Genomic DNA, 72,089 nt, shown 5'->3' with positions numbered 1-72,089 from the left:
TTAAAGTTGCTGCTTGAGACAGCTGATAGCATGTCTGTATTAATTCAACTTCTTAGCAACTTTCTTTGTTTATTTGTCCATCTTGTGTGATTGAAGCCACAACTTAGTGTGGTGTTTCACTTGAGTTTTGATTTTGATTTCTTGAATTAGGTGACATATCCAAAGTGAAAGCTCTTAATGACCAAGTTGTCAGGCTAGGTTGCAGTGTGGATGATGCAACAATTGCATCTATTATTGGTTTATATGGAAGGCCGAATATGCCTTTGCTGCAGTTGCAGATTCTCCCACTTGTGGGAAATTGATATATAACTCAATGATTGATGCATATGTTAAATGCGGTAAACCTGAGGTGGCATATTCATTGTATAAAGAAGCATTCAAAAAGGGGCATGATCTAGGTGCCATTGCCATCAGCAAAGTTGTCAACTCATTGACTAATTTTGGTATTTGTTATATACTTCCGCAAACAAACAAAACATTTCTAGTATTTCGAGGGATCATCAAGTTATAGCATATGGTGTGGATGGGGCAGTAACAGGGGATGGGCTGAAAGGTGGAATTGGAGGTATTTTAAGAGATTCAAACAGCTCTACCTTAGCCACTTTCTCTACAGCAGTAGGGCCTACTCTTCCTATTTTGGCAGAATTGAAAGCTATTAAGGAGGGAATTGATTTTTTCGATTCATCTGATTGGGCTAAGAAGGGAAGACTTATTGTTGAGAGTGATTCTAAAAGTGCAGTGGAATGGATTTTTAACCAGCACTCTGCTCCTACTTACTTCAGTGATCTGGTGGAGGAAATTGGGGGTCTCATTTCTTCTTTGGACGTTGTTCTTAGATGGATTTCTAGGAGCTGTAATATGGAGGCTGACAAGTTGGCTAAGCAGGGGATTGGTTGATTGTTTGTAGGTTTATTGTTTAATTGTTTTGTGTTTTCTCGGGCTATGCATACGCTAAGAGTCTGTAAGGGTGGCGGTAGATTAGTAATAGGTAAACTATTCAGAGACTGCTGCCTATCTTAGTTGGTTTAGCCTAAGTCAGTGTTGTTGTATCTGGTTATGTACGGGTGTCTTGTGTTTTTCTCTTTTTAAAGGAGGTGTTTCTCCAGCTGTATCTTATGTAATTTCAGTTGTTGAATGAAATTCTAAGGCACTGTTTTCCTCCTTCCATTGATTAAAGAGCTTCCTTACAAGCTCTTGTAATCAAGAAGGGGTTTTTTAACATGGCCTTCAATTCTTATAAAAAAAGTAATAGCATATGGTTTATGTGAGAATCTCCTGAGTAATTAAATAATTAGGGCTCAAAGTTCATTATTCGGAATGTCTTTAATGTTTATTGCATATAACATCCGTAAAGTTTTGGTAGATTGATTACTTATAAAATTCTTCAATGATTTACATAAGAGCTATACCTAACAATCATATTTGGAATTTAGCTTCTAAAGTTGAAGAGTGCAAGGGTGGTTGGAATATTGTTTAGAGAAATCCTTTTTTGTTGTCAAAAAAATTGTTAAGACTTTAGAGGGTTTTTTATCCTTTACTGCCTATTAGTTTATAGAGATTGTAATGTCATGATAGTGTGCTGGTGTGCTAATCTAAAGTGTCAAGCAACCGTGTGGTTTTGTTTGTGTGTCTGTTTAATATGCTGTTGTCACTGATATACTGCATCTCTTTCAGCGAGTAACAAGATTAATCTTTCTCCAGGAAAACATCAAGAGGCTGAAGAGATGATACACTTTTGTTTTCAGAACAATTTGGAACTTGATACTGTAGCATACAATACATTCATCAAGGCAGTGTTAGAAGCAGGTTGCTTAAAACGTTCTTGGTTCACTACATATTAACGATCCCACAGGTTAAAGCTCACAATAATTAGTTCAAATTTTATAGGTAAATTACATTTTGCAACCAAAATTTATGAGCATATGCTTTCCAAGGGAGTTGCTTCATCAATTCAGACTTGTAACACATTGATTAGGTAAGAAGTTGACCACCGAAAAATTATTTGTCAATAATTGAATGTCGATGTGACAGTTGCAGCTGTTTCGTGCAGTGTGTATGGACGAGGTCACAAGCTGGACAAGGCAGTGGAGATGTTCAACCTTGCTCGCAGCTTGGGCATGACTCTGGATGAGAAGGCATATATGAATCTCATTAGCTATTATGGGAAGGCTGGTAATGTTCTCTCTTCTCTGTGAAAACAAATTGAAAATATTAATTAGCAATTTTATACTCTAGCAAACAAAATAGAAATATTATACCAATGGCTCTTTAGGTTTGCCTTGAAACTCTTCATTCCTACAATTTTAACTTCTGAATCCTAACCCTGTAAGTTTCAAGGCTCTAGGGTCATACCTTCTATATGGATCTGTTTAAGTGAAAAAGGGAAAAAATGCTTGAAAGAATTAAATGATTGTGAAATTATCATGAATTCTTTTTTCTCTCTCTCCTTTCCATATCTCCCAAACTTCATTTCTCTCTTTTATAACTGCCTCTGTCCTTTACTTCTTTCATTCTTGCTGTCAATTTATTGTCATTTAAGAGGGGAATTAGGTGCTGCTTATGATTGTTTTATAGGTCTTCCAATATATTGGTAGAATTATCTTAAATTTGATTGACTTGATTCATAGTTATAGCCATAGTATATATATGTATGTATTTCATATGTTTATGTAGTAGCCATATGAATATCATGCGTTTTAAAATGCACATATTGCAGTTGAAGTAGATTGTGCATTTTATTTCCTGGCTTCTTCGTAGTTTGCTATGTTTTTATGACAAGAAGAAAGCTGATGCTAATATCAATATTTCCAGCATTTTGTCCACTCTTTAGCTGCTCATAGAAACATTATGAAAAACTAGCTGCTGAACATTTTGCTGTAAAGCCTTTTAAGGGAAGTGTTGGTCAAATTTACCCTGAATGGGATTATTGATGATATATGCCTGCTAGATGATCGTGACAGCAGTTAGATTTCCTTGTTACATCGTCGTTAATAATTTAATTGTTTTGCAGGTAAAAGGGATGAAGCTGCCTCATTGTTTGCTAAAATGCGAGAAGAGGGGATAAATCCCGGAATGGTATGCTTATCTCACTGTTAAATAAGTATGAAGAACCTTGAATACCATTTGGTTGTGAATAATGCTTGAGGATGATTTTTTATGATAACCTTTGTCAATACATTAACACCTTTTGCTATTGAAAATCCTGATTGAAGCATGTGACACCATATAAAAACGGTGCAAGTGTGTGTCGTTATCTATGTTTGCATACATGAATCCATACATAGAAAAATCCTATCAATTTGTTAAATCTCAGTTTAAACAAAAGTTCTACTTGAACTATTGATCTACTCATTTGGTGCTACTGTTGCCTTCTGGGGAAATGCAGGTAAGCTACAAAATTATGATCAACATATATGCCAGTGCAGGTCTATGTGATGAAGTTGAGAAACTTATTGAAGCCATGCATAGAGATGGCCCCTCACCTGACTCGTCTGCCTATCTTTCCCTTCTTCAGGCTTATACTGAGTGTTTGAAATATGCAGAAGCGGAGATAACTATAACTTCTATGAGAAAAAACGGCATCCTGCCAACTTGTGCTCATTTTAACCTTTTATTGTATGCTTTTGCAAAAGTAGGGATGACGACGGAAGCAGAGAGAGTTTATAAGGAACTAATTACAACTGGTATAACTCCTGACCAGGCATGTTACCGAACCATGCTAAGATGTTATTTTGACTATGGATTGGTGGAAAAAAGCATAAGCTTCTTTGAGAAGATCATGGATACTGCAGAACCAGATAGGTATATCATGAGTGCAGCTGTGCATTTTTACAAGTATGCAGGAAAGGAACCTGAAGCTAGAAGTATTCAGGATTCCATGCATAATTTTGGGATCCCATTTTTGGAAAACCTCAAAGTAGGATCCAAGATGAAAACCCTTTGATCTTTAACGGCATCATTTTGGTACAATGCTTCACATTCAGAAAGTATCTTCATTTCTAGCTGAGACCTAGCTTTTTCCTTCTCCAGAAGAAGGCCATGATTTACCAGGTTATTGCCTTTCTCTGTGTTTCCCTTTTTCCTGCATTGGATATTTATATATTTATGCATTTTTTATACATATTATATATATATATATATATATATATGTATATATGGGTTAAGATCTACTTACATGTAAAACTCTTTTAGTTTTACATAGATTTAGAATTTTTGGACGGGTGAAAATAGATGTTTGAGATTAACTCATTTTTTCCCAGGAAATATCTTTTCATTTCATTTCATATTGTAAATCTCAGCCATTTATTTTCACTCATCCAACTGTACTAAATCTGTGTAAAACAAAAAGAGTTTTTAACTTTTTCAATGTATGGTCCTTATATGATCTAAAGTGACTAGTTTCAATATTATAGAAAATTTTTCAAATTATTTATTTAGTTTACGATGATAGTTGTAAATCCTTATTGTAATTTTCAATGTTCACTTTTTTAATAAGACTAGCTGCTTCTATTCAAATATATATATGTTGTTGTGGTTTTCCCCATTAATTGGTTCATATGGCTATTTCATATTAGGCAAAAAAATGTGTTGGAACAATATGGATCCAGGCTAATTGTTTTTGTCAGCCTAAATTATGATTATTTGTGTTTCTATGGCTGATAATTTTACTGAATTCTGTGATGTAACGAAGATTTGGTGAATTGTTCATTTGCTCTTGTTTTGCGAGTTTGACGTTGAAAATCATTCTAATTTTAGAATCTGTGTTTGTTGCTCTTTTCTATTGGTAAATTAACATGAGTTTTTCTTATCTGCAGTGCATGCCTGGAATTTATTTTTCTTTAGTCGTTGCTTTACTTTCATTTTTGTCCCATTTTATATCAATTGTTGTTCTTACCAATTACCATCCTTAATTGTTTAGGACCTTAGGTTCAGGTACCTGGGTTTATTCGATCGATTTTATTTGACGGACTTATGGTAATGCATGGACTGATATAAGATTTTATATTATGGAAGCGAATTTCAAAAATTTGAAGGGGAGATCCGAAGATGTACTCATAAAACTCTAGGGGTAAAAAAAGTTATTAATAGAAAATACAAAAAAGATATCTAAAATATATGATAATTTAGTCATTTTAGGGGTTGATTGCCTCGCTCCTCCTTCGATCTGTACCTGGTTGAATGGAAACTCTAAAGTGAAAAGTAACTCAACCGAGGGTTCTTCCGGTTAACGGATTTAAGCAGCGAAGGAGGAAAACCTAGTATTACTGTGACTCTTATAGCAAAGTTCAAATACTTGTTTTGGGTGGATTCCTAGAGGCCATTGGAGCTTTCCATTTAGGGAGTATTTTGTTTACGGAAAGTAAGATTACCTTTGGGAATAGTTTGGTTCACGTAAGGTAAGATTATCTTTGGGAATAATATTATTGAAACGTAACATTACTATGAGAATTTTGTATTACCTTGATTGATTTGTTCAGTAAGAATATAAAATTACAATATTTGGTTGGAGGAATATAAGATTACTTAAATATATATTTTATCAAATTATTATTGTTATATATTGTATTTTAAAAAAAATTAACTTTATTATTAAATTATAAATATTTAAATGAAAACTTATAGAAATATTTTAATCGTTATATTATCTAAATTTTGTGAAAATATATTTAATATATAATTAGTATATTAAACTTATATTTTTAGATAATTTTCATAAGCATTATACTTATTTATATAAAATATAATACAATATAAAAAATAATATTATGATCACAGGTGTACAAAATATTATTTTTTATTATATAAGATCTATTTTTTAATAAATAAGAGATTATTTTAAATAATTAGATTTTTACAATCATATTTTTTTTACCTCATAAAACTATAAATGATTAATATATTGTATATTTAAAATATAAAATAATTGTAAATACATGAATTTATTAATATTTTACTAAATTAAACCTTTTGTATATCATTAATATATTTATAATTTCGAGTAAAGTAAAAAAAATAAGAATTGAAAATGATCGTTATAAAAAGAATTCATTAATATAAGGGTATTCTTGTCCAAAGTATTAGGAATTGTCTAATACTTAAAAATTTGGAAGTAATGACATTTCCATCATTTTAACTAAAAAAAATACTATTATTGAGAAAAGATTATTTCATGATAATGATATTTTTCATGAATCAAATGTGGGAGCGCAATTCTCAAAAAAAATATTTCCTTTAATAATGTTCTTTTCCACTAACCAAACACCCCTAAATACGAGAGTTATGAATAGTTTAGGCAAGTATTTGAAAAAGAAACATTAATCCAGATTGTAATTTAAGTAAATATTTTTTCGTTAGTGCTCTCAGCATGACTTTTGTTTAGATTTGATATCCTTTTATAAGGTAATACATTTTCCACTTATTACAATTAATTAATTCTAAATTAATCTTTTAGAATTTTGAGTAAATAATGGATGTAATACTTAAATTATCAGTTTTGATCCGTTTGAGTAAAAATATCCAGAGGTGGTGTTCCCTTGAATGAATCTACCAATACCTCAAAACAGACTCTACATTAATACGACTTGGGTTAGGATTTGGAAATATATGTATCCTACCTCCTATATATTCTACATGTTACCCACTCGACATACAGGCGGCATCTCCTACAGCCGCACTTGTTAGCTATGGTGACCACCATTTTTGACAAAGTTAAGGGAAAAATGGGTGAAAATGGTGTCTCTTGGGTGTTGTCAAAATCTAACAAATTTACCTTCCAAGGCAAAATAAGCCACAGTTACGAATCCAACATCTCGTCTTGTATCTAATTTGGGCCAATGAGCCCTGGGATTGAAAGCATCCTTTGTCGCTCTTTTTCCCTCTGTACGGCAACCTCATCTGCGTACAAATCTTTATTGTCCTGCAGAAAGTATGGTCAGCTCGGTCATCAAATGCAAACCACATACAGATATTAGAAATTTAGTCAGATGTTTGTTTCGCCGAAAATATTTTTTGAAAAACGGGTTTGGAAGTTATTTTGTAAACAATTTTTCTTAAGTTAATAAATTTTTTAAAAATTATTTATTGCAAATAACAAATACCAAATACATAAATAATATTATTCATTATTAAAAATCTATTGTATATTAGTAAAATAAAAATATGATATCATATTTTATTATAATATAAATGAGTATGTTATTATAATATTGAAAACATAATATTATATTATTAAAAATATTAATAAATATATTTTAAATATTTTAATAATTAATTTTTTTTATTAAAATGATACTAAAATATTATATTAATATTAAATACGAAAAATAATATTTTTTTGAATATTTATACTTTGAAATGAAAAGTTCAGAAAAAGAATTACGAAATATCAGACGGTAAGAAAATATTTTACATTGATCAACTTATTTTACTTCAACCAAGCAAAATGAGGATAAGTAAGGTTTTAAACTTAGAAACTTTTACCTGAGCTGAAAATTCTTTAGATTGCACAAGAAAGTCCCGTATGTGATTCTTAAATGTTGACAAATCATTTCTCGACTCGAATAGTCCATTCACAAATTGAGTGACCTAAAAACCGCATAGATCTGATTATCAACTGCGTAGATAAAAAAATAATTTGACTGCATATGAACATGATATTTTACCTCAGCTGCAGACATGTTAGGGGATGATGTACTAAGAAGTTTAATCGTGTTCTCACGAATAAACATTCCATTATTTGGATACTTATATGTAACCGTAGCGGCATCCCACAAGGGCTCAGTCAATGAACCACTCTCCACCTGAAAATAACTCGAATAACTAAAGAGTAACATGGATCCAAAACCACAGCAATCGTGGCAAAGTAAGATACTTAACCATGCAGAACAACTGCTGTAAAATCAAGACATGCAACTTGAAGCCAGGTTTGTGAAATGTCTGTCAAGACGGCAAAAATTTCCTGCTCAATTGTCAAGAAGTATGTTCGGTAGAACTGGTTACAAAATTCAGAAGCCTGCCAAGTTATCAAAACCTCAGCATCTTCCCATTTATTAACCCGGTTATCAAATACGAAAAACCGCACCGCTAGCAGACCTGAAAGTTTTTCAGCATATCCAATGGTAGATTTAAACCAGTTTCTAAAATATTCCTCTCCGTATGCCGAAAAGCCCAAATGATTGAATCCATAACGGGCTTTAGTTGCTGATGAAGATGCGTGAAAAACAATAAATATTAATAAACAACAGTTACATTGAAACTCTTTCAAGCATCCAACAGAACGATAAAAGAATTAAATAATCCATTCTTGGCCTTAAAATTAAAAGAAATATTTCATGTTTTTAATTAAAGGATAGCTATAGTAATCTGCAGAAAGGAGAAATACATCACCAACCTGACTTGACAACTGAATAAGTGCAGGAAAACAATACGTGGCAATGGCACGAAGCAAAGAAAAGAATTTGAGGCGATGTTCTGGGTAATCTTCAAAATTTTTGGTTATCATCTACAGGTCATGGTAACATGAAATTTAAGGCAAAGCAACTTAAGGATAAAACTATGCTACGCTGGGCTTTTTATCTTCTATGAAGAAGAGTGTCCAACCCTATTCAAACACGGGTATTAGGCTACAATCTCCCATATATGTAGAAAACATGGTGAAATTGAGCATACCAGACACATAAGAGTATCTGACACACACTCCAATGTTATGATAACAACTAAACTATCATGTAATGCAAGACAAAAAGAGAATAAAAGATAACTTCTCATTCATTTTTATTAAACACAGAAAACTTGCTTTACACTTAGCAATAGTTGCTTATATACTAAGTTGAATAACAAATCTAACTAACTCATTTGCCAGCTTAGCATGCAATTTAGTAAATCCACGTAAGCAAACTCATAACAGAATCTTAACAGCTCCTTAACAAACTCATGCACAACAACATACATCAAGTAACAGCAACATAGCAATGCAGCAGTGCTTTTCATACTCCAACATTCACCCTACTCGATAACTCTTGAAAGCTCATAACCAACATATCAAAATTTGCATTCATCAACATTCACCCTTCTCAACAACCCTGCAACACTTCAATATGCATTCATCAACATCCTCAATCATGGTTTTACTGCACAACGTAAGAATCACAGACTTATCTTTGAGTTGAACAATTAGCAACCATAGTATATGCTTTAGAAACAAAGGAGCAGACAATGGTTTTGTGAAAATGTCAACAACTTGCTCAACTGCTGGAACTTCATGAACCTGCAGTGTTCCAGTAGCAACCATTTCTCGAACAAAGAACAAGTCCAATTCCACATGTTTAAACTTAGAATGAAGAACTGGATTGACACATACACCAACAACACTTGAATTATCACACCATAAGGTAGGTGTACCATGCACAACAACATGCAGCTCAGAAAGTAAAGATAAAAGCCATCTCATGTCAGCTGCAGCACATGCAATACTTTGATATTAAGCCTCAACAGTAGATCTAGTTACCACTTGTTGCTTGCGAGAGATCCATGAGACCAAGTTTCCAGAAAAGTAAATATAATAACCAGATGTGGAATGCCTATCATCCACATCCGATCCCCAGCTAACATCAGCAAATCCAATCAGCGTTAATTTGGAGGAAGGTGAAAACCGTAAACCAAAATCAATGGTACCCTGCAGATAGTGTAGGATTCGCTTCACTGCCTGAAAATGAGACTCAAGTGCCGCTTGCATAAACTGACATACTCGATTAACTGCAAATGCAACATCAGGACGAGTAATGACAACATACTGTAATGCACCAACAACACTTCTATAGTAAGTTACATCTTTAAAGCTGGATTCACCCTTACTCGACAGCTTACAACTTGACACCATTGGCGTAGGAATACTCCTAGCCCTAGAAAAGCCACTGCGTTGTAATAAATCATTAATATACTTTCACTGACTCAACACAATATCACCTGAGTCATAACACACTTCAACACCCAAAAACTAGTTCAAGGTTCCAAGGTCCTTCAAGGAAAACTGCTCATTTAATTTGTCAATAACTAGTTGCACTTCATCAGATTTATTCCCAGTGAGAATTATGTCATCAACATACACTACAAAATACATAACACTAGTGGCTGTCTTGTAAACATAAAGAGATGAATCAGATTTGGCTAAAACAAATCCCTCAAACTCCAAGTATATACGGAGTAGTTCAAACCAAGCTCGAGAAGCTTGTTTAAGTCCATAAATGGCTTTATAAAGCTTACAAAGAGTGTTCCCATCACCTAGCTCATAACCTGGTGGTTGAATCATATACACTTCCTCAGTAAGAATTCCATTCAAGAAGGCATTATTAATATCTATTTGTCTTAATGCCCAACCATTAGTCAAAGCAAGATAAAGTATTACAAGAACTATAGAGGGTTTAACTACTAGACTGAAAACCTCATGAAAGTCAACTCCTGGTTGTTGAAGAAAACCCCTAGCTACAAGACGAGCTTTATATCGAGCCACATAACCATCAACATTTCGTTTTACTTTAAACAACCACTTGCATGCAACAGCTCGCCTATTTGCAGGAAGAAGAACAAGAGACCAGGTTTTGTTCTGAACTAATACATCATATTCTTCTTGAGTAGCAGCCTTCCAATGTGGATACGTGAAAGCCTCTTTTATATTTTGAGGCTCTCTAATAACACATACAACTTGAAATATTTTCGGTTTCCAAATACCACTTTTACTTCTGGTAACCATAGGATGAACATTAGTAGTTGTATTAGGAGGGAACATGAGTATTGCCTAGTGAAACTGCTGACTCAGGCATGATTTCATGTAAGCATGACTCACTACCAATGCTAGGCAATTCAAAAACATCATTAACTAGCTTATTTGTACTGATATTAGCAATGTTTTTAAAACCGGACCGGACATTGAACCGGTGAAGGTACTGGTTCAACCGCGGTTGAACCGGATTTTATATAAAATATTTTTTTTAATTTTACATAATATTCAAAGCAATATTAATATATATGTAACACTTTTTTTAAGTTTACAATATTAAAAGGTATAAAAATATCATAAGTCATAACATATATAAATTAAAAAACCATAAAATCAAGTGAAACAAAATGATTTAAATCAACTACAACATAATATTTAAGGTAAAACATATGAAATAATAAATATAATTATATAACTATAATCAAAAATATAAAATTGGGGCTTAATAAAATCATAATAAATGATGTCATTTGGTTTAATTTAAAAAAAAACAGTCCTGCATGGCTAAGAAACATAGAAGAGCATTCCAAAAGTTTAAAGAGTAAAAATATGAGAACAAAACAATCCCTCATGGCTAAGAAACATAGAAGAGCATCCCAACTTACTTCTATAAATAATAGAGGTAATTTGACATTCAAAATCATGGAGCCTTTTGGTGAGCACAGAGCGAACTATTCTTTCGCTTCAATTGAGCTCAAATTTTAGGCTTCAATCGAACTTCTAAATTTTTTCTTAGTTCGAGCCTTTTCGAGTTCGAGCATTTTCGAGTTCAAGTTTTAATATTATATTTCGAGTTCGAGTTGAACTTGATAATTTTTAGCTCGTGAGTTTTTTAGTCGAGTTGAGCTTACTTTTAAAGTTTTCGAGTTCGAGTCGAGCTCAGCAATACTCGAATTTGACTTGGCTCGTTGAACAAATGACGTCGTTTGGTTTAATTTTTTTAAAAGAAAAAAAGTGAACCGGCGGTTCAAATCGGTTTTGCCGGTTTTCAGCTGGTTCTACCAGTTTTCAGCCGGTTCATTGCCAGCCCGATTTCGTGAGGTAACCAGACCGGACCGGACAGGCCACCAGTTCACGGTTCAACCGGTTGAACCGGCCGGTCCGGTCCGATTTTGATAACCATGGATATTAGTCATACATGGACTAGCAACAACATTTGGAATAGAGGAAACATGTTGTCCATTAACATCACATGCATCGTGAACCAGAGTTGCATGCTCATCATTATTAAAACTTCTCTCAGCTGAAGACTGATGATCTTGTGAAACAACAATCACTGGCAAGACTTCATTAGAAACATGATGAGTAGCACTGTGTTTTTCAGCCACCTTACAAACATTATAGGAAACACTATCTCATAAAAAACTACATGCCTAGAGACAAAAATTCTACCATTTTCATTCAAGCATTTATAACCTTTGTGAGAATAGCTGTATCCAAGAAACACACATTGCCAAGAAAGAAACTCCAGCTTGTGTCTATTAAAAGATCTCAGGAATAGAAAACAAGCACAACCAAACACTCGTAAGTCAGAATAGTCAGGTGATGCTTGATAGAGTTTCTCAAAAGGTGACTTACCACCTAGAACATCAGTTGGTAGGCGATTTATCAAATAAAAAGCTGTTGTAAATGCATGACTCCAAAACTTCAAGGGTAAATATGCTTGAGCTAACAAAGTTAGCCCCATTTCAACCACATGCCTATGTTTTTTCTCAGCTTTTCCATTATGTTCTGAAGTACTTGGACATGAAATTCGATGTTGAATTCCATGATCATAAAACCATGCATAAAGGGCCTGATATTCACTGCCACCAACACTTTGAAAATCCTTGATTTTTTGACCAAACTGAACTTCTACCATCTTATAAAAATGAACAAAACATTGCCCCACCTCAGATTTAAGCTTAAGCAAATAAAGCCAAGTATGTCTACTAAACACATCAATGAATGACATATAATAGACATAGCCATCATAAGAAGTGAAAGGAGCTGGTCCCTATACATATGAGACAATTAATTAAAAAGGAGATGTGTATTCAGTCATCGAATTACAAAAGGGAAACTTATGTGCTTTGCCTTGCAAACAAGCAGTACAAAGTTGAGATAAGCTATTTGCATCAGAAGACACATTACAAACTTTCATAACTACCTTCACAGTCTTAACAGAAACTTGACCTAATCTTTATGCCACAGATCCAAAAGTGCTTGTGATCTTGACACATTATTAACAAGGTAGCTAGACTCCTTTTCAACACTAGGATGCAATTGGTATAGACCTTCATCCGTAAGCTTCCCTCGCAACAGAATGGCCTGAGTCTGAGCATCCTTTATAAAACATTTGAATGGATGAAATTTGAGAAACACATTATTATCACGTGTAAAATGAGAAACTGATAATAGTTTTTTCTTAATATCAGGAACATGAAGTATATTTTGTAAAATCAATGGCTTGAAAATAGTCTGCAAGCTGCCTTAACCAATGTGATTTATGGAAACACCCTTACCATTACCTATTAGAAGTGTGTTATTACCTGTATAGGTAGTTCCTGAATCAAATACTGAGAGATCATTCGAAACATGATGTGTAGCACCAGTGTCTGGATACCACAGTGCACCAGCAGCAGTAAACTGAGTTGACATACTCGAAGAAGCACCAGGCAAAGCAGAAACAAACGCTGCTGATGGCACATTTGGGTTGGATAAGCTAAAACGAGTATCCACATGCACAGATCCAAATGAGGAGTATGGAAATCCATGATAAAACAGAGTTGATAGTCCTGAAACTCCAAGATACGATGAAGATGGATAAACCAAACCAGCTGGATAAGGTGATTCCATAAGACGCGTGTAAGCTTGCATTCTAGGAGTAGGTGAGTGAGATAAGTGACTACCAGCATTTGAACTCGAGGATTTATTCCAAGCATCACTGTGCATAGCCTCAGTAGAAACACCAGTAAAGTCCCTATCAAATCGATGATAGCATTTTTGAACCGTGTGACCAAACTTACCACACAACTGACATTGAGGTCGATTTGAACCATTAAATCATCCTCGACCATGCCCACGATAGCTATTGCCTTGCTGCCCACTTATCTAAGAATATTGCTTCTCAGACACCTCTTCATTAGTAGAAATTGTATCTGGAGCATCACGAGCACGGGAATCACTCAATCGAACTACCATATTTGCTGAAATACCATCACTAAGAAAAGCCTTCTGTCGAGCTTCACAATCAAGAAGCATCTCAGTAAGTACATCTAATGATAAAGTATCACGAGATGCAATCGCAATAATGGATTCAAACTTCATGAATAATCCAGCAAGCACAACACTTACCTGCTCCTGCTCAGTAACAACACATCCAGATGCATTTAACATATCACATATAGACTTTACCTTTGCCAAATATTCACTTACAGTCAATCATGCTTTTCGTCGAGAGTGCAAAGTATGTCTAAGTGCATAAATTTTAGCACTAGACCTAGCTCCAAACAACCATGCTATTGCATTCCAAATAGAAAGAGAAGACGTGAGTCATGTAAGGTGAGGTAAAATATCAACGCTAACCGTTGTCAATAACCAAGACGCAAGTAATCTATCTTGCTGTCTATACACAACAAAGGTTGGATTCTCCTCAACCTGATCAGACTCATTTGTAACCCATTCATTTGGAACAACACTATCAGGCGTAACATATTTCATCAAACCATAACCATCAGGAATAAGAGCTACATGATGCTTCCACAGCAAATACGTACTTTCAGCAAGTTTGACCGTGTCATGTTTGGGAATATGCTGAACACAGGAGAGAGTAGAAGGAAACACCGAGGAATTCCCAGGGGAATTCACCGGAGATACTACTTGTGGGTCAACCATAACTATCACCACTCAACAGATAATCAACAGAATGCAGCAAAGATCACGTTTCCAGGAAATGACGACTGATACCATGTTATGATAACAACTAAACTATCATGTAATGCAAAATAAAAAGAGAATAAAAGATAACTTCTCATTCATTTTTATTAAACACGTAAAACTTTTTTTACACTTAGCAATAGGTACTTATATACTAAGCTGAATAACAAATCTAACTAACTCGTTTGCCAGCTTAGCACGCAATGTAAGTAAATTCACATAAGGAAACTCATAACAGAATCTTAACAGCTCCTTAACAAACTCATGCACAACAAGTAACAACAACATAGCAATGCAGCAGTGCATTTCATACTCCAACACCAATTTGTAGTAACATAAGACTAAACTAGCTTTAACTGGCCGTCAACATCAGACTTTCAGCAAGAATATTATCAAATAATGCATTTATGAAATGTGAAATATCAGGAATCCTCACATAGTAAGAACCCAGATTTTGTCAAATCTCAAGTAAATGAGAAAACGATCTAGAAAAATCCCACCATTAAAAAAAATTAAAATAACAGAATACAGTTTTTGAGGGAGCTTTGTTCTATACAACATTTTATTACTTCTTGTCATGCTTGATCTGGTAGTCTCATGACTTAACGCCCAACAATCGAATTCCTTTTCAAGACGCAGTAAATAAATATAAATATATAAATAAAAGACTCACCTTCAGTGTGCACTGGAAAACAGCTTCAAAGATACGGGGAACATCATCTATCATTGTAGCTTTGTACCTTCATGCACAAATAATAGAACCAAAATATAAGATACGCAAGATCCGATACTAAAATTGACAAAAAAAATATTATGATAAATACAAGGTAAATTTTGCGATGTTTTGGGAATGTTGCACTTAACCTTAATAATTTCACATCTAAATAAAGCTTAGAAGAGTTCCAATACACCAATGAAAAAGTGTATATGCGAATAAAACACCATAAATAGTAAAACTATTTGCGCTAAGTGAATAAGAAAAGGATGACAATTTCAAGGGCACGAGCATTAGAAAGATTACTGTACAAAGATAACAAGAGCTTCCAACATCACTTTTTAGCTGGCCGTCTGGGCCTTGGAAGAAAAATGAAAAAGAAGACATGCAAAATCAATAATAAGCACTTACCAAGAAATGCATCCTAACCTTAATCTCAGAAAGATCAAGAAGTGCTTCATGTACTCAACAAGTTGTCAATGCATGTTAAATAGTACATTAACAAATATGAAAGACTATGAAATCGTTAACATACTTGTTTATTATAGTCGCAAAAAGTGGCAAAATTTCAGATTCTCTAGCATCGGGCAAATTCCTGGCATAGTCACCGAGAACTGGATCCATCATGGGGGCATAAATTGTTTCCCAATTTGTGGTCGATCTTTTGCTTTGTCCAAAAATGTCTCAATGAGCTTAAGAGTCTCACTCTTAACAGATCTACCTCATAAATAACAATAAATAATGAGAAATTTTTGGATGGAGCAAAGAAAAGTAAGGATGTCTGTAAAAGTTAGTCTCACAGTAGAAGTTCCACATAGGATGTTTTTGAAGCAAAGGGTCCTCCTGCAATACTACTTGATATAAGCTCACTGTACATTCTGTCCAATTCATTACAACAACATATTGCCCATATTAGCAAGAGCGTTTATTGCATTTCCATTCTCAACCTTGCATTTTGAACTAAATCAGGTCTAGCTGTATACATTGAGCACGTCAAGGAATAATAAAGAAATCTGAGATAAGAAGTATGTTCCAAGTGAACTGGCCATGCTAGTATTTGTCTGCAAGGTGAAGAGTCAGTGTAAGTACCATTAAATCCCAATAAGCATTGAATTATAACCACAATATGCATACATCACAAATAACAAGTCCACAAGGAAATAAAAGCTCTAATCCACCAGCAAAGAATCCAGTCAACAGATACATGGACAAAAACCATTAATTTATCAAAGCAATTAAGAATCCTCCCTTCCATACAAATGATGAACTTTCAAGAATGCATACAACTAGGGGAAAAAACAAATGTTTATCTTGCAGCAAAAGGCAGATACCCGCTAACAATATGAAAAAGTTACCTAGTTGAACTATGCTCCATAAAAATTCAACAGAAGAAATGAAGAAGCTGTGGGATTCGTACAAGAAAGATGAACATATTTGTTTCAAAAGTCTAGATCAAAGTGGATAAATGACGGGGATAAGAATTCAAGATTCTTTCACCTGTGTGCGGCGAATAGAGGAAGAGTGAACTTGCTTAAATCCTTAAAAGTAAATAACATTTTGATATCGGACCCCATCCTAATTAAGAATAGCATTTTTAATTTTTTAAAGTAACCTATAATCATAAGTCAACATTGGAGGTTGATGATATTGATTTAAATTTTTCGAGACTTTCAGATGATCATATCTCTTTGTTGGAGAGGCCTTGTTCAGAGGAAGAAGTTTAGGATGCAATAGCGTCTTCGGATAGTAATAAAGCCCTAGATATGGATGGACATAATACGGGGATCTTTAAGAATTTTTGGCCGAACTTAAGATTGAGATCATGAGGTTCTTCAAGGATTTCTTTATGGGGAAATAATGGGCGAATGGGGTTAACCACTCATTCATCACTCTTATTCCAAAAAATATAATATGGTATATATAGATGATTTTAGACCGATAAGCTTAGTTGGGGGCTATATAAAATCATTTCAAAGGTTCTGGCAAGAAGATTGAGATTATGTATTGATTTTATTATTGGTCATTCATAATTTGCTTTTATTCCATTTAGGCAATTATTGTATTGTTCCTTTTAGGGGTGTAAACGAGCCGAGTCGAGCTCGAGTATTGCTGAGCTCGACTCGAACTCGAAAACTATAATGGTAAGTTCGACTCGACTCGAAAACTCGCGAGCTAAAAATTATCAAGCTTAGCTAGAACTCTAAATATATTATTGAAACTCGACTCGAACTCAAAAAAATTTCTCAAGCTCGATTGAAGCTCAAGACTCGAACTCGATTGAAGCTCGATTTTGAGATTGATTCAAGCTCAATTTAAGCTCGACGGGTTAAGTTTCATTTGGTGAAAACCCATCCCCTTTTATACACTCACTTTACCTCTTATTCCCCAATGACCACCGATATAGGATATCAACTCACAAATGCATAATCCATATATTCCAAGCTTCTTTTCACTCTCATCTTTGATCTCTGCTTCAAAAACAAAGCTTCGTGAGGAATAAAAAACCAAACTGGTGGTTGAACTGATTGTTCTATCAGTTCCTATTTCAACCAGTTGAAAATAAATTGCTCTAAAGTTTGGTTTAAAAGGCTGAAACTTTTTGGTTTCCAAACTTGATAATAAACCAAAATCCAGTTTCGCTGGTTTTAATAAGCTTTTTTGGTTTCTAGTTTTCTAGTAAGTTTGGTAGTTTTGATAGTAATCTGATTCAATGTTACCGCCTGGTCTTGTTTGGTTTCTTAATTATTGTTTTTTTCGCTCCCCCTTCTTGGCATAGAACTCTTATTTTTTAGATTCCTGGATTTGTCATATTTTAGTTACGAATCAGTTCATAAATCTATTACACTTGCTTGCTTGCAGATACGATTCATCGAAAACTTTTTCTCAAAATGTTGAGTTGACAGATCCCATAATCTCTCGTTTTGACATCCTATGTGTTGTTAAGGTAATTCCCCATTGCTTAATATTTATTTTTCTTTGTAAAGCTCTATTATAATATCATAATAGGATTAAAAAGTACTCGGTTTCAATTGGAGGATGTTATTGACCCTGTAACAGATGAAATACTTGCACAGTTTGTAGTTGACAGCCACTTCATGTCACAACCTAAGGGTGCTAATATGGATGAAAAAGCCTTCAGTGAATCCCAAGAAGAGAGTCGAGCCTCTGCTGGACTAGCTGATTCAAAGGTTCATAGTGGTTGTTCTATTATGTTGTTTTAACTGCTTGTAGTTTTCAGATCTTGTCCTCCAAATAATATGTTTACATTGGAGATTCTTTCTCAAGAATTGCTGAGTAAATATCTAACCTATGTCAAGTTGAACATTTTCCCAAGATTCCATGAAAAGGATATGTCCAAGCTTGTTTTAGCCAGGGAAAGTTTGAGGGGAAATGAATTAGGGTAAGGGTTTTTACCCTAGATATCATGCTTTAGTGTTTCTTCAATTTGTGATTATTTTCAATTGTGTCTTGTAATTTTAATTATTTGACATTGTAATCCCTTAGTAGGCTTGTTTAATTTAATGAGTAATTTCTACTTTATATGCCTATTTTCAGTTTTATATTGTTTTGGTCCTACATAACATTTTTAAAATATGAGTTTAAGTTATTAATAGTAGGTTTAATCTTATATTGTTTCATCTTAATGTATGTGCATTTGCATTTCATTCGTATGCATGCATGTATCGTGTAAGCACACTTTAGTTTAGGTAATAATTTAGTCCCTCTTTAGGATTGTCTTCTTTAAGTAGTTGTGTATATTTATTTTGCATGTTGATATGTTTATGTATAAGTATGCGAATGATTTATTTAGGAGTCACATAACATCATTTTGCATAACTTGTATGTTAGCTTCATGTGCATAACTTAAACCCCAAACCCTTAACCCTTAACCCTAAACTATAAACCTTAAACCCTAGACCCTAAACTATAGACCCTAGACCATAAACACTAAACCATAAACCCTAGACCTTATACCATATATAATAAACTATAACCCTAAACCCTATCATATAATTATAAGGGATGAGATGTCTTAGTTATATTATAGAATTTTTAATATATTTTTAAAATTTTATAATTATCAATAATGTATTTTTAATAATGTAATTTTAAAAAATTTAAAATTATAATATAATATTTTTTCGAGCTGTTCACGAGCTTTTCGAGTCGAATATTGAGTAGCTCATTTCGGCTCGTTAAGAAATCAAGTCAAGCTCAAGCTCGAGTCGAGTCCATTCGATCCGAGTATTTATCGAGCCTTGATCGAGTCGATCTTAAGTAGCTCGCGATCTGTCTCGTCTCATTTACAACCCTAGTTCCTTTATTGCTAATGAAAGAATTGATTATTGGAGGAAAAAGATCTCAAATGTGTTGCTTTTAAGGTGGATTTGAAAAGAGTGTATGACTCGATGGATTGGTTAATTTTGTTCAAAGTTATAGAGAAAATGGTTTTGGGAAAAGATGGGTTCTTTGGATTTCAAAATGCATATCCACCGCATCAATATATATTCTAGTAAATGGGTCCCTTATGGAGGAATTCAAGATTGGTAGGGGTCTTAGACAAGGTTGCTCTTTATCTCCATTTCTATTCAACTTGGTTGGGGAGCTACTGAATTTGATGGTATCCAAAGCAGTTAGTTTGGGCTTTTCAATGGCTTTGAAATTGGTAAAGTAGGGAACTCTTTCACTTTTTCGCATTTGCAATTTGCTTACGACTTGATGATTTTCTACAATGCCTCCCTTAGATAGTTGAAGAGTGTTAAAAGGGTAGTACTTATTTTTTTAGATGTTAATTGTTCTTCAATTGAACTTGTCAAAAAGCAGGATTTTTGGAATAAATTTAGGTGATGATACATCATTTGATTGAGTTGGCTCTATTGGTTGCTCGGTTGGAGTTTTCCCTTCAGAATACCTTGGTATCCTTTTATGTGCAAAGAAGAATTCTATTGTTATATGGGATCCAGTAATTCAAAGGTTTTATAAGAAATTGACAGGATGGAAAGTTGCCTCACTCTCGTTGGCAGGTAGAGTGGTACTTGTAAAATCAATTATCTTCTCCATACCAGTTTTCTTCTTATCCATCTTCAGAATATCGTTGTGTATTATGAAAAAAATTAAATTCAATCATGGATAAATTTTTATAGGTAGGTTCGAATAGAAAAAAAAGATACATTGGTGTTGAATCAAAATAGAGTAAAAACTCTAATTGAACGAGAAGAAGAAAAACTCGCTTTAGATTAATCTCACAAAATTGCAAAAGGGAATAACTCTTAAGAAAACTTCCAAATGCTTATAATCAAGCTTTGATTGTTGGATGATAAAACTCAAATACAAGTAGGGTATTTATAGGTTACAAGAAACAATCTAAACCACTCATTAAAATAATTACTAAATAATCTAAACCATTGAAATTAAAACATGAGAAAAATACTTAATTTTCACCTGATGTAAGCAATGACATCAAAACTAAATTGATGTAAGCAATGACATCAAATTAATTTAGGTGTTAACTTATTTAGGCTAATATTGAATTTTCAACACTCCCCCTCAACGTTAGCCTCCATTCTTTGAATCACGCAATGCTGATGACGGAAATGTTCAAACTTTCCAACACTCAAGATTTTTATAAACAAATAAGCAGTTTGCTCATCTGTCTTGATTTGCCTCATCTTAATATCTTCTTGCAAAATTGTTTCCCTAACATAGTGGTAATGTACTTCCACATGTTTAGTTCTTGCATGAAAAACAAGATTCTCCGCCAGCCGAATTGTCGATCGGTTGTCACAGTACAATAGAATTGCATAATCTACTAGTTGATGTAGATCTTTCATTAGTTGTATCAGCCACGTACTTTCTTGAGCTGCCATGGTTACTGCTCGGTACTATGCTTCGGTAGTTGACAAGGACACATTCAGTTGTCTCTTGCTACACCAAGAAATTGTTCTGGAGCCAAGCTTAAACACATACCCAGTTGTTGATCTCCTGGTGTCATGATCTCCTGCAAAATCAGCATCACAATAACCAACTAACTTGCAGTCTTCACCTTTCTTGTACAAAAGACGATAGTCAATTGTACTCTTCACATATCTTAGTATTCATCGAACTGCTTCCAAATGAGGTTTCTTTGGATTTTACATATACCGACTCATCACACCAACTGCATAAGAAATGTCAGGTCGGGTCAAGGTTAAGTAGATCAGACTACCTACCAATTCTCGATACATTGTTACATCTTCCAAATTTTTTCCATCATGTGCACACATTTTGGCGTTTGGTTCCATTGGCGTTGAATTTGACTTGCATTCGAGCATTCCAAACCTTTTCAATAAATCTTTAGCACATTTCTGTTAATACAAAAATATTCCTTCGTGTGTGCGATCAACCTCTAGACCAAGGAAGTGCTTATGTTGTCTAAATTCCTTCATTTGGAAATGAACTGATAAATTCTCCTTCGTTTGAAGAATTTTTGCTTCATCATCACCGGTTATGATTAAGTCATCCACGTACACTAGCACGATAGCTAGCTTACCTTTATTGAGTTTGACAAACAAGCTAGAATCTGCAGGTGTTCCTGAATAGCCACTTTTCGTTAGAAATTCAGCAATTTTAGCATACCATGCCCTAGGTCCTTGTTTCATTCCGTACAGTGCTTTTTGCAGCTTGCATACATATTCAAGATGATCTTGGCTCTAAAAAACCCATTGGTTGTGTCATGTAGATCTCTCGATCTAGTTCTCCATGAAGAAAAGCATTGTTCACATCTATCTGCCACAAATTCCAGTCTCTGTTGGCTGCAACTGCAAGTAGGACTCATACGGTTGTAAGTTTTGCCACTGGACTAAATGTTTCATCATAGTCTAGTCCAAACTGTTGAGAGAAACCATGAGCTACCAATCGTGCCTTGTACCTCTCGATTGACCCATCTGGACGACGCTTTATCTTGTAAACCCATTTGCAAGATATGGGTTTCACATCTTTTGTCTTTGGCACAAGATCCCAAGTTTGATTTTGCTGAAGTGCATCGATCTCTTCTTTCATAGCTGTCATCCACTCAGAACTCTGCGATGCTTCTTCAAATGTCTCAGGCTCTGCTGCTTCTTCAATTATGGCTTCATTGGCATATTTGGGATTTGACCTTCGTATTCTTGTTGACCTTTGGAGTTGAGATTGTGGAATTGATTCTTCTGTTTCACTATGCCCACCTTCTTCGTTTGGTTATTGATATATTCCAGTTTGCCAAGGATTAAGAATCACTATTTGTTCGATATCATCACCATTTGGATCTCCTAATTCATCTGAATTTGTTTGGAGTTGAATAGTATACTCCATCATTTTTTGTTGTAGCTTGTCTCCAAATTCTCTCAAGTCTGGTAACACCTCATTCTCTAAGAACCACCAAGAAGATGCTTCATCAAATACCATATTTCGTGACGTGTAACATCTTCCACTCATTGGATCACAATATTTCTACCCCTTTCTCTGGTTGTCATATCCCACAAAGATACATCTAATAGCTTTCTTATCAAACATGCTCCGTAAATGATCAGGAACAAACACATAACATACATACCCAAATACTCGAAAGTAACTAACTGCATGTTTTATGTTCCATAGTTTCTCAAAGGGTGAAACAAATCCTAACATTGGTTGAGGAAGTCAGTTGATTACGAAGGTCGCAGTCCTCATTGCTTCAGCCCAAAAACTTCCTAGTACGTTCTTTGCATGTAGCATACTTCGAAAAACTTCTGCAAGATATCAGTTTTTTCTTTTTGCTACACCATTCTGTTGTGGCGTGTTGGCATAAGTGTACTGATGATGTATTCGACATTCCCTTAGGTATTGAGAGAACTCGTTTGAGCTATATTCTCCTCCGTTGTTTGTGCGCAACCATTCTTTCCCACTTCTCATTCAACTAACTTTATGGACTCTTTAAACTTTGAGAATGTGTCAAATTTTTCTTTCATAAAGAAAACCCACACATACCTGAAGAAGTCATCAATGAATGTTACCATGTACCGCATACTGCTAATTGATTGTTGTTTAACCGGTCTGAACACATCAGAGTGAACTAATTCCAATGGTTCTTTTACTTTAAACTTTGACTCGTCATAAGGTAATTGGTGTGCTTTACCATACTAGCATCCCGTACAAACCGTGTCTGTTCTTACGTCTAATTGAGGAAGCCCCTTAAGTATCGACTTCTTCACTATCACACTTAGCTTGGAATAGCTAATGTGACCTAACCGCATGTGTCATAGATCTGATGTCTCATTTTTCCTTGTCTTGTCTACATATGCAGACTCTGCTGACATAATGTAGATTGACTCCAAACGTCGCCCCTCCATTATTGGTGTTTCTGATATTTTGAGATCACGATAAACCTTAATGTCTTGGGGACCAAATAAGACATAATGTCCTGATGATGTTAATTGAGCCACAAATACTAAATTTTTCTTCATTCATAGGACATGGTAAACATCTTGAAGTTGCACCAGGTTAGAATTATATCGAGGTGTAACAATCGTCTTACCGATGTGAGTTATCGGTAACCTTGAGTTGTCAGCTGTCACCACCACACGACCTCCCTTGTACTCAGACAGGTTTTACAACTTCTTTTTGTGACCTGTCATATGATTTGAGTAGCCCGAATCTACGATCCAATCATCCTTGTAGTCAATCCGTTCTGGTGTTGTTACCGTGAGAGCTAATTATTCTTCCTCCGTAGCAAATAACGCTTCAGCATCCCAACCATCTTCACTATTCTCCTTCGAGCTGGAAGTAGCAGTATTACTTTCAACAGGATTTTTCTTGGTCCAACATTCTTTTTCTATGTGGCCCATCTTCCCACAGTTGTAACACTTTCCATCGAACTTTCTATTATTACCGCGATTTTTAGAAGCTCCTCCTAAATGAGGACCTCCCTTTCCTTAGTAATTTTTCACCTTGTCACCATCCTTTTTAGATTCACTGCCAGTATACCGCTGAAAAGTGCCTCTGCTTTTTCTGGTGTAGAGCACTTCCTCTTTACCCTTCAGCGAGACTCTTCTCATTTGCTTGGTCATGGCTTATTGACCTGCAAGCAAATTTTCGAACACAACAAGCGATGGTTGTGTCGGCCATCCCTGTACAGGGACAAAAAACCCTCGATATTCGGGTCTCAAACCATGGATAAATATTCTCTTTACCCTAGTTTCCCCAATAAGATTTATCAGATCTAACTCTGAAATTTCACGGCAAATTGACTTTACCTTGTGAAAGTATTGAGCAATCGTCATGTCGCGTCCATCAATAGTAACTCATTCTTGAGAAGTTGCAATCTTGTATCATTATTCTTTGAAAAGAGTGTAACAAAAAGTGCCCATGCTTCCTTTGGTGTTTTAGTATCCTGGATGTGCTCCAACATTTCTTCTTCAATTCTGGTCTTTAAAGCAAACATCGCTTTGCGTGCTTTAATTTTTCACTTTCACAAGATGCCATTGGCATCTTCTGCAGCCAATTGTGTAACCTCACCACCACAAACAACCTCCAAAAGGTCATGACCTTATAAGTATTACTCCATACATGTTGCCCACGTGTTGTAGTTTTTGTTGTTGAGCTTCTTGATTCCTCCAACTACTTGAAGGTCACCCATCTTAACGGCAAGACTTTGACTACACCGAACAAGCTTGATTAACAAACGTACAGAGTACTAAATTATTCTAAACACAAAGAAGCTCCACAAGGTTTGTAATAACCCCGACAATAATCTCAAGAAATATTTTCTGATATGGAAGATCAGTTAAAAACTGCAGCCACAGAGCATACTTGGAATTTCAAGAGACCTTAAAAACGTGGCTCTGATACCAATTGTTGAATCAAAATAGAGTAAAAACTCTAATTGATCGAGAAGAAAAAAAACTCTCTTTAGAATAATCTCACAAAATTGCAAAAGGGAAGAACTCTTAAGAAAGCTTTCAAATGCTTATAATTAAGTTTTGATTGTTGGATGATAAAACTCAAATAAAAGTAGAGTATTTATAGGTTACAAGAAACAACTAAACCACTCATTAAAATAACCACAAAATAATTTAAACCATTGAAATTAAAAATGAGAAAAATACATAATTTTCACCTAACTAAATTGATATAAACAATGACATCAAAACTAAATTGATGTAAGCAATGAAATCAAATTAATTTTGGTGTGGACTTATTTACGCTAATATTAACTTCTCAACACCCTTTAATCACTCAGTTCATAAATTTCCATCTCTAATTTTATTGTTTATGAAGAAAAACATTTTATTTATGTAAAGAAACTTAAAGAAAGAGATAAATAAAAAATCTTACCAATGCCTGATAAAAGCTAAAAAAGAGGAAGAAAATGGAACAATGAAGAAGACGAGTATTCTATAGTGATGAAACTAGAACATCTAGCAAAACAAGAGGTTGTAGGACTTGAAACTTGTCTCTTACAGTTTTCTTACAAATTTCTCCATTTTATATCTTCAAAAAAAAAAAACAAGCATAAAACTTTTTTTTTGGGATTAGAAAACTTTAAAAACTCTTAATTTTAATTATAATTTTCAGATTTTCATAGTTAAAAAAAATATCGATCAACTTTCAAATATTCATGTAGATATTGTACTTGAAAATAAAATTTTTAAAAATAAATAATCATCGGTTTAATTACAAAGATTATTTGATTCATATAAAAATACACTTGACTTTTATTTTTTAACGTAAATATATATTTTTATAATAATATTTTTATTATTAAAATTATTCAATAAATTGTAAACATATTTAATTGAATAATGGTAATTGTACTGCTGTAATATTTATCTATTTTCTTTTATCAGATTTTTATTTTTATGTTTATTTACTTGAGTGGGTTGGGTTAGGCCATCGCATGTCACCAAACAAAACTAACTGCGAATCTGAACAAAAATCGGTTTCCCGTGGGCCCCACTTTTCATTTTTCAGAGTTGTTTCTATTTTGTAAGAGGCATAATATTAAAAAATATTTAACCTTTAATTAAATATATAAATTATTTTATTTTTTATTATTTTGACACATAAATATTCCTTCGTGTGTGCGATCAACCTCTAGACCAAGGGAATGCTTAAGTTGTCTAAATTCCTTCATCTGGAAACGAAATGATAAATTCTCCTTCGTTTGAAGAATTTCTGCTTCATCATCACCGGTTATGATTAAGTCATCCACGTACCCTAGCACGATAGCTAGCTTACCTTTATTGAGTTTGACAACTTGTTTCATTCCGTACAGTGCTTTTCGCAGCTTGCATACATATTCAAGATGATCTTGGCTCTAAAAACCCATTGGTTGTGTCATGTAGATCTCTCGATCTAGCTCTCCATGAAGAAAAACATTCTTCACATCCATCTGCCATAAATTCCAGTCTCTGTTGGCTGCAAGTGCAAGTAGGACTCATACGGTTGTAAGTTTTGCCACTGGACAAAATGTTTCATCATAGTCTAGTCCAAACTGTTGAGAGAAACCATGAGCTACCAATCGTGCCTTGTACCTCTCGATTGACCCATCTGGATGACGTTTTTTTGCAAGATTTGAGTTTCACATCTTTTATCTTTGGCACAAGATCCCAAGTTTGATTTTGCTGAAATGCATCGATCTCTTCTTTCATAGCTTTCATCTACTCAGAACTCTGCGATGCTTCTTCGAACGTCTCAGGCTCTGTTGCTTCTTTAATTATGGTTGCATTGGCATATTTGGGATTTGGCCTTCATATTCTTGTTGACCTTCATAGTTGAGATTGTGGAATTGATTCTTCTGTTTCACTAGGGGGACCTTCTTCCTTTGATTGTTGATACACGCTAGTTTTCTAAGGATTCTGAGTCACTCTTTGTTCGACATCATCACCATTTGGATCTCCTGATTCATCTAAACTTGTTTGGAGTTGAACAACACGCTCCCCCATCTTTTGTTGCAACTTGTCTCCAAATTCTCTCGAATCTGGCAACACCTCATTCTCTGAGGACCACCAAGAAGATGCTTAATCAAATACCATATTTTGTGACGTATATCATCTTCCACTCATTGGATCACAATATTTTCACCCCTTTCTCTAGCTGTCGTATCCAATAAAGATTTATCTAACAACTTTCTTGTCAAACTTACTCCGTAAATGATCAGGAACAAACACATAACATACACAACCAAATACTCGAAAGTAGCTAACTGTAGGTTTTATGTTCCATAGTATCTCAAAGGGTGAAACAAATCCTAACCTTGGTTGATGAAGTCTGTTGATCACAAAGATTGCAGTCTTAATTGCTTCAGCCCAAAACCTTCCAGGTACGTTCTTTGCATGTAGCGTACTTCGACAAATTTCTGTAAGATGCCGGTTTTTCTTTCCACTACACCATTCTGTTGTGGCATATTGGCACAAGTGTACTGATGAAATATTCAACATTCTCTTAGGTATTGAGAGAACTCATTTTATCTATATTCTCCTATGTTTTCTGTGCGCAAGCAACATATCTTCTTTCCCAGTTCTCCTTCAGCTGAGTCTCTGAATTCTTTAAACTTTAAGAATGTGTCAGATTTTTCTTTCATAAAGAAAACCCACACATACCTGAAGAAGTCATCAAGAATGTTTATATGTACCGCATACCGCTAATTGACTGTTGCTTAACCGATCTAAACACATCAGAGTGGACCAACTCCAACGGTTCTTTTGATTTACACTTCGACTCGTCATGTGGCAATTGGTGTGCTTTACCAAACTGACATCCCGCACAGACTGTGTCTGTTCCTACGTCTAGTTGAAGAATCCCCTTAAGCATCGACTTCTTCACCATCACACTTAGCTTAGAATAGCTAACGTGACCTAACCGCATGTGCCATAGATCTGATGTCTCATTTTTCCTTGTCCTGTCTACATATGCAAACTCTGATGACATCACGTAGATTGACTTTAAACGTCGTCCCTCCATTGTTGGTGTTTCTAAGATTTTGACGTCACGATAAACCTTCACTTCTTGAGGACCAAATAAGACATAATGGCTTGATGATGTTAATTGAGCCAATGATAGAAAAATTTTCTTCATTCCTGGGACATGATAAACATCTTGAAGTTGCACCTAGTTAGAATTTTATCGAGGCATAACTATCGTCTTACCGATGTGAGTTATCAGTAACCTTGAATTATCAGCTGCCACCACCACACGACCTCCATTATACTCAGACAGGTTTTGCAACTTCTATTTGTCACCCATCATATGATTTTAGCAGCTCGAATCTACGATCCAATCATTATTGTAGTCAATCCATTCTGGTGTTTTTACCATGAGAGCTAATTCTTCTTCCTCCGTAGCAAATAACACTTCAGGATCCCAACCATCTTCACTATTCTCATTCGAACTGGAAGTAGCAGTATTACTTTCAACAGGCTTTTTCTTGGTTCAACAATCTTTTTCCATGTGGCCCATCTTCCCGCAGTTGTAACACTTGCCATCGAACTTTCTACTATTACCGTGATTATTGGAAGCTCCATTTGAATGAGGGCCTCCCTTTCCTTGGTAATTTTTACCTTGTCACCATCCTTTTCAGATCCATTGCCAGTATACCATTGAAAAGTGCCTCTACTTTTGTTGGTGTAGAGCACTTCCTCTTCACCCTTCGGTGAGACTCCTCCCATTTTCTTATCCATGGCTTCTTGACCTGCAAGCAAATTTTCAAACTCAACAAGCGATGGTTGTGTTGGACATCCCTGTACAGTGATAACAAACCCTCGATATTTGGGTATCAAACCATGAACAATTATTCTGTTTATCCTAACTTCCCCAATGCAGTTGTCGAATCTAATTCTGAAATTTCACGGCATATCGACTTCAAATTGTGAAAGTATTGGGCAACCGCCATGTCGCGTTGCGCCATTGATAGAAGTTCATTCTCAAAAAGTTGCAATTTTGTATCGTTCCTCTTCGAAAAGAGTGTAACAAAAGTGTCCCATGCTTCCTTTGGTGTTTTAGTATTTTGGATGTGCTCCAATATTTCTTCTTCAATTGTGGTCTTTAAAGCAAACATTGTTTTGCATGTTTTAATTTTCCACTTTCGCAAGATGCCATTGGTATCTTCTGCCGCCGGTTGTGTAACTTCACCACCACCGAAAACCTCCCAAAGATCTTGACCTTGTAATTATGACTCCATACATGTTGCCCACGTGTTGTAGTTTTTGTTATTGAGCTTCTTGATTCCTCCAACTACTTGAAGATCACCCATCTTAACGGCAAGGCTTTGACTACACCGAACAAGCTAGAGTAACAAACGTGCAGAGTACTAAATTACTATAAACACAAAGAAGCTCCACAAGGTTTGTAATAACCCCGACAATAATCTCAAGAAATCTTTTCTGATATGGAAGATCAGTTAAAAACTAGAGGCACAGAGCATACTTGGAATTTCAAGAGACCTTAAAAACGTGGCTCTTATATCAATTATTGAATTAAAATAGAGTAAAAACTCTAATTGATCGAGAAGAAGAAAAACTCTCTTTATAATAATCTCACAAAATTACAAAAGGGAAGAATTCTTAAGAAAACTTTCAAATGCTTATAATTAAGCTTTGATTGTTGGATGATAAAACTCAAATACAAGTAGGGTATTTATAGGTTACAAGAAACAATCTAAACCACTCATTAAAATAATCACTAAATAATATAAACCATTGAAATTAAACATGAGAAAAATACTTAATTTCCACTTAACTAAATTGATGTAAGCAGTGACATCAAAACTAAATTGATGTAAGCAATGTCATCAAATTAATTTAGGTGTGAACTTATTTAAGCTAATATTAAATTTTCAACAATTGGTTAAAGTGGTCGTCAGTTTGTTTGCCGAAGGAGATGGGTGGGTTGGGAATCATCAACCTTGATCTCATGAATCAAGTGCTTTAGGGAAATGGTCTTGGAAATTTACATCCGAGAAAATTTCTTGGTGGAAGAAGTTAGTATACTGCAAGTATGATGTTGTCTCGAGCTTTATTGGGGTTGGAAATGTATCATCCTCGAGATCTTCCTGGATTTGGAGAGGAATTATATAAAATTGTGGTATCAATGATGATTTCGGGTTATGTTTCCGTAAGCATCTTAAGCTTAAGTGGGAAAATGGGAGTTAATTTGTTTCTGGTTGGATGAGTGCTAGGCAATTCCCCTTTAAAAACGTAATTTCCTCGTTTGTTTTCTCTCTCTGCTAATAAAGAAAGACGGATTGTTAAGTTTAGAAGTTTAAATTCTTCAGGTTGATGTTGGGACCTTCAGTTCAGAAGGAATCTAGCAGATTTGGAGGTGGATCAATGGCTAAAACTCATTTTGTTACTTAACAATTTCTCTTTTGGGCCCCTAGAGAATGACTGTTGTCTTAGGCTAGGGAGTGGGGAAGTGTCATATTCCGTAAAGTCTTGTGTTAATATAATGACCGATCGGATTTTGTTCAATCCATTATGATCTTAGAGAGTTTTGTGTGGCAGGTCATTCACCAAAATCTGACTGTTAGAACTAAACTTGCAAAACATGGTGTTGATATTGAGGAAATCTTCTGCCCACTATGTGATTTGAAACTAAAGTCAATCTCGCATCTCTTTGTGTTGTGTAAAGTTGTGTGGGAGTTATGGGGTAAGTTTATGAGGTTCTGGAATGTGTCTACTACTTTCCCTGTTAACCCTTTAGATCTTTTAGCTATCTGAATGGATTTAAATCCTCATTCGAAGATATGGGTGTTCATCCCAGGGGCTATTTTTTGGTCAATGTGAAAATTAAGGAATGATGTTGTTTTCGAGAGAGAAAAGGTCGATTCTTCTTAGTTGTTTTTCATTACAAGATTTAGGTTGCCTTCGTGGTTTCCCGCGAAACATCCTAAAATCTGTCTAGTTTGATTGCATAGTGGGTGATCCTAAAATTGCAGATAGTTGCACGCTGAGTCGGACGAGTTTCCGTTTATCTATCTTCTGGTCCCCCCGCCCCTTGGGTTTTTTTTAAAGTGAACATTGATGGTGCGATGGATAAGGATTGGCTTTGAAGAGGAATTGGGAGATTACTTCGGGATTCAGATGGTGTGGTGGGCTGTTGGGGTCTCTTTCGGATCATAATGGATCTGGCTCTGCTGTCTTGGCAGAATTATTGGTTGTAAAAGCATTCCTGTTTCTGTTTACGAAGTCAGAGTGGAGCTCAAAGGGGAGGTTATTCCTAGAAAGTGATTGTGCCAATGCATTGGTTTGGATTCAAAATCCTGGCTCTTGTCCTGGTCTTTTTGAGGCGCTAGTAAAAGAAATCGTTGAAATTGTTCTGGATCGGAGTGTTACTATTAAACACATTCAGAGATGTGCGGATTGGGATGTAGATGAACTAGCTAAATCAGATATTAGCTGATTGTATATGTTTGATTTTGTTGTTTCTGGTTGGTTTATATGTGTGTTGTTCAGGAGTTTTTGGCTGTGTTTATAGACTGATTTTTGTATATGTGATTTTATTTTGAGTTATTAATAAAATTGAGGTACTTTTTTTCTCCTTCCTATGTTCTTAGAGATACCTTCGAGTATTTCTTCAAATATGAAGATGTTTTTAATGAAACCTCCCATTTATATAAAAAAAAAGTTTTGAAAAAAGTTTAAATACTAAAATTGACCAAAATTGATAGTTTAGGTACTAAACATGTAAAGTTTTTAACGACATGTACTAAATGAAATAAAAACTAAACGTTAGTTATGATTTTGAAAAACTTAAAAATTTAAATACTAAAATAGACTAAAACTAATAGTTTAAATATTAATGCGTAGTTTACCCAAAATTATCATTTATTTATAATTTATCATATGTTTAAATTTAAATTGCATAACCATTTCAAATCCAAATCTATTTCTCATTTATATTAAATCCTAGTATTACTATATAAATTTGATTTAAATATTAATCATTGGATATGTGAATATGTTATATAAAAATAAATTAAAATGAATAATAAACTCAAAATGAGATATCAAAATTTATAATATATGTAATTGTGAGGAAAATGAGATTCAAATCGTAAATTTGAATAAAAAACATTATCCCTTTAGATAGGGATATTCAAATCCGATACCCAGGGATACTCGATTTTCGGGTACTTGGGTCATCGGGTAATTGATTGATCGGATCATGTCTCGATTCAGATGTTGCAGGTATTCGGTAATCGGGTATCTTGATTTTACGGATATCCGTAATTTAGGTAAGCGAGTATATGATTTTTTTATTTTTAAATTATTAATTTAAAAAAAATACACAAATTTAATTGTTTACTTAGATAAGCGGGTACCCGAGAAAAACTTACACAAATTATTAATTTTTAGGGATTTTAATTTTGGGAATCAACGTTTTTTTAATTTTATTAGTTTAACTTAATATATACAATTATTAAGTATTAATAATTAAATATGTACTAATACTATTATCTATAAAAAATATAATTGGGTAGCTAGATAATTTTGTGACCCGGGCTTGACTCAGGAAATGTCGGGCAGGGTACCCGAACCGGAACTTGAATTTTTTATTAAAAAATACCCGGTTTTTTATTGGATCGACAGGTCGAGTCATCTGAGTAGGGTATTTTTGAACACCCCTACCTACATATAAAACAAATTTTAATAATAAATATTCAAAAATTTATATGATTACAGATTATAATTAAAAAATCTGAATCCAAATATCACATGAATATAAAATTAATGAGTGATCTCAGTGGTAAAAATAAATTTTATTCTTCCTATAAAATTTAAATTCAAACAATTATATTTATAGGGTACGTATATTTTCAATTACTTTAAAAAATTCGAAACAGATGCTATTTATTATCATGAAAATATGCACTATCAATTATCACCTATAATAAAAAAGTTTAATATCATTAAATGCAAAAAAATCAAGTGACTTATTGTCAAATAAACCAGAGTTATCTTTGAACATATACTATCTAATCTCAAAAAAAAATATCACTATATGCATTCAAACTACGTGTTTAGTATCATAATTACAGAAAAATTCCATGAATATATGTATTTCAACAAACAATTTTGCTTGGTATATATATATATATATACAGAAAAATTCCATGAATATATGTATTTCAACATACAATTTTGCTTTGTATATATACAGTCATTTCTACCATGTGTATGTTTGAAGCATTAAGAATCACGGCTTCAATAACATAGCCTCCATTTCGTTATTTCTGGCAGTGTTCTTTAGTTTCTCCATCGCAACGAGGCCGATTTGCCGCACTCTTTCTCTCGACAGACCATCTCTCGACAAACCAATGCCTGATGAATTAACTAGAGAAAAAGTTAAACCAACTCGAGAACGAAATGTGAAGACACTAGTTTTTATTTCATTTATTTTATTTATATTATTATTTTGTTTTAATATTATTATTATATTATATTATTATTAATTAATTAATTAATTAATTAATTAATTTTAATACATTACAGGCCCAAAACCCGGAGCTCAATTACAAATAAACCCAACCCAGTTTACAAACAGACCCGAGCCCAACCCGACCAAGCCCAGCAGAACCCTTCTAGGGTTTCCATCATCTCAGCCAGTCGCCAACGATCTCCACCGTTGGATCTGGCAAGATCCAACGGTCCAAAGCTCACCAACAAGAAACCCTTGGGTTATGATACCCTAGGGACCACGCGGCTGCGCCTCTGCCTCCAGCCGCCCCACGTCGATGTTCCAGCTGCTACCGCCTTCAACAGAACGCTCCAGAAGATCCAGCTGCCCCTCCACGCTACAACTCTATTGTGAGTCACCACCATAGTCCGGTGACTCACCAAAGAGCCCCTTTTTGGACTGGTCCAAGGACATCACCATGGTGGCTATAAAGCCACCAAAACTGCAAAAGAGAGCGGAGAGAGCAAGAACTACAGAGAACCACAATAGAAACAGCAAACAGAGGCAAACCAGCAACGACGAACAACACAAAACAGGGGAAAATAGCAACCAAGAAACAAAGAACCAACGGAGCAAACCACCAAACAACAAACGAAAAAAAAGAAGGAAAAGAGACAACTCACCATAGCCTCCACTTGAGACAACTCACCATAGCCTCCACTTGCTGCTAGAAACCAAACGTCGAAGGTAAAAAAAATTAGATCTACGGAAATATAAAGGTTTTTAGGGAAAACAAAGGTTGGAATCGACATTAGGAGGCCGAGATTAGTATTTTGGGGTAATTTGGGAGTTCCGGCCACCGCTCACGGTGGCCGGCGGTGGTGGTCGGCGCCAGAGCACGGCTGCCGGCCAATGGTCTCTCCCTCTCTGTTTTAGAGAGATGGCATAGAGAATTTCATCTCTCTCAGCTAGAGAGAGAGAGGAAATAAGAAAAATGAGAAGAATGGCCTAAAATGGCCGGTTTTATGGGTTTATATCCTGTCCCAAACGATGTCGTTTTGGGTAGGGGGTATATGTGTAATTTACACTAATGGCCAAATCATATGCGTGATACCTACAGTTTTGTAAATTTTCATTATAGTCACTAATTACACTTATGAGCATTTTTAATTATGTCTTTAAATTTTATTTTATTTTATTTTAATCCATATATGTATATATATATATTTAGGGTAAATACCTAATTTAGTCTCTTACAGTTTAGTAATTATTATTTTAACCCGAATTAATTAAATAAGGCTAAATTACGTTATTAGCACTCAGACTTTTTCTTATTCGAATTAGAGCCTTTAACTTTAAATAATTATTATTTTAATCACCTATTAATAATTAGGGTTAATTACACTATTAGTAATTATATTTTTATAATACTACGAATAAGGGTTGTAAATTTTAATTATTATATTTTAATCCTATTACTTTAATTTTATATGTTTTAGTCACTATTTAATTGTAATTTAATTTGTATTATTATCATTTCAATTTCAATATGCTTAAATTATTACTTTAATTATTATTTTATTATTATATTATTCATATATATATATATATATATATATATATATATATATATATTTGTTTAACTAATATTATTTATTTATTTTTCAAATATCGAAGAAAATGACAGTCTTAAAGCAACTAGATGTCCTATTCTAGTTTTTTTAAAAATAAATAAATATTTTACTTATAAAAACCAGAAAATACATATTATTTTATTTAAATTATTTGCTTAGGAAAATTATTATTAATATTTATTTATTTTTCAATATTAAGAAAGGACAGTCTTAGAGTAATTGGATGTCCATTTTCTGATATTTTTAAATAAATAAATATTATTATTATTATTTTTAGATAAATGTTTTATAATTTTTTTTAATATTGAGAAAATAGCTGTCTTAAAGCACCTAGAAACCCTTTTTCTGATATTTCTAAGTAAATAAATATCTTATTTAAAAATATAGATATTAATATATTAATAAATAAATTTAACAGAATTATGAATTAAATATATTTGAATTTTTAAATTTCCAATAATAGAGACAATTTATAATTAATTAGTATCAATTTTGGGCGTTGTGTGGGTGCTAATCCTTCCCTAAACGTAATCGACCTACCTTTAAAACATATTAAAAAGAACGAATCTTTGGTTAAAAAGCAGATCAATTTATCTTTTAACTGATGCTTTTTTAAAAACTCTTTTAAAAGATATTTTTTAGGTATTCGACCTGTCTGACCCAAAAGGCTTATGGTGACTCCCAAAACATTTTAAAAACCATTTATTCACATCACTTTTCACTCCGAGTAAAAATTTCGTGCCCGGGCGAAAGCCGGTTACGACAAAATGAAAAGAGAAACTGTTGAATGATAAAGGAATTCGACCAATGTATGATGAACAAACTCACCGTTTACTGATGTTCTCCCATGTAAGACTCTCTTTACCGAGACCGTGGTACAGTCGCATGATCTCCCTCTCTCGTTCTCCCAGTGTTATATCTATCAGCCTGTTCATCCAGCAAATGCAATATTCATCGAGTCGGTTTGATATCGACTGTTTTATTTAGAAATTTGTTTAATTTGGGTTGAATCCGATTCATGAAGCAGATGGACACAGAGATATGAAGATTGAGACCAAAAGTAGTGAAGAAATGACCATTTTAAGATCGATCTATTCATTTACCTGAAGTGCCCATTCATCTACTCCATGCCATGGATTGTTTCCTTCATGGTTATCTGCAATGTACTCAAAAAACCGAAACTTTATTAGTAGTAAATAATCATCAAGGTTGAGTTGGTTCATATTAGTGGTAACTTACACTATGATGAGTCTCTCCTGGAAGACCGTTGATAGAGGGGAACGCATCGCGGTCGAGTGAGAAGACCTTACAGCCTGCATCAAAGTAATTCTAGATTTAGGATTGGAAAATGCATCTGCAATTGTTAACCCGGAAAGTAACTTCAGTACCTCGGTAGCATTACAAACTTTTTTCTGGGACATGTTCGGACTCTCGGCAATCCTCTGCAAGTATAATAGAATCGATTATGGTTGATTGAGAGAATAAATAAGCTTAAAATAGGGTCAAGCTCGGATGCAGGTATTAAACATCGGTCGGACTAACTGTAATTCATCGAAGCTTAATACTTGTAATAGTAATGGATACCACTTACATCGATAGTCGGCACTATTCCTTTCTCTCGGAGTCTGGATTTTGCATTTCGGATTAATCCCAATCGTTCATGCATATGTGTAGGCAACCTTAACGTTCTCGAGTTCTCGACTAATGCTCTTGATACACCGAGGAAAAAGGTGAACTATGTAACATCTTGTAAAATAAGATCAAAACTAGTTTCAAAGTAACATAAAGTACAAACACTGATTTTCTGGCACGTATTCATATTCGACACTCTCATCAGAGTCGTAGGACCTCGGATGATCATTACCTGACTTATCCACCAGTAATCGTAAGTCGAAATTTTATATCCCTTTGAAGAATCAAATTTTTCAATACCTCGCAATAGTCCAATCAAACCACCCTACACATAAATAGAACAAACAAGTTCATGATGCAGTAAAACTGAACAATTGGACATGGTATAAGTAGATCATCTTATTGTGTATTCAAAGGTGGGTTACCTGAATAAGATCAGACATTTTCCCGCCCAAGTTATCGTATCGTTGAGCTGTGGACATAACCAAACGAACATTGCTCATTGCCAGCTTGTCTCTTGCAAATGAACATTCGAATAATATCGAATGTAACTCGGTACGAGAAATCTTCAAAGAAGTTGCAAGTTGTTCATCAGACGGTTCACACCCGAGCCTTTCCTTCAATCTACAATGGCATCACAACAATTAGAATTGAATTACAACAATTCATCTAATATACATCATATACAAATACCTAAACCTCTGATCCTCCAATGAAAGTCCCGCTCGGATTTTCTTTGACAATCGAACAACTTCAGTATGGCTGAGCAACTCCGCAGTTACTACACCTTTCACATAACCTTTTGACCGGCTTCGAAGCAGCTCTGGACCGATCAATGATCTTACCTGTTTGACATTAGTTTGCACCGGCTCAGAATTTTCCTCCTAGTACCGACTCTCCGTTGCCGAGCTGACACCCCGGAACTAGGGCTGTTCATTCGGTTAATTCGGTGGCCGACCGAACCGAATTAACTTTAACCGAATTAACCGAACTTTTTTTTCTTTAACCGTTAACCGAACCGAACTTTTTTTCGAAAATATTAACCGAACCGAATAAATTTCGGTTAATTCGGCTAATTTTCGAATTAACCTAAAATTTTTAAAATTTTCTAATTTATATAAAAATTAAATATTTTTTAATTGAAAAAAAAACAGTTTCTAATTAATTTAAATAATATATAATTATAAAATAAAAATTTTATATAATTTTTTTAATTAATTAATATTGATTTATGTTTAAAAGTTATTGGATCTTAAATTATTAATTGGGTTTTAAATGGTTTCAGCTGATCTCATATATTATATATAATATATATAATATTTTTTAATTAAAAAAATAGTTTACAATTAATTTAAATAATATATAATTATAAAATAAACATTTTATATAAATTTTTTTAATTAATTAATATTGATTTAGGTTTAAAATTTATTGGATCTTAAATTATTAATTGGGTTTTAAATGGTTTTGGCTGAGCCCATATGTTATATATAATATATTTAAAATTTAAAATTTAATTTCAGTTAATTCGGTTAATTAACCGATTTTGAACCGAATTAACCGTTAACCGAATTCTAAAATTTTCTTAACCGTTGACCGACCGAACTAATTGGATGGTCGATCGAATTAACCGAACTAATTCGGTTCGGTCGGTTAATCGAATTAGTTCGAAAATTTGAACACCTTATCCAGAACAAGTAACAGGTACCTTCTCATAACCTTTTCGAACTGGCGATTTGAATGAGAGAGTCCATTGCTTTCAAGCATAGACTTCTGAAGCAAAAGAAGAGCCTCCACAGAGTAATCAAGATCATAGCTTTCTTCTTCCAAGTCATCGGATCCCCCAAACAAAGGCTCTGCAGTTGAAGCAATGGAGGCAGTATTCACACGCTCTTTAACCGCTTTAATCGACCAACTATGTCGATCCGATGACAGCAGGCTTTGGCTACAATTAGATGGTTTCTTAGCAACTATAATACCGTTTGTGGGAGCAGTCAGATAATAGGAAGATCCACCATAATCACCAACATATGAGAGCTTCTCAGGGATATCGGGATACAAAAACAAAGAACTTAATAACCTCTTTCCGGTGGTAAGTCTGTGTCGACAGTCATTTTCGTCCGAATTTAATTGTATATTATTATTATTATATCATTACAACCCTAGGGCTATTTCGACCGCCGTCATAGTGTGATGATGCCCTCGCTGGCGTCGCCTCCAAACGCTCCAGTCAACAACAGCCACATCATCGCTGGATCTAAGAGATCTGGGTACATTTAATGCACCCAGTCTATCAACCGCACAACTCACTGCCCCTAGGGTGAGTCACCACCGTAGCTCCAGTGACTCACCGAGGTTTACCCTTTTAACCGGTCCGAAAGGTGGTTCGAAAACCTTATAAATAGGGTCGAAATCTGCAAGAGAAAAACAAGAACCAAGCAAGAGAGAAGCTAAGGCAGTTACCAAAATTAGTAAAATATTAAAAGAAGAAAGGGAGGAAAGTCTTACCGTCGTTGGAGCATCCAAACGTCACCAGAGAAGTCAAACTTCGAAGGTATTAATCTTAGATCTACTTCGATTGAGGGCTTTTTAGGGTAAACAGTTTTCAGTTTAGGCTTTAGGGGAAAGAGAGGAATATTTTGGTATATTTGGGTGAATTTCAGCCACCGTTCACGGTGGCCGGCGGTGGTGATTGGTGGTCGACCGGTGAACGGTTTCCCTCCGACGAGGGAAACTTAGAGAGAAGAGAGTTTCTCTCTCTAAGAGAAGGAAGAAAATAGAAGAAATTAGAGGTTTAGGCCTAAATGGTCGGTTGGTGGGCCATTTATACCCCTCCCCGAATGATGTCTTTTTGGGGAGGGGCCTATGTGTAAATTTAAACATGGGTAAATTATACCCGGAGTCCCTATAACTTTGTAATTTTCTAATTTAGTCATTGAAAGCATGTTTTCGTGCATCTTAATTTAGATTTTATATTTTATTTTATCATGTTTTGGTCACTGCCATATATATATATATTAGGGTAAATATTATGTTTAGTCCCTTATATTTTAATAGTTTATATTTTAATCCCTATTAATAATAAAGGCTAAATTACATTAATAGCATCTACACTTAGTAATATTTCGAATTAATGCCACTATTTTTATTATTTTATAATCTATTCGCTAAACTTTAATATTTTAAATAATTATAGGATTATTTAAACTTATAATACTTAACATATTAGGTATTTGTAGTAGTAATTATAAATAATTTTATTTGTATGATTTAAATTAAATTAAATACAAATTTATAAATTTTATTGCAAATACAAATTAATTAAAAAACAATGGTACCAATTTTGGGCGTTATGGGGGTGCTAATCATTCCCCATACGTAACCGACTCCTGAACTCATTCTTTGGTAAGTAGACCCTTGTTGTGTTATTTTAATATTATTCCCAAGAATTTTATTAAAATATCATAATATTTTGGTGACCAATCACACCTCATTAAATGATTGGTGGCGACTCTTCACATTAGTGTTTTATCTTATTCAAGGAAGAAAAACACTTATTTTTTGAGACAGTTACACTTAGGTGTACTATTTGTTTTTTTCGCCGGGCAATAAACGTCTCGACAACTTGGCGACTCTGTTGGGGACTTTTTTCAAAGAGAGTCAATCCACCAGTATATTAATTAATTGTCTTTGCAATAAAATTATAAATTTGTTTTAATTTTGTTTTAAATCTTTGATTATTTTAATAACCATTTTCTGTATAAATAGTTATACTAACTTGTTTTTTATGTTTTCATATTTAAATATGGGTCTTTAGAATAAATTTACATGGTGTACATTATTTTTTTATGATTTTCCTCACCTACTGTGCACTGCATTTAATAACATAAGCTAAAACCCCGCTCTTATCCTATTTAGCTTGAATGAGAAACTACTCCCTCGTGTGGTTTTCACCTCCGTATTAGATAGGGGACCATTCTTTGAGCTCACACGTTATGTTCCTTGTGTGGTTTTCACCTTCGTATGGACATAAGGAAGTGTGTTCCTTCGAATTGAGCTCGATCCAAAAGTTTGTAATGGACCAGGATTGAGGGCTTGGCAGTGCAAGGGGGCACCAACAAAGGACAATTCGTTGACCCTTTTTACCTTAGAGCCTGAACTCAGCATATAATAAACCTAGAACTTGAATCTAGTAAGAGCCCAACCCGAATAAGTATCGTAAGGTTAGAACACAAGGAAAAGCTTGTTGAGTCTTGTAATTGTTACTTTGTTTTTTGAATAAATGCATGCGAACTAGAAATCATGCGGTTATGTTTATCTTTCCAAATAAGTATGTGAACTAGCTTGTATGAAGTTAGGATTTTCTGACTGAATATTCTTGAGTAATATGTTTTTTCTACATTATATTTTCATACCATGGTGTTGATTCATGATTGATTTCCATAAGAAAGCTGGAAATATGGAACAAAGAATCCAATATGAAGTAGAGGACAATGCAGTTGTTCTAAGATGGTCTGGGCAGTCTCAAATTATCAAAGGAAATAACTTATCACCAGGATATGTATCAGACCTTATCGGCTATACTGATATCAATGTACGCCAAAACAATCTGAATGAGTTTAAAGAAATATGGGGAAAATGGGAAATGATTGATAGTTTTATGGTGACATTGCTTATCTCTTAGACATCCCTGTTGACCGACATTTGTTCAGAGCTTTATCATAATTTTGAAATTCTTCCTACACTTGCTTCACCTTTGGCAAAGTGGATTTAATGCCTACTATGGAGGAATATCGAGCTCTTATTCACTATTAGAGATCCCATGAAGATAGGGTATATATCAAGCCACCTAATATTGCTCCTTTTAAGAAGAAAGTACTCTTAATTACCAGAATGAGTAAAGAGTGGGCCACAATAAATATAAAAAAGAATGGTGATAGTGAATGTATCACTTAGACTTTTTTGAGAGAAGTCATCTACCGCCATCAAGACAAAAGAAAGAAGATTGATATATTGGCTTTAGGTATTTATGGACTGATCATTTTTCCAAAGATTCTGGGGCATGTGGATATATCAGCTGTGGACCTGTTTGAAAGAAGGAGAGGTACAGTTTATAGGTTGTGCACCTTTTTTATTGGTATAGATTCTTAATCATCTTAAGCACGAGGAAAGAGCACCTGGCCGAGTATTTCTGGAAGATTTTTCACCCTTGCGAGATTTCCTTTCTCGAGAATAGCCTAGAAGTTATGATGAAGAAAAATTGATGAATATCTTCAAAAATCTCAAAAATAGTGACGTATTATGGCGAGCCTCCTGGAATACTTCTTCAAATATATTGTATAAATATGGAGAATATAATTAGGTTCCATTAACTGTCATTTTGGGTTCCGTAGGACATGCACCTTTGATGGTCTCCAGACAATATGGATCGAGGCAATTTATTCCTGTAACATCGGGTTTGTCTGAATCAGAGTTTGCATTTAGAAGTGATTAGTACAAGGATAAAGTCAGAAGAATCGATGATGCCTGGAAAATGATTCATCAAGTAAATTTGTTTACTTTCAGTCAAAGGCCTTCACAAGAATACGAGCGATGGATAATCAGCCAAGTCAACGACAAACTCCCAATGGTTAATATTGAGAATGTTCTACCTATCCAAGAACATTTAAGAGTTATACCATCTCCATTAGAGTTGGCAAGACAAGACTTTGAGATTGAAATGGAGCAATGGAAAAGAACTCTGCAAAAATTAGAAGTGGAAGTATACCATAAAGGAATTGAAATAGACATCTATAAAGGACGAGCATATCAGGTTAGCAAAGTTGAAAAACATCTCATATTAGATTTTAATGATCTCCAGTCATCTTATCAGCAGATGGTAAAGACTCAGATTGCAGAAGGTTCAAGCAAACAAGAATCGACAGGTTTAAAAAGAAATGCTAAAGAAAACAAAGAAGAGCTCAAACGAAGAAAACATCATGCCAAGATACTTTCCAAATAAAAGGAAGCATTAGAGCAACGATTGCTGGAAAATCAAGCTCAAAATCAGAAACTAAAAAACAAGATCTTAAGGATAGAGACGGAAGTACAAAGCCAAGAAAGTAACTTAGAAGCTAAAAGCCTGAGAAAGCAAGTAAATGAACTGGAGGCCAAGGTCCAAGATCTTCAGAGGAAGGAAAATCAACTCCCTATTGTCCCTTATGAAGGAATTTTGCAATGGAGTTATCGTTGGGAACGTGCCCAATGGAAAGTCGAACAAAGAGATGATCTTATTGCAAAATATTTGGAGCAAGCTCAGGGAGTGGTGCAATACTTGGTTGATTTGGCATATGAGGCTACCACTTTAAGTGAAGGATTAGATCCAGAAACCAAAGAAGCTCATAAGGTCTTTGAGTTACTTGAGCATTTACAGCAGTTAGGAGAAATTTCTCAGATGTATATGTAATGTTGTATCTGTGATGTTGTATCTGTATTATGTTTAAAAGCTTTATAATAAAACTTTGTTTTACTATAAAATTTGTTCTAAAGGAATCATTCCAATATCAATACCTTGTATCTAACATATTTTGCATAAGCATTTTTGTTTTTCTCATATAGCATTTTACGTTATATTTCTTGATCATATTTATCATAATCATTAATAAAACATTCATTTTTATTAAAGGGGTTTTTTTCTTTTTTGAAGAATATTGGACACCTCTAAGCATCCATACAATACCAGAAAAAGGGTAATGGACGATAAAATCACTCAAATTAAAAAGACTCAGCTTGAGATGCAAGAAAATTTTAAGAAAGCCCAGGAAGAAATGTATGAACAAATGCTGAAATCCCATAATGATATTATGAAAATATTTGCAAGTATGTTACAAAGGAGAGGTATGGACCAAGTAAATACCTCAGCTGTTGGTACTATCACTGAAGAATCTTTGTACCCTCCAGGCTTTACACCAAGAGCAGATTGTCAAAAAGCTCAAGTAACTGAGGAACCCCTAAACCCCCAAACCTTACAACATCTAATGTTAAGGCCCATACAGGAGTAATTACTCAGTCAGGAAGAGTAAACATAAACTTACCTAGTTCTTCAATAAGGCAAAAAAATTGAAAATGTTCCATATTTTGATCAAGAAGAAAAGAAAGAATCAAATAAACAATTGGAACAACTAATGGAAGAAGTTAAGGTCATGAAAGAGGGCTCTAACATATATGGAATTGAAGCAAAAAAGTTGAGTTTGGTATCTGATTTGGTATTACCACCTAAGTTCAAGATTCCATATTTTGAAAATTTTGATGGCATGAAATGTCATTCTACCCATATCACAATGTTTCGCAAAAAAATGACGGGTTATATAGGGAATGATCAACTACTGATTCATTATTTCCAAGAAAGCTTAATAGGTTTGGCCATTCGATTGTACAACCAATTAAGTAGAGTTCATATTAAATCTTAGAAAGATTTGGCTAAATCTTTTCTTGAATAATACAATCATGTAAAGGATATAAGACCTAATCGAATGGTGTTGCAGAACATGGAAAAGAAAATCAATGAAAGTTTCAAGCATTATGCCCAGAGATGGAGGGACATAGTTGTACAAGTGCATCCACCCATGGAAGAAGAAGAAACAAATATACTCTTTGTAAACACCTTAAAAGATCCTTTCTTTACTCACCTCATAGGGAATTCTTTTAAGAGCTTCGCTGACATAGTCACAGTAGGTAAGATGATTGAAATGACAGTTAAAATTGGGAAAGTTGAAAGTGGTGAATCTAGCAAGAAGCAATTAATGAAAAAGAAAGAAAAATTAGGTAAATCACGAGAGGAAATATGAATAAAACAATATCATGATGTCTCGACCTCAAGATATTGGATCCTCTACACAAAACGCTGTCATGCAAGGGTAAGAGAACCAAGACAAGAAAGTGAAAAGCTACAGTTTGACCCAATTCCTATGTCGTACAAAGAATTATTCCAGATATTATATGACAAACATTTAGTGTCACCCTATCATGTATCACCTATACAACATCCATATCCTAAGTGAAACGATGATAGTTTGTAATGCGAATATCATACAGGGGCTCGTGGACATTCTATTAAAAATTGCATCGCATTCAAAAGAATCATCTAAATCCTTATAACAAAGAATGCCATAATTTTTGGTGATAATGAACAACCGAATGTGGCTCAAAATCCATTGTCAAACCACGCAGGAGCGGGAATCAATGCAGTTGTATAGGAAAAAGGAAAAACAGGTTATGAGGCAAGTCAGTGAGGTGAAATCACCTATGTTTTGGGTGTGGACTTAAATGATTAAAGTTGGTCTATTGAAATCTAATCTGTCAGCAAAATAATTAAACTATGGAAATATATGCCATTATCATTATTGCGAAGGACAAGTTATACAATAATGTCCAGATTTTCGGGCTTTGGTACAAAAGATGATGGATGAAAAAGAAATGGAATTTTTCAAGGAAACACCAGAAGAAGAGGAAATGTATATTTGTGCCTCCGAGGGATCATCTAGAGAGGTATAAAACTCTAATTATCCTTTAGTTATTACACCAAGGACTCGTATATCAGACAAAATAGCTCCAAAAGTTGTCATCACTTCTCCATCCCCGTTCCCGTATAAAGATGACAAGCAAGTGTCGTGGAATTATGACTACTAAATGAAGAAAACAATGGGAGGAAATGAAGAGGTAGATGAGGTTGGACATTTTACCAGAAGTGGAAGGTGTTATTCTAAAGAGCTTGAAAAGCAAGCTATAGTCAATAAAGGAAAGAAAAGTGTATTACAACTGAAAGAATATGAAATTGTCATCAATGAACCAGTGAATGAAAATAAAGCTGTAGAATTCTTGAAATTTCTCAAACATAGTGAATACAGTATTACTGAACAATTACAAAAATTGACTGCTCGTATATCAGTCTTAGCATTTTTATTAAGCTCAGAAGCACATCGAAATACTTTATTGAATCTGTTAAATCAAACTTTTGTGCCAAAAGAATTATCTGTAAACAAATTGGATAGGTTGATTACAAACATACATGCTGACAATTTCCTTTCTTTTTTCTGAAGATGAAATCCCTTTTGTGATGAGTGGTAGCCCTAAAGCCCTGCACATCACGGTTAAGTGGAAATGACATATTCTATCTTGAGTATTAGTTGATAATGGTTCATCTCTGAATGTAATGCCATTAGTTACTTTGAAGAAATTACCAGTCGACAGTACACTCATGAGAAATAGTAAGAGTATTGTCTGAGCTTTTGATGGAACCAAGAAAGAGGTATTGGGAAAAATTAACATTACTTTAACTATTGGTCCAGCTACATATGAAGTGGAATTCCTTGTAATAGATATTATACCCACTTATAATTGCTTACTATGGAGGCCTTGGATTCACCAAGTAGGGCCAGCTCCATCCATAATACACCAGAAGTTAAAATTTGTAATAGATGGCAGGCTGATATGTCTTAATGCTGAAGAAGGCATCATTGTTTCAGTCTCTACCACTACTCCATATGTTGAATTGGATGAAGAAGCTAATGAGTGCTCTTTTAGATCGTTGGAATTTGTTAATGCCATATTTGTGGCCAAAGGAAAAAAGACGCCCAAACCTAAAATTTCGAATTGTACAAAAATGGGGCTCAGATTGACCTTGGGAAAGGGAGCAAAAAATGGAAAAGGGCTAAGAAGTTATTTGTAAGGACCCGTTAAACCAATTTTTCCTATTTCTAAGAAAGATCGATTTGGTTTGGGATATCAACCGACTGTAAAGGAGAAACAGAGGGGTATTAGAAAGAATCAAGAACTGAGGAAGGAAAAGTTAGCTGGAGAAGATCTCATATGGGAACCAATGATTTTTCTACCATTGAGTAATACTTTTGTGTCTGGAGGACACATTTTTCAAGAGGATCAGCAAAACAAAAGGTTGATTGTTGAGAATACTTTGAAAGAAATGAGTATAAATGTCATATCAGACGATGAATCTGTAGAAAAGAAAGCTATCGGCATTTACCCCGCACCATCAGACTTTGAGTTAAGTAATTGGACTGCAGAAGAATTACTTGTAGTTTTCAAGTCTTTTTCAGAGTAATACACAAGAACTTTTTCTATTGCTTGTACCCTATGGCAATAGTTTGATTTTTTGTAAAGGGTTAAACTCTGTGTTTTTTCTTTTTCAATTAAAGATGCATTAATTCCAAATGGAAAACATTTTTAAATGTATTTTTGTGATCATATGTATATACTCTTGTTCATTTTCTTTTCAAGAACTCAAATATCAATAACATGAATGATTATGATACTGACCCGAAATTGACTTTAAACAGCCCATGTGTCCTGAGGAAGTCGGGAGTTATGGCAATGGTGAGGGATGTGACTTACCTCCTGAGCTGTTAAAAATGGTGGAAAATGAGGATAAGCAAATTCTGCCTCATGAGAAAACTATTGAGATCTTAAATTTAGGTCCAATGCGAATAAGGAGGTAAAAATTTACACTACCTTATCTGATAAAGAACAATAGAATTTGATTGAGTTTCTGAAAGAATACAAAGACGTATTTGCTTGGTCATATAAAGACATGCCATGATTAGATACATAATTGGTAGTACACAAGTTACCAATAAAGCTAAAATGTAAACATGTGCAACAAATGTTGAAAAGAATGAAACCTGAAATGTTACTTAAAGTCAAGGAAGAAGTAAAAAAGAAACTCAATATCGGGTTTCTTAAAGTGGCCAAGTACCCTGAATGGATAGAAAATATTGTCCATGTATCAAAAAAAGATGGTAAGGTTCGAATGTGTATTAACTACCGAGACCTCGATAGAGCTAGCCCGAAGGATAATTTTTCTTTACCACATAGACAATTATGCTAACAATTCTTTATTCTCATTTATGAATGGTTTCAATGGCTATAAACAAATTAGAATGCACCCTGATGATATGAAAAAACAACGTTTGTCACCTTGTGGGGAACATTTTATTATAAAGTGATGTCGTTTAGTCTAAAGAATGCAGGGGCAATGTATCAAAGGGCTATGGTAACATTATTTCACGACATGATGCATAAAGAATTAGAAGTTTATTTCGATGATATGATTGTCAAAGCCAAGTCAGAAAATGAACATGTCAAGAATTTGAGAAAGCTTTTCCAAAGATTAAGGAAATGTCAATTAAAGCTTAACCCAAATAAGTGTACATTTGAAGTAACATCTGGAAAGCTCTTGGGATTTTTTGTAAGCCAAAAAGGAATTGAAATAGATCCCGAAAAAGTCAAAGCTATTCAAGATTTACCACCCCCACAAACATAAAAGGAGCTTCGAGGATTTTTAGGGAGACTAAATTATATAGCTCGATTTATTTCGCAGCTAACTGAGAAATGTGATCAGAAAAACCCTTAATTCTTTATTTATCGGTCTGGGAAAATTCAATGGGGTGTGTATTAGGATAGCATGATCAAACTGAGAAAAAAGAGAGAGCTATTTACTATCTCAGTAAAAAGTTCACTGAATGTGAAACTAGATACTCTCCAATTGAAAATTTGTGTTGTGCTTTGGTATGAACTACAAGAAGGCATAGGCAGTACATGTTATATCATACCACATGGATTATATCTAGATTTGATCCTTTGAAATATCTAATGGATATACCTGAATTATCTGGAAGGTTAGCTCGTTGGCAAATTTTGTTGTTAGAATTCGACATCTAATATGTCAGTCAAAAAGCAGTAAAAGGGAGTGCAATAGCTGAATTTATTGCAAATATGGCTTCTCATGAATATGAGCCGATAAATTTTGATTTTCCAGATGAAGATTTAATGGCAATATCAACGGACGAATCAATTATATCCACCAATGAATATTGGAAATTGACTTTTTGATGGTGCTTCAAATGCTTTGGGGCATGTAATTGGGGCAATCTTGGTCTCACCAAATGGGGAGCATTATCCATTTACCAGCTGACTTAATTTTGACTGTACCAACAATATAGTTGAGTATGAGGCATGTATTTTAGGTTTTATAGTTGCCATTGAACGTAAAGTAAAAATGCTCAAGGTATATGCGATTTAGCTCTAGTAATTTACCAAATTAAAGGAGAATGAGAGACAAAAGATTTCAAGCTTGTAGAATACCATAAATTGGTTATGGAACTCATCAAGGAATTTGAAGAAGTAATTTTCAACTACCTCCCCATAGAAGAAAACCAAGTGGAAGATGCCTTGGAAACTTTGGCAGCCGCATTTAAGGTAGATGAGTATTCAAGCATGATACCCATTGAAATGCATGCCTATGAATATCCAACTTGTTATTTTAATATTGAAAAAGAAGAAGATGTGAGACCTTGGTACTATGATATATTACAATATATCAGGTATCAGAGTTATCCTGAACAGGCAACTGAAAATGATAAAAGAACTCTCAGAAGAATGGCATCAGGATATGTCATCGATGGTAAATTCTTGTATAAAAAGAGCCTGGATCAAATCCTATTGAGATGTATAGACACCAAAGAAGCCAAAATAATTCTCGAAGAAGTATATGAAGGGGTATGTGGTACTTATGCTAATGGGCATACAATAGCTAGAAAAATTATGAGATTTGGATACTATTGGTCAACTATAGAAACTGATTATATCAATTATGCCCGAAAATGTCACAAGTGTCAAATTTATGGAGACATTAAGCACATTCCTCCTCATCCATTGCATGTAATGACAGCTCCTTGGTCATTCTCAATGTAGGGCATTGATGTTATTGGACAAATTTTTCCCAAAACTTCAAATGGCCATCGCTTCATTTTGGTAGCAACAGACTATTTTACCAAATGGGTAGAAGCAGCTTCTTATGCAAACATCACTTAGTCCACAGTTTGTAAATTCTTGAAAAAAGAAATCATTTGTCGATATGGTTTGCCATAAAAGATTATTACTAACAATGCTTTGAATTTAAACAACAAAATGATGAAATCAGTTTGTGAACAGTTCCAGATAAAGCATCATAATTCCACCACTTATCGCCCAAAGATGAATGGAGCGGTTGAGGCACCTAATAAGAATATCAAGAGGCCTATAGAGAAGATGACTAAAACTTATAAGGATTGGTATGAAAAAACTACCATTTGCTTTATTAGCTTATAGAACTTCAGTACAAACATTGACTTGGGAACTCCTTTTTCGTTAGCTTATGGTATAGAAGTAGTCTTACCTATTGAGGTACAAATTCCTTCACTACGAGTTTTATTAGAAGTAAAGCTAAATGAGGCAGACTGGGTACATACCAAATATGACAAGTTGAATTTGATTGAAGAAAAAAGAATGAAAGCTATTTGTCATGGTCAGATGTACCAAAAGAGGATGATACAAGCACATGATAAAAAAGTTCGTCTTCAAGAATTTTATGAAGGAGATCTCGTACTTAGAAGGATTTTACCCTTTCAAAAGGAATTCCGAGGGAAATGGATTCCAAATTGGGAAGGACCTTATGTTGTAAAAAAGGCTTTTTCTGGAGGAGCTTTAGTTCTTGCTGAAATGGATGGGCACAAATTACCTTGCCCAGTGAATTCTGATGCGGTCAAAAGGTATTTTGCATGAAAGAGAAGAAGGATTCAAGATCTAAAAAGGATATCTTGGAATCAAAGAAGATTGTAAGATGAAAATCCATAACGGACAATTTGAATAATTTAGGGTTCATATTTTCTTGATCATGGGGTAACTACATCAAGTGTTGTTTATCCTTATGATCGATGATAAGTTTCAGTACTGGAAATTTGGTGGTATAAGAAGGAACTCCTCATCTTTATCATAATCTCAAGATCCTTCTGACATAAGCTATAATTAAATCACTTTACGGCGTGCTAGTTCAAAAGTATTTGTGCTATTGATGTTTGAAGATGCCTATTTTGTCTTTTACAAAATTTCAGAAAAAGTTTTCCATGTATTTACTTAAAAACTCTTCATATGAATAAAAGGAGACATTTTCTTGTTAATTCTTCTTTTTGCAAGCATCTTGTTTTGAAAATTTAAAACATGTAGTTTAACTTGAAGTACATGAAATCATGGTGTATTATTGTACAAAAAGTTTTTGAAGAATGCAGGTATTCTGAGGTAGACAATGATTTTAACATGTAAGGACATGATTCATGAAGTACATGGAAAGTTTCAAACATTTGAAAACGATCCAAAATCTTTGTGACTAATTGAGTGGTTTGTCATTGATACTGGTGGAAATCAAGAAGAACGAAAACAGGTTCGGGTTCGACCAAAAATGATCAAGATGTTCAGCTGAGATAAAATAGTTATAATTGGTGCACCCATAATGAGACTGAGTCACAAATGGATAACAAAAGAGGGTCCTCATTCGAAAAACAAAATACCCTAAAATTTTGTTATTACACACATCTTAGGCATAAATAAGATCATGACATTCATAAATACGTGATAGCAAATATAATATCATCCCTATAGGTTTCTAAAAATGAAGTTGAAGGTTGAAAATATTGAAATTTCAAGATATCAGTAATCTAACTCAAAATCCCTAAAAAGAGGGATATCCAAAGATTTTATGAGTATCCACAGAAGAGTAGTGGAACAAGTTATTCCCAATATTGTAGTTTGATCTCCACAGAAGAGTAGTGGAAGTAAATCAACCTTGAATCTGATCTTCAATGAAGAGTAGTGAAAGAGACTCTTCTCAGTGTAATTCAACCTTCAAAAAAGAGTAGTGAAGAAATGCAATTCAGCCTTCACAAAAGAGTAGTGAAGCAATGCAATACAACCTTTACAGCAGAGTAGTAAAGTAATTCAAATATAGCCTCTATGAAAGAATAGGGGAAGAAAATCAACTTCAAATCTGATCTTCACGGAAGAGAAGTGAAACATATTCTCCTCAAGCAAATCTAGCCTTCACAAAAGAGTAGTGAAGCATGAACAAATCACAACTTCGATCTCCACAAAAGACTAGTGGAACAAATTTTTATCAAAACATGAAGCCAATTGGACGAAAACTTTTCGTCTTTTTTATCTTTGCTCTATTCTTGTTAACACAAAAATTAGCAAAGAGGGGCAGTTGTCGACAATTTTTTTCTTTTGAATTTAATTGTATATAATAATTATATTATATTATTAAATAATTAATATTTTGTTATAGGCCCAAATGTAAAACAGATCTGACCCGAGGCCTAATTACAACCAAAGCCCATTTTTACAAGTTCAAGCCGATCCAGACCACCTGACCTGAATGCCCAATTCCAGCAGATTCAAACCCGGTTCAGACCCAGATTCAACCCAAGCAGCCTAACAGGCCTAAGAAGCCTAAATGCAGTTAGGGTTTCACACATCTCAGCTTCAACATCCGTAGATGACAAACATTGGATCTAGAGAAATCCAACGACCCATATGGAGTTTCCAGAAACCCTAGGGTTTTCATTACAACCCTAGGGCTATTTCGGCGGTCGCCATAGTATGATGATGCCCCCGCCGTCGTCGCCTCCAAACGCTCCAGTCAACAACAGCCACGTAGCTGCCACATCATCATCGGATCCAAGAGATCTGGGTACATTTAATGCACCTAGTCTATCAGCCGCACAACTCACTGCCCTTAGGGTGAGTCACCATTGTAGCTGCGAAGGGTGGTTCGAAAAACCCTATAAATAGGGTCAAAATCTACAAGAGAAAACACAAGAACCAAGAAAGAACGAAGCCAAGGCAGTCACCAAAATCAGTTAAATATTGAGAGAAAGGGAGGAAATTCTTACCTTCGTTGGAGCATCCAAACGTCGCCGGAGAAGTCAAACTTCGAAGGTATTAATCTCAAATCTACTTCGATTAAGGGCTGTTTAGGGTAAATAGTTTTTTGTTTAGGCTTTAGGGGAAAGAGAGGAATATTTTGGTATATTTTGGTGAATTTCGGCCACCATGAACAGTGGCTATCGACGGTGGTGATTGGTTGTCGGTCGGTGAACGGTTTCTCTCCGACGAGGAAAACTTAGAGAGAATGGAGAGCTTCTTTCCCTAAGAGAGAAAAGAAAATGGGAGATATGAGAGGTTTAGGCCTAAATGGTCGGTTGGTAGGCTATTTATACCCCTCCCCGAATGACGTCGTTTTGGGGAGGGGTCTCTATGTAAATTCAAACATGGGTAAATTATACTTGGGGTCCATGTAACTTTGTAATTTTCTAATTTAGTCATTGAAAGCATGTTTTGTGCATCTTAATTTAGTTTTTACATTTATTTTATTATGTTTTGGTCACTCATATATATATATATGATATATATATATATATATATATATATATATATATTAGGTAAATACTATGTTTAGTCTTATATTTATTAGTTATATTTTCCCTATTAATAATAAAGGCTAAATTACATTAATAACATATACTTAGTAATATTTCGAATTAAGGCCACTATTTTTATTATTTTATAATTTATTCCCTAAACTTTAATATTTTAAATAATTATAGGATTATTTAAACTTATAATACTTAACATATTAGGTATTTGTAGCAATAATTATAAATAATTTTATTTGTATGATTTAAATTAAATTAAATATAAATTTATAAATTTTATTTCAAAGACAAATTAATTAATAAATAATGGTACCAATTTTGGGCATTATGGGGGTGCTAATTCTTCTCCATACGTAACTGACTCCCGAACTCATTCTATGGTAAGCAGCCTTGTTGTGTTATTTTAATATTATTCCCATGAATTTTATTAAAATATTATAACATTTTGGTGACCAATCACACCTCATTAAATGATTGGTGGAGACTCTTCAAATTAGTGTTTTATCTTATTCAAGGAAGAAAAACACTTACTTTTTCGACACAGTTATACTTATAGGTGGACTATTTGTTTTTTTCGCCGGGCAATAAACGTCTTGACAGTCCGATAACGGCAGTCGTTGCCATCATACAAGGTCTTCTTCGATCGGTAATATTATCATCACATATATTTTAACAAGCTTTTCAATTTCAAAACAACCGTATATCAGTAGGCAACCAAGTTCAACAAGAATTGTTCTTTTGTAGGCTAAATCTCCTGTAAGATAATCTGACTCAGAAATAGGTAAAAAAAGTTAAGATTTTCTCTCAAAAAACATATAAAAATGGAAAATTAAACTAAACAAAATAAAGATATAATAACACAAAAACTAACTCATTCTTCTTCTTCATTATTTCTATAACGAAATATTAAACTAATATTTCGAAGCTTTCAAAGCATCAAATATTCAGAAATTTATCACTCACTCATGAATATCTAATAAATCAATTAAATATAGAGGCAACTCAGAACTGCAAATAGAATAAGTTCTCATCTTTTATATTTTTAATAGCAATGCCATGATTTCAAAGTAATATCTGTTCATAGTATTTATTAACCATTAACAGCATACTTCCTCTGACCCAGTTACTTGAACCTAAAATTATAAAAAAAAATGAGATTCCCTTTGTTGAATCAAAATAGAGTAAAACTCTAATTCATCGAGAAGAAGAAAAACTCTCTTTAGAGAATAATCTCACAAAATTGAAACAGGGAAGAACTCTTAAGAAAGTTTTCAAATGCTTATAATTAAGCTTTGATTGTTGGATGATAAAACTCAAATACAAGTAGGGTATTTATAGGCTACAAGAAACAATCTAAACCACTTATTAAAATAACCACAAACATAATTTAAACCATTGAAATTAAAAATGAGAAAAATACCTAATTTTCACCTAACTAAATTGATGTAAGCAATGACATCAAAACTAAATTGATGTAAGCAATGAAATCAAATTAATTTAGGTGTGGACTTATTTAGGCTAATATTGACTTCTCAACATTCCCCTTCAATGTTAACCCCCCATTCTTTGAATCACGCCAAGCTGACGACGGAAATGTTCAAACTTTCCAACACTCAAGCTTTTTGTAAACAAGTCAGCAATTTGCTCATCTTTCTTGACTTGCCTCATATTAATCTCTTCTTGCAAAATTTTTTCCCTAACAAAGTGGTAATGTACTTCCACATGTTTAGTTCTTGCATGAAAAACAGGATTCTCCGCCAGCCGAATTGTCGATTGGTTGTCACAGTACAACAGAATTGCATAATCTACTAGTTGATGTAGATCTTTCATTAGTTGCATCAGCCACGTGCTTTCTTGAGCTGCCATTGTTGCTGCTCGGTACTCTGCTTCCGTAGTTGACAAGGACGCAGTCGGTTGTCTCTTGCTACACCAAGAAATTGTTCCGGAGCAAAGCTTAAACACATACCCAGTTGTTGATCTCCTGCAAAATCAGCATCACAATAACCAACTAACTTGCAGTCTTCACCTTTCTTGTACAAAAAGACCATAGTCAATTGTACTCTTCACATATATTAGTATTCGTCGAACTGCTTCCAAATGAGGTTTCTTTGGATTTTGCATATACCGACTCATCACACTAACTGCATAAGAAATGTCAGGTCGGGTCAAGGTTAAGTAGATAAGACTATCTACCAATTCTCGATACATTGTTGCATCTTCCAAATTTTTTCCTTCATGTGCGCACAGTTTGGCGTTTGGTTCCATTGGCGTTGAAGTTTACTTGCATTCGAGCATTCCAAACCTCTTCAACAAATCTTTAGCACATTTCTGTTGACATAGAAATATTCCTTCGTGTGTGCGATCAACCTCTAGACCAAGGAAGTGCTTAAGTTGTCTAAATTCCTTCATCTGGAAACGAACTAATAAATTCTCCTTCATCATCACCGGTTATGATTAAGTCATCCACGTACACTAGCACGATAGCTAGCTTACCTTTATTGACTTTGACAAACAAGCTAGAATCTGCAGGTGTTCCTGAATAGCCACTTTTCGTTAGAAATTCGGCAATCTTAGCATACCATGCCCTAGGTGCTTGTTTAATTCCGTACAGTGCTTTTCGCAGCTTGCATACATATTCAAGATGATCTTGGCTCTGAAAATCCATTGGTTGTGTCATGTAGATCTCACGATCTAGCTCTCTATGAAGAAAAGCATTCTTCACATCCATCTGTCACAAATTCCAGTCTCTGTTGGCTGCAAGTGCAAGTAGGACTCATACGGTTATAAGTTTTGCCACTGGACTAAATGTTTCATCATATTATAGTCCAAGCTGTTGAGAGAAACCATGAGCTACCAATCGTGTCTTGTACCTCTCGATTGACCCATCTGGACGACGCTTTATCTTGTAAACCCATTTGCAAGATATGGGTTTCACATTTTTTGTCTTTGGCACAAGATCCCAAGTTTGATTTTGCTGAAGTGCATCGATCTCTTATTTCATAGTTGTCATCCACTCAGAACTATGCGATGCTTCTTCAAATGTCTCAGGCTCTGTTACTTCTTCAATTATGGCTTCATTGGCATATTTGGATTTGGCCTTCGTATTCTTGTTGACCTTCAGAGTTGAGATTGTGGAATTGATTCTTCTATTTTACTATGCCCTCCTTCTTCGTTTGGTTATTGATACATTCCAGTTTGCCAATGATTTAGAATCACTATTTGTTCGATATCATCACCATTTGATTCTCCTAATTCATCTGAATTTGTTTGGAGTTGAATAGTATACTCCCTCATTTTTGTTGTAGCTTGTCTCCAAATTCTCTCGAGTCTGGTAACAGCTCATTCTCTGAGGACCACCAAGAAGATGCTTTATCAAATACCATATTTCGTGACGTGTAGCATCTTCCACTCATTGGATCATAATATTTCCACCCCTTTCTCTGGTTGTCATATCCCACAAAGATACATCTAACAGCTTTCTTGTCAAACTTGCTTCGTAAATGATCAGGAATAAACACATAACATACATAGCCAAATACTCGAAAGTAACTAACTGTAGGTTTTATGTTCCATAGTTTCTCAAAGGGTGAAACAAATCCTAATCTTGGTTGAGGAAGTCAGTTGATCACGAAGGCTGCAATCCTCATTGCTTCAGCGCAAAAACTTCCTAGTACGTTCTTTGCATATAGCATACTTCGATAAACTTCTACAAGATATCAGTTTTTTCTTTTTACTACACCATTCTGTTGTGGCGTGTTGGCATAAGTGTACTGATGACGTATTCGGCATTCCCTTAGGTATTAAGAGAACTCGTTTAAGCTATATTCTCCTCCGTTGTTTTTGCGCAACCAACATATATTCTTTCCCACTTCTCCTTCAACTAACTCTCTGGACTCTTTAAACTTTGAGAATGTGTCAGATTTTTCTTTCATAAAGAAAACTCACACATACCTGAAGAAGCCATCAATGAATGTTACCATATACCGCATACTGCTAATTGATTGTTCTTAACCGGTCTGAACACATTAGAGTGAACTAATTCCAACGGTTCTTTTGCTTTAAACTTTGACTCGTCATAAGGTAATTGGTGTGCTTTACCATACTAGCATCCCGTACAAACCGTGTCTGTTCTTACGTCTAATTGAGGAAGCCCCTTAAGCATCGACTTCTTCACTATCACACTTAGCTTGGAATAACTAATGTGACCTAACCGCATGTGTCATAGATCTGATGTCTCATTTTTCCTTGTCTTGTCTACATATGCAGACTCTATTGACAACACGTAGATTGACTCCAAACAGCGCCCCTCCATTATTGGTGTTTCTGATATTTTGAGATCACGATAAACCTTAATGTCTTGGGGACCAAATAAGACATAATGTCCTGATGATGTTAATTGAGCCACATATAGCAAATTTTTCTTCATTCCTAGGACATGGTAAACATCTTGAAGTTGCACCTGGTTAGAATTATATCGAGGCGTAACAATCATCTTACCGATGTGAGTTATCAATAACCTTGAGTTGTCAGCTGTCACCACCACACGACCTCCCTTGTACTCAAACAGGTTTTGCAACTTCTGTTTGTCACCCGTCATATGATTTGAGCAGCCCGAATCTACGATCCAATTATCCTTGTAGTCAATCCGTTCTGGTGTTGTTACCGTGAGAACTAATTATTCTTCCTCCGTAGCAAATAACGCTTCAGCATCCCAACCATCTTCACTATTCTCCTTCGAGCTGGAAGTAGCAGTATTACTTTCAACAGGATTTTTCTTGGTCCAACAGTCTTTTGCCATGTGGTCCATCTTCCCGCAGTTGTAACACTTTCCATCAAACTTTCTACTATTACTGCGATTCTTAGAAGCTCCCCCTAAATGAGGACCTCCCTTTCCTTAGTAAATTTTTACCTTGTCACCATCCTTTTTAGATCCACTGCCAGTATACTGCTGAAAAGTGTCTCTGCTTTTTCTGGTGTAGAGCGCTTCATCTTTACCCTTCAACGAGACTCCTCCCATTTGCTTGGCCATGGCTTATTGACCTGCAAGCAAATTTTCGAACACAACAAGCGATGGTTGTGTCGGCCATCCCTATACAGCGACAACAAACCCTCGATATTCGAGTATCAAACCATGGATAATTATTCTCTTTACCCTGGTTTCCCCAATAAGAGTTGTCATATCTAACTCTGAAATTTCATGGCAAATTTACTTTACCTTGTGAAAGTATTGAGCAATCGTCATGTCGCGTCCATCGATAGTAACTCATTCTTGAGAAGTTGCAATCTTGTATCATTATTCTTTGAAAAGAGTGTAACAAAAGTGCCCATGCTTCCTTTGGTGTTTTAGTATCCTGGATGTGCTCCAACATTTCTTCTTCAATTCTGGTCTTTAAAGCAAACATCGTTTTGCCTGCTTTAATTTTTCATTTTCACAAGATGACATTGGCATATTCTGCCGCCGGTTGTGTAAGCTCACCACCACAAACAACCTCCCAAAGGTCCTGACCTTGTAAGTATGACTCCATACATGTTGCCCACGTGTTGTAGTTTTTGTTGTTGAGCTTTATGATTCCTCCAACTACTTGAAGGTCACCCATCTTAACGGCAAGACTTTGACTACACCGAACAAGCTTGAGTAACAAACGTACAGAATACTAAATTATTCTAAACATAAAGAAGCTCCACGAGGTTTGTAATAACCCCGACAATAATCTCAAGAAATCTTTTCTGATATGGAAGATCAATTAAAAACTACAGCCACAGAGTATACTTGAAATTTTAAGAGACCTTAAAAACGTGGCTCTGATACCAATTGTTGAATCAAAATAGAGTAAAAACTCTATTTGATCGAGAAGAAAAAAAACTCTCTTTAGAATAATCTCACAAAATTGCAAAAGGGAAGAACTCTTAAAAAAGCTTTCAAATGTTTATAATTAAGCTTTGATTGTTGGATGATAAAACTCAAATACAAGTAGAGTATTTATAGGTTACAAGAAAACAACTAAACCACTCATTAAAATAACCACAAAATAATTTAAACAATTAAAATTAAAAATGAGAAAAATACCTTATTTTCACCTAACTAAATTGATATAAACAATGACATCAAAACTAAATTGATGTAAGCAATGAAATCAAATTAATTTTGGTGTGGACTTATTTAGGCTAATATTAACTTCTCAACACCCTTTAATCGCTCAGTTCATAAATTTTCATCTCTAATTTTATTGTTTATGAAGAAAAACATTTTATTTATGTAAAGAAACTTAAAGAAGGAGATAAATAAAAAAGCTTACCAATGGCTGATAAAAGCTAAAAAGAGGAAGAAAATGGAACAACGAAGAGTATTCTATAGTGATGAAACTAGAACATTTAGCAAAACAAGAGGTTGTAGGACTTGAAACTTGTCTCTCGCAGTTTTCTTACAAATTTCTCCATTTTATATCTTCAAAAAAAACAAGCATAAAACTTTTTTTGGGATTAGAAAACTTTAAAAACTCTTAATTTTAATTATAATTTTCGGATTTTCATAGTTAAAAAAAATATCGATCAACATTCAAATATTTATGTAGATATTGTACTTAAAAAAAAATTTAAAAATAAATAATCATCGATTTAATTACAAAGATTATTTGATTCATATAAAAATACACTTGACTTTTATTTTTTAACGTAAATATATATTTTTATAATAATATTTTTATTATTAAAATTATTCAATAAATTGTAAACATATTTAATTGAATAATGATAATTGTACTGCTGTAATATTTATCTATTTTCTTTTATCAGATTTTTATTTTTATGTTTATTTACTTGAGTGGGTTGGGTTAGGCCATCGCATGTCACCAAACAAAACTAACTGCGAATCTGAACCAAAATCGGTTTCTCGTGGGCCCCACTTTTCATTTTTCAGAGTTGTTTCTATTTTGTAAGAGGCATAATATTAAAAAATATTTAACCTTTAATTAAATATATAAATTATTTTATTTTTTATTATTTTGAGACAAATTTGTTTATATCCATATAAATTATCATTTAATAAATTATTAATATTCTAAAATAAGAATTTTTAATTTAAAATGAAACATTAATAATTAAAATGATCTAGAAAAAATAAAAAATAAAATAATTATTATAAAAAATTAAGAATATGATATTTTAAAATAAAATATTAGAGATGAAATACGGGATCAACATAATTCTGACGTTATAGTTTTATAATGAGATGGTAGTTAATTTTTTAATCTCCATGAAAACGTATATATTCTCACAAGGTTAATGTTAACTTACTTTTATCAGCTAGATATCGAAAGAATTGGTAAAATATTTGAGTACTTAGCTTCGACTTCGACTTCTACATGACATAATCATACGTGATTTGTCACTACATTTTAATATAATATAAATTACATCATAAATTTTCTTTAAATATATTTTATTTATTATTTCGCTTATATTTCATACTAATTAATATTAATATGTTTAAATATAAAATACTTGTAATTATATCTTATATTTTTAAGAAAATCATTGATACAAGCACTATAAACCTGATATTTGATCTAACAATCCAATCATAAAGAGAAAAATTAGATAACTAAAATTGAAATTAAATGTATTTATACATTTATGAATTAAATGAAACTAATTTAAATAGAAGTTTCGAGGGCGTGAAGATAGGTTCTATTTCCCTTACTAGTTGATTACAAGCACCAACTCTAACCTATATCTAAACTCTACCAATTAAATTGAGAACAAACATCCTTATTAGTTTAATTATTTTATTTATTAATTATTAGTTTTAATCTTAACTTAGACTATTTATTTATTTAGTATTTTAAAATAAATTAAGAGGATGGTTTTAAAATTTAGAACTTAAGATTAGGAATTCAAAATTTTTATCTGCTTGGTGTCGACTAACCCTGTGTTAGGATTTGTTCTCTGCTTGTGTGCAATCTTTTCTCTGCCATCATGGGCACATTTCTTGGATTTACTCGGTTCTCTAGCTTTGCTAGTCTTGATTTTGGGGTTTTGTTTTGTTTCTATTTTTCAGGATTCTAATGGGTGATAGTGATCGTGATATGGAAAATCTTAATTTGGGAGAAGAGAAGGAAGAAGCTTTCTATTTATCGACTCCAAATAATCCATTTCCAATTTCATTTGATTTTTGTTGGTGGAACGATTTCTAAAGTAGTTGCGGTTAATTTTCAGGCAATGCGGGTTACTCTGGGAAATGTGTGGTATATGATTGGTGGTATCTCTATCACGGAACTGGGGGAGGATCGTTATTTGTTTCGGCTTTATCATGAGGTCGATAGGCCCTTTTTAATTTTGCAGTCTACAATTGGGGGTTGATCCTCGATTGGTGGCGCTGGATGTTGTGAATTTTTTAGTTCTGATTTTATAGGATATATCTTATAACATAATGCAATGCAGTTTGGTAATTTTGGGACTTTTATTGAGTATGCTATTGTTGTCTCGTGGATATTCTGGTTGTTTTCTTATTGAATATGATGCTAACTTAGAGGGACTAAACAGTGAATAACCTAATAAATACATAACATGCAAGGAAAAGAGAAAATAACGATTTCAATCCTCATAGATGATCAGAATGTAAAAACACATTAAACTTAGAGGGACTAAACAGTGAATAAACCAAAAAATACACAACATGCAAAGAAAACGGAAAATAATGATTCGGTCCCTACTGATGACCAAAATGTAAAAACACGCTAAACCTAAGAGAACTATGCATTATTATACCCTAAACTCTCTCTATATATGCTATTTTTCTTTCTTTCTTTTTTATTTCAAGCCGAAAACAGAAAAAAAAAATACTCTCCCTTCTCTCTTCTCTCCCTTGGCCAGTCCCTATCCGGCCTCCTCACACCCCACTCCAGTCGTCTTTCGTCCGTCATTTCGGCCGCCATACACAGCAGACGAAACCCCTAAATCAACCCAAACTCACTTACGTTTCCAGATCTACCCACCTAAGCTTAGATATAGGGCTAAAACCACCTAAAAAGCTCCTTAAAGACCCCAAAAGCCCTTTGACCTTTCAATTTTCCCATCTATGGCGACCTCCAACGAAGACCCCTATGACTCAGGTAACCAGATCTAACCCTCTTGCTTTTATTCTTTTTCTTTACTATGAAAAATGTTTGGTAGTTGCGATTTTTCGAAACTAAAAATGTTTTTTCTTTTCGGTTGTTTCCAAAACTAAAGGGTTTTTCTTTTCTTTTTGTTTTTATTCGAAACTGTAAAAAGCATATTAAAAAATGGAATACCTTGAAGCTTTTTCTTTTCTTGTATTTCTTCTCAAGAAAATCGGGAACCAGAGATCCCTTGTACACTGTTTATCTTTGGGTTCTATACCCACTGTTACGGAAAATAAAAATGATTACAACTTGTTTTTTGTTTGTTGTCTGTTGCATGTTGCGTGGAGTGCTAGAGCAACCTTCCTTGATTGGGGGCAGATATCGGCTAAAGCTGAGGCATTGTTTGGGGCGGCTACACTAAGGCTAGTGTTAGGTGTAGGTTTGGCTTCAATTTAGGTCATGTTTGGGTTTGGTTTGAGCTCGGGTCAGGTTCTGTTTGGGTGCTCTAACAATGTTTGGATTGGTCCCGGTTTAGGTTTTAGTTTGGGGCATGTTTGGGTTTTTATTTGGGGCCTGATTTAGGGTTTTGTTTGGGTATTGTAAAAGGGTTTGGTTTGGGTGTAATAATAATAATAATAAAAAAATGAAAATAATATAGTAACATATAATATGAGAAAAAAATGGTGATTACAAGGACATTTTCCTATAATCATTTACACAAAAACTAGCCACCTATATCATATAAGGACCAAAGAAGAAAAGGGTTAAAAATCTAACTAAAATGCTTGAACAAAATAAAAATACGAACAAATCTAATTGCATCAGTAAATGAACCATAAAAGGAAATGAAGCTACTGAAAGATCACTGACAAATCGTAAATCAGAGCCGAGCAGTGTGAGAAAACTATCCACAAACGCAAAACATGTATCCAAACCAATCTGAGAGTCCAAAGCAAGAAAGATCAACATAATAACAAATAAGTTTCATCTTGCTCAGTCGTGACGATGTTCAAACTTTAATTATTCTTACATACATGTCGAGAAAAGAGTTATCAATAATGATTGTTATCAAAACTTAAGAAGAATTTCTTCTCTATTTGTTTATTCACTTTTTCTTGTTTCATTCGTACTTTTTTTTCTCTCTTGGTTTCAAGGTTTCGTTTTTGTTTTTAGTGGGTGAGTATTCTAGATGGAATTTTTTTACATACATAAGGACTCGAAATCGAAATCTTACTTAAGCGATATTAAATTACTTACCCTTGAATCGACCTGTGTTAGTGTATTTTTTAAATCTTGCACTTCAATTTTCAAATTCTTAAAGAATTACCAGAGATTTATTTGATCTAAACTTTCGAAAAATCCTTTAATAATTTTATTTTGTGTTGTAACAACTTCTTAATGGTAGATCAAAAAGGAAACGAGTGCACTTTTCTTCAAGTTATTTTTCCTTTGGAGTTTTAATTTTTCGAGTTTTCTTACACTTTTTTAGATCGAGAAGAATCAATTTTTTTTCTTATATAGGGATAAAGTTTAGCTTTTCAAGTTTTTCTCTAAATATAAGTTTAGGATTTCATTGACGTTCACTTTCTTTTTATCTATTATGGTTACTAACCTATTTTTTTTCTCGTGTTAGCGTATTAAAAAGACAGTGTTAAGTATTTTTTTACGATTATCCAAGTACGGAGCTAAGATTAAATTATAAGAGGGCAAATAGAGATTTAAATAACATTTGTTATCGGAATACCGACTATTATACAACACTAAAGGTATCGTCTGAAATCATTATTATATAATTGTGATACTACACTAGCACTCGTTATTGCTGCAATCACGATAAATACAACGCAACTGAAAATGTTACCATAACCATAACCTGAAAACTAGTTGATGTGTCTATTGATATGTTCGTTGATGACAAATCACACTCAATAATTTATGGAAGGAGACGAACTTTTATAATTTTAAGAAATGACAAACTTATAAAATTTTAAAGAATAAAATTAAATTATTAATAAAATATCTAAAATATATAAAAGGTAACTTATAAAAATATAATAAAAAATCCATTTTATAATATTTCAAAGGTAAACCTTGAAGCCAATTTTTATTTCATTATAATTAATTTAAATTCCTGAATTATCATGATTTTAGGTGTTTTATTTTCTTATTAATCTGATATGATTATAATATAATATATGTTCTAACGATTTTATAAACCATTTGACAATGAAAACACTTCAACACCCTTGTCTGCAAACATTGGTGTTCGAACCTTGGACCTCTAAAGACAATAATCATCCATTTAACCACTAAGTTAGCTTGGTTCGTCCTAAACTTTTATAATATTATTCGCATAAACCATGATTTCAAACAAGTAAAGTTCATATAATTTTTTTTATATTTTAATTGTAAAATAATAAAAGTAAACTACACGAGTAGTTGTTTATATTTTCGGTTTGTCTAATTTTAATAACCGATTTAAAAAAAGAACAAGTTTTAATTCTTTACATTATCGGTTTGATAATTTTAATCTCTCATCCGTTAACTCTTCCTAACTAAAAAAAATCAAATATAATTTTCTTCTTTTTCTTACTCCACCGTAAATACAACTTCCATAGCTATCACCCCCACATCCATGTTCACCTAAACTACTTCCACTAAGCCCACCATGATACGGATCAAAGCAATCCGAATAACCAAATAATGGATTTTCACAACAACCATAAAAACCACCACCACCAAATTCCCCATAACCACCTCCACCATAATCTCCAAATCTATTTTCAAAACCTCCAAAAGGTTGACAGGGAAAGGTGCTTAAGGTTATGATGCTTAACTCCAGATCCCCAAGGCTGAAGCAATACGATATAAATAACAACCCATCCAATACAAAAATAGAAGTAAAGTGAATCGTAAGCTTAGTTCAATTAATTTAGATTGTGATACTTATGCCCCTGTGTCAAAACCAAATCGATGACTATAATCGGATACATAAAAAATATAAATGATCAACAGTATACTTTAACCAATAATAAATTATTATTTTTAATAATATCAATATTTAATTCACCAATCAATTAATCTAAATCACATACAATACAAATGTATTATGAAATTAATCTTTTTAACTAACATACTTCGTTGATAACACTAAAATTAAAACCCAAAACATTATTTGAGAAGCATAGCACCTCATCTTCTGAGCAACCAATACTTGAAAACCATTATTTTTTTCTTCTAAATATAATCAATTAAATTTATCAAACTATAATTTTATTTAAGAGTTAAAAGTAATTTTAATTGAATTTATCGAATGCTCTTAATGGTAAGAGTGTATCCATTGAATGGTTTCAATGATAAAAGAGATAATATTCTCTCTAGAGATTCTAAGTTTGGGCTCCTACAAATTGTGTGCATTATTAACAGGTTAAGAAAGTTCGAGATACCTAGATTATTTAAAAATAATTTTAATTAATTTAAAAATTCAATTATTTTTATATTAAAAGTAAATAAAAGAAACATTATTTTTATTAAAATTGAAATCATATTATTTAAAAACGTATTGATGCACTATTACAAATGTGTTAATAATATCATATTATTTATTGCCAATTAAACGTATCTGACATACACATTCCATAAAAATAATACTGATTTAATTATAAATTCAAATTTTTAAAAACATAGTTTTTGGACAATTATAAGTTATTTGTTGATTTCTTCATTGTCTGATATTAAATGGTAAAAATCGGCTAATCTAATTATATTTTTAGTTATATTTTTTTATAATAACGCCCATTGATCAACATCACTCACTTTTTTTAATTATATCATTTTAATTTGATGCCATATATTAAGAAAATTTATACATTATCAACAGGGTTGGTTCAAATGGTAAATAGTTTAATATTGCTTAAGTAATGTCTCGAGTTCGAGTCATTGTGTATGCATAAAATCCCTGTTAGGAGACTTACCCACCAAAACTAGGTGTGCGATGCGAGTCTGTCTAAATTAGTTAAGACGAAGTCTTAGAACCGGGAGGACAACCAAAAAGAAAAAAAAGGAAATTTATCCATTAATCGTAAATATAATAAAATTTAAATTTAAAAGATCGAATTTTAAATAATTTGAATCTAAAACTAATCCGAATGCATGCAAATAGAGCACCTCCAACTATAGCTAACTGCACATTATTTCAAAGTTATGAAGGCAAAAATATATAAATTATAGGGTAAATTAACAATTTAGTTTCATAACTATCAGTTTTATTCTAGTTTGGTCATTTAACTATTTTTTATTTTAAAATCATACCAAACATTACGTTTTGATTTCATTTTGATCACCCATCGTTAAAAAATTAACAGTGATGTTATCACATCATCATTAACAAGTTTTAAAACAAACCACATCAGCAGTTCAAATAATTTTTTAATCGCGAGTGACCAAAATCAAACCAAAGCGTAACATTAGGTACGATTTAAAAAAAAATGAGTGATCAAAATAAAATAAAAAATTATAGTTAAAGTACTAAACGTGTAATTTACCCTAAATTATATTTTCCCACATTGCATCTTGAGAATGAAAATTCACAGAAAAATTTCAAAATATATATCAATTAATGTACTGTGCCCAACTAAAGTCGAAAACAAAAGGACTTCTTTCCATTTTTTCTTTCGAAATTTTATGATTCAGAGAATCTTAAAAACTCAATAAATTATGGAAATAAACGCTAAATGTATCTGTCCAATTATATACTTTGTATTAGAAACGGAAATTAATTGGCTGGATAATTGTCACTCAATATCTCACCATCAATAATTTCTTAAATTTCTGAATCTTGATTTGATTTGTTTCCATTTAATTCATATTCCCTTTCAACACTATAAAATCAAGTCATCCCAATTCAATTTTATAGTCAAATCCAAATTTCTCTAACAATGACATCTGTATTTTTTGCTATCCTTGTTCTCTCTTCAACCCTTTGCCTTATTGATGCTCATAATGGTGGTTTCAGTGTTGAATTAATCCATCGTGACTCGGTTAAATCTCCGTTTTACAATCCTTCCGAAACCACCTTTGATCGTATTAGCAACGCCTTACATCGCTCCTTTAATCGTGTTAATCACTTCAGGCCAAATTCCGTCTCGACAAAGGAAGCGGAAGCTGAAATTATCGTCAATTCTGGTGAATATCTGATGAATATATCGCTTGGTACCCCAGCTTTCGATATTGTTGCGATAGCCGATACAGGAAGTGATCTTATTTGGACTCAATGTAAGCCTTGTTCTCAGTGTTTCACGCAGGAAGCTCCGCTTTTTGACCCTAGTAAGTCGTCGACCTACAGGAAGCTTTCTTGCACCGCAAGTCAATGTGGCACTTTGCATGGGAGTTCTTGTTCTGGTGATTCTTGCCAATATCAAGTTGGTTATGGTGATAGATCCTTTTCGAGGGGTGATCTTGCTGCTGATACACTCAACTTGGCTTCGACAACTGGTCGGTCCGTGGCTGTTCCTAAAACAGTCATCGGTTGTGGATTCGAGAATGGCGGAACATTCAATGAAAAACGTCCGGTATTATTGGCCTCGGAGGTGGTGAAGTCTCACTTGTTTCACAATGGGGACTTCCATTGCAGGCAAATTCTCCTACTGCTTGTTGCCAATTTCTGAAACAGGGAAGTCCACCAAAATGAACTTTGGTTCCAACGCAGTAGTTTCAGGACCTGGAGTTGTTTCGACTCCGTTGGTCAAAAAAACACCCGACACTTTCTACTACTTGACCCTCGAGGCCATTAGTGTTGGAAACAAGAGAATTGAGCTCTCATCCACCGGTTCAGGTGAAGGCAACATAATTATTGATTCAGGAACTACATTGACACTTCTCCCATCGGATTTTACTCGGAACTCGAGTCGCTGTTGATAGCCAGATTAGTGCCACAAAGGTTGAAGGTCCACAGGTCTTAGTTTATGCTACGAAGCTCAAACGACTTCCAAGTTCCTCCGATTACTGTGCATTTCACTGATGCCGATGTCGAGTTGAAGCCGATGAACACTTTCGTCATGGTATCGGACACAACTGTATGCTTCACTTTCACTTCAAACAGTGATTTTGCAATCTATGGGAATTTAGCACAGATGAATTTCTTGGTTGGATATGATACTGAGAAGCAGACGTATCGTTTAGCCCACTGATTGCTCCAAAATTAGCCTGCTTTGCATGTTTCAACGTGATTGTGATTTCTATGTTGTTATTTTAAATATTGAACATTATTATCTCTCTTATCCTTTGTCATCATTTATTCTTATATTCACTAAATTATAAAGATATAATTATCTCTCTTTCTTCCAAATTTTTATTTTGATTTATTGTTTTTATTTAATCAACTTTGACGTATAACATATTTAGGTTCTAAAACATTAGGATTACTATTTTTTTAAAATGGTTTAGTGATATTAAATTAATTAATTAATTAAAGTTGAATCTTGTATAAGTAAATTATATAACTGTTTTTCGATATAATTATAGTCGGGTATTTCTTCAAATATTATTTGGTTTGGATTGATTTTTATTTCTAAATTAAAAAACAATTATTCAGCCCTAATTAAGTTTTAGTTTTTTAAAATTTGTATTAATGTTTAATTTTCATGATATAAAAATATATTATTTTATCTTTAAATGAGTGAAGTGAATTAAAGTAACATCTTTTTTTTATAAAAAATATCATAAATGAATCCAATTCTATGTTTTTTTTATATTTGATTAATATTACTTATTAACTGTCTTTTCTTTGTTTGAAAACCAGTCTAAATAAAAAAAATCTCAACTCAGAGAGAATTATGTATTTGTAGCCACATAAAATGTGCGTTTTTTTTTAAAGAAAGCCACATAAAATATGTTATTCATATAGCAAGGGTTATGTAGATGCTCGATTTGTCCGGGGCGTTATTTAATTTTAATTGGATTTTACTATTATCGTTATTAGGGTTATTAGCATAAATTTGGTATTGTTAGTTATTAACATGAAAATATATGGCATAAAATTGCAATAAAAAAATAATAATAATTTATAACATGGATTAAGTATATTTATTTTTACTATTACAGGGCCTACACCAGAGTTACAACTAAAACGGGCCAGACCAAATAGGCCCAAATATAAGAGAACCCTAAAACCCGTTAGGGTTTCCAGCTTATGATCCAGCCGCCGCTTGTCCTGGACCGTTGGATCTGCTTCTCATCCAACGGTCCAGATCAAAAACCATTAGGGTTTCCTTGTCACCAGCCTCTAGCGCCGCAGCAGGAAGGCCGTTGGATCTGGCTCCACGATCCAACGGTTCCCAGCCCTCTGTGATTCCCGAGCCGACTGCAGACTCACGTGACCACCACCGCATTTCCAGACCGCGCACGACCAACCGAGCAATGCTCAGCTACCCACAGCTGCCGCCCGTGATCTGCTCTCGCCAGTGCCCTGCAAACACACGAAACAAGAAGCCAGAACAGAAGGCACAAAAAACAGAAAGAAAAAATCACTAGATATAGCATGAAAACGAAACCAGAGGGGGATTTTTTTTTTGGTAGAGGGGGGGGGTGATCAGTCATCATCGAAGCAAAAAAAAACGCTCAACCCATCAGCTATCATCGAAGGAAAAAAGCACAGAACCAAAAAACACAATCACCAAACCAGTGATCATCGAGGGAACCAGTCATCACGAAGCAGAGAACCAACCATCAAAAGGACCACGAACAGAAAAATCCAGAACGAGAGTCCAAAAACCCATTAGCATATCAGTCAACAAAAACGAAAAAAAAAAAAACCCTTCACCTTCCTTAGTCGAAGAGCAGAACGTCGCCATCGCCCTAGCCCGAGCCACGTTGGGTCATCAAGGGTAAGATTCGCGTGACTCTTGGTTCCTGTTTCGAGTGGGGGTATGTAGGGTTTTGTTTTCGTGTTTATTCGTGGGTCGTAGGTCTCTAAAAGGCTAGATCTAGTTGGGGTTTCTGGTTCAGTGGGGGTTCTCGTCGGGGTGTTTAAGTGGTGGAGGCATGGTTCTGAGTAAACAGACGATGAGAAAGGGGGAACCCACGGAGTCGTGTGGTGTGGCATGAGGTTAGTTTTGTTTTTAGCCCTTTTGGTTTTGGGTTTGGTCGGCAAAGGGTCAGGTGACGTCTAGCTCCTCATCGGAGCCATTTGGCGGCGGAGGCCACGGCGATTGGGGGATTCAGTGAGGGTTGAAGAAGAAGAGGAAGAGGCGAGAGAGATAGAGAACGCTGGGGGGGGGTTTTCATCTGTTTAGTTGAGAAGAAACGAGACTAGGGTTAGGGGTATACCCTGATGTCTCGTACGCCAAAACGGCGTCGTCCCGTTTAGTTCCAAAACGGCGTCGTCCCGTTTAGTTCCAGAACGGCGTCGTTTAGGTGGCCGTGAAACGGCGTAGTTTTGTGCAGATCCAGAAACGCCCGCGTTTTGCTGGGGAGGGTTAATTGTGAGCGTGGCCATCCCAGTCTTGTTTCATTTCGTTTTGATCCTTAAGCCGAGCTTTATTGATATTTTGATTTCGCCTCGTAATTTCCAGCTTTTTACATTTCATCCAGAATCATGCAAGGGTTGTTTTCGTGATTGTTATACATTGGATATGTAATTTTGGAAATATTCATTTTGATCCTATGAAAAGCTTTGGTCATATTATGTTGGCAGTACCTTGAAATGAAATGTTTAGGAAAGGAGTATGCTGTTTATTTTTTCTTTTTATTTTAGCCCTTGTTTAACCTGTTAATTGGTATGCTCAATTTTGGTTTTATTCACATTTAGTCACTCCTTAGTATATGTATATCTATGTATTCAAATTTTGTAATGTTGCATGTCATGTTTTTTATATATTAAGTCATGTTTGTACATCGTATGTTAACATGCGAGGTTTGTATTTTTTTTTTTTTTAATTAAAATATATATATAGTTTTTTTATTTATTCTTTTTATTTATTTCAATTACATGATATTCTGATCATAATATTTATTACTCTTTGCATGACATTCAATCAGCATAATTTGCATGATAGCCTCACGTGAATAACCCGATCTGATCACATAATCGAATTAAGGGTAATACCCTTTTAATCTAAAATTATCAGAATGGCTTTTCTTAACTTACAGGAAAGTTGTTTTGATGATTTTAAATTAAAATGGTATCCCGTCAGTAACGCCTAATTAAGTTTGGATATATCATTGTAAAATTTGGAGCGAAAGAAAAGGAAATATTCGACTATTTAAACTTTCGAGAAAAGGTCGTTAGAACTGAACTAAAGATCTGGTCTCGATATTTTTAAATAATCGAATATTCTTTATCTTTCTAATGACTTGGTATTTTAAATTAAATCTATTTTGTTGCTTTGAATGTTGCAAATTTGCATGTTTGTTGTTTAAAGGGATCATTAATCAAATCAAATTTGAACTTGTAAAATTCGCTGCAAAGACATTAATTAATCGACTAGGTACCGATTTAGGGCGCTATGGGGGTGCTAATCCTTCCCCACGCGTAACCGACTCCCGAACTCAGATTTTGATAACGCAGACCGCAAATTCGTCGTTTTAATTAAAAATATTTTTTTTATTTAAAATGACAACGTTTTGGGT

General features: G+C 34.1%; 1 protein-coding gene and 4 pseudogenes across 1 annotated transcript; 3 read left to right on the top strand and 2 right to left on the bottom strand.

Annotated features, from left to right (window-relative positions):
- LOC120115327 overlaps positions 1–4,104 on the top strand; it is a 7,646-nt pseudogene extending 3,542 nt beyond the window's left edge.
- Positions 4,105–6,793: 2,689 nt separating this feature from the next.
- LOC120115308 lies at positions 6,794–16,284 on the bottom strand (annotated as a pseudogene).
- Positions 16,285–33,558: 17,274 nt separating this feature from the next.
- LOC120115326 lies at positions 33,559–41,494 on the bottom strand (annotated as a pseudogene).
- Positions 41,495–41,522: 28 nt separating this feature from the next.
- Positions 41,523–47,159, top strand: LOC120115325. The gene is made up of 9 exons (XM_039136055.1): positions 41,523–41,657; positions 42,116–42,167; positions 42,457–42,535; positions 42,629–42,941; positions 43,068–43,498; positions 43,749–44,037; positions 44,587–44,776; positions 45,477–45,589; positions 46,803–47,159. Exons 1-9 carry the CDS (start codon positions 41,523–41,525, stop codon positions 47,157–47,159), a joined length of 1,959 nt encoding a protein of 652 aa, XP_038991986.1.
- Positions 47,160–67,393: 20,234 nt separating this feature from the next.
- On the top strand, positions 67,394–68,733 carry LOC120115357 (annotated as a pseudogene).
- Positions 68,734–72,089: the final 3,356 nt, after the last annotated feature.

The sequence above is a fragment of the Hibiscus syriacus genome, unplaced genomic scaffold (genome assembly GCF_006381635.1).
Source record: "Hibiscus syriacus cultivar Baekdansim isolate YM2019G1 unplaced genomic scaffold, ASM638163v2 tig00110263_pilon, whole genome shotgun sequence".
Lineage (NCBI taxonomy): Eukaryota > Viridiplantae > Streptophyta > Magnoliopsida > Malvales > Malvaceae > Hibiscus > Hibiscus syriacus.
The sequence above is the reverse complement of the archived record's forward strand: the minus strand, read 5'-3'. Positions and strand labels throughout refer to the sequence as shown.

Excerpts from the sequence above, each read along its gene's own strand:
- LOC120115325 (XM_039136055.1), top strand. The coding sequence starts at position 41,523 with ATGGAACAAAGAATCCAATATGAAGTAGAGGACAATGCAGTTGTTCTA. Across the intron at positions 42,536-42,628 it reads TCGGGTTTGTCTGAATCAGA|TCAAAGGCCTTCACAAGAAT; the intron begins GTTTGCATTTAG and ends GTTTACTTTCAG. Across the intron at positions 43,499-43,748 it reads TTAGGAGAAATTTCTCAGAT|AATATTGGACACCTCTAAGC; the intron begins GTATATGTAATG and ends TCTTTTTTGAAG.